General features: G+C 43.6%; 2 protein-coding genes and 1 pseudogene across 5 annotated transcripts; 2 read left to right on the top strand and 1 right to left on the bottom strand.

The window, feature by feature from the left end:
• Nucleotides 1-18,385: 18,385 nt before the first annotated feature.
• LOC140741163 (keratin, type I cytoskeletal 18-like) lies at nt 18,386-21,417 on the bottom strand. Of its 3 annotated transcripts, none has more exons than XM_073071015.1 (8): nt 20,930-21,417; nt 20,456-20,538; nt 20,181-20,337; nt 19,608-19,772; nt 19,394-19,519; nt 19,023-19,243; nt 18,856-18,878; nt 18,386-18,580 (listed from the first exon to the last, which is right to left on the bottom strand). In XM_073071015.1, exons 1-8 carry the CDS (start codon nt 21,344-21,346, stop codon nt 18,492-18,494), a joined length of 1,281 nt encoding a protein of 426 aa, XP_072927116.1. In that variant the 5' UTR covers nt 21,347-21,417; the 3' UTR covers nt 18,386-18,491. The 3 variants fall into 3 exon arrangements, with proteins under 3 accessions (XP_072927116.1, XP_072927115.1, XP_072927117.1); XM_073071014.1 differs by having other exon boundaries at nt 18,386-18,583; XM_073071016.1 differs by having other exon boundaries at nt 18,386-18,700.
• Nucleotides 21,418-21,541: 124 nt separating this feature from the next.
• Nucleotides 21,542-40,492, top strand: LOC140741162 (keratin, type II cytoskeletal 8-like). 2 transcript variants are annotated; one of them, XM_073071011.1, is made up of 9 exons: nt 21,542-21,930; nt 22,546-22,754; nt 32,169-32,229; nt 33,190-33,285; nt 34,137-34,301; nt 35,151-35,276; nt 35,897-36,117; nt 38,849-38,892; nt 40,197-40,492. In XM_073071011.1, the coding sequence occupies exons 1-9, from the start codon at nt 21,676-21,678 to the stop codon at nt 40,340-40,342; spliced, it is 1,323 nt and encodes a 440-aa protein (XP_072927112.1). In that variant the 5' UTR covers nt 21,542-21,675; the 3' UTR covers nt 40,343-40,492. The 2 variants fall into 2 exon arrangements, with proteins under 2 accessions (XP_072927112.1, XP_072927113.1); XM_073071012.1 differs by lacking the exon at nt 38,849-38,892.
• A 5,906-nt stretch (nt 40,493-46,398) lies between these two features.
• Nucleotides 46,399-60,083, top strand: LOC140741625 (uncharacterized; annotated as a pseudogene).
• Nucleotides 60,084-71,647: the final 11,564 nt, after the last annotated feature.

Below are 71,647 nucleotides of genomic sequence, written 5' to 3' on the forward strand. Positions count from 1 at the left end.
CAGCCACTCTTTATTCTGCTTTACAGTGTCGGTGGTGTTGGCGCTGTCTGCCACTTCTGCAGTAAACCACTTTCCAAGACACTTTACGGGGTTGTCCTCTATAAATGGAATAACTTCTCCCTGTACTTGAAGACTGAACTTGCTAGTAATCTTGCCCTTTATAATCACCATGCATCTGGACTTCCTGGCCTTGAAGGTCATCCTAGTCCAGGTAGCTACACTGTCCAGGGTTTCCAATATCCATCTTGCTTAGACATTGTTACTATGGTTACTGCGGTGTTGTCCATGAACTCCCATATTACAGGTTGTTGGCTCCTGCGCTCCAACGCTGAGCCTCAGGTTATGCCTGCAGCTGCTGCTGATATGAGGAAGTTCATACCCATAACAAACAAGATGGGGGAGTTGGTACAGCCAGTTGGAATCCCTTTTTGGAGGTTTTGTCACCTGGTTGTAAAGTGGGCTGAAGTGAAGCATAGCTTAAACCTTCTAGGTAGCTGGTGATCATGCCTTGCGTTACTGCTGGGATATGGTAGTGATCCAGGCCAACCTGGATGAGGATGTGTGGTAGTCATCGGCTATGTCTAACCAGACGACTGTTAAGGTCACCTTTCTTCAGCCTGGCCTCGCGGATCAATTGGACTAAGGCTGGTACTTCAGGGCATTATAATGTGAATCATGATGACCTGGAGCAACTGGAATCTTGCAAAAACCCATCTAGTTCATCAAAGTCCTTGAGGGTGGGGAACCTGCCATTCTTACCCAGTGTGACTCCAGATCACCAATGTTGTTGGCTCCAATCTGCCTTCTGAAGTGATCACTCAGTTTAAGGGCCATTAGGGATGGGCAATAAATGTTGGTTCTACAGGTGATGTGCCCATCCTGGAAACCGAATATGTTACAGAGAAAAGTTGGGTTTCTCCTGAAGAAGCCCTTACCTGTGCATTCTCACTGGCTCCTTCCTTTCCTTATCTCCTCTGCAAACTTATCCAGCTGCTATCCTGCAGCCAGCTTCAAGGCTCGGTGGGCTGCATTCTTGCTTGAGGGTCAGAAGGTTGTGAGTCAAGACCCACGCTGGGAAACCATGTACAGAAGAGCAGAAGAGAGAGAGAGAGAGAGAGAGAGAGAGAGAGAGAGAGAGAGAGAGAGAGAGAGAGAGAGAGAGAGAGTGAGTGAGAGAGAGAGAGAGAGAGAGGGAGGGAGGGAGGGAGGGAGAGAGAGAGAGGGAGTGTGTGTGTGTGTGTGTGTGTGGTGTGGGTGTACAGTAGATTTCATGTTACCTCAAGGACAATTTGGGGTCCCTCAATACTCCTCATCCAATGTGAGAGACAGATGAAACGGTGATGCATTCTATTTTCTATACCACAACTGTGATAACTTAATTTTATTTAAAATGTATCCATTATTCATAAAAATATAAGCAGGAAGTACAATCAGTATATGTCTCTCTTGTTATGCTGTCAAATCAATGTACCCTCATACAAAGCAACAGTTTTGGTCTTTAACTCTTTCCAGTGCCTTGACCTGTGTCTACCTCATATCAGTCCCACCCTTTAATTTAGTTTGCTGACTTTCCTTTTATACTAGGCTAGCACAATGACACAGAGGCCTGTGTTCAATCCTGACGTCCAGTGCTGAATGTATGAGTTTGTTTGTTCTGTCTGTGAGCACCTGGGCCTCCTCCCACATCCCAGAGATGTGCTGGGTCAGTAAGTTAATTGCATTCTGTAACTTGTTTCTAGTGTGGGTGGGTGGTGGAAGAGTTGGAGGCGGGCGGTGGTGGAGGAAGGGAGGTAATGGGTTAGGTGACAGGGAAATGAGTGGAGGAATGGGATTGATCAGAGAACTGGCATAGAACTGCTGGGCCCACTCTGGGCTTCATGTCTGAGCACTCACTTTCATTCTAAATGCCATTTGCTTACTTTTATTGTTTGCACAATTTTTTTCTCTGCACATTGGGTGTTTGTTGGTCTTTTTTAAAATGGATTCTGTTGGGTTTCTTTGTTTTGTGGCTGTCTGTAAGGAGACAAATCTCAAGGTTGTATATAGTATCTTTGATAATAAATATACTTTTAGTTTTGAACTTTGAACTTCAGACTTGATGGGCTGAATTTCCTCCTCTTATGTTAGAAAAGATTGAAAATTTCTCTCATCCCACAGAAGCTAGTCGATGTTACCCAATAATCTGTACCAGTGCAGCTTTAACATCCCTACAGCCTAGCAAGGTGGAGTTAGCTGCAGGGCGGTCTCCACATTCACTGCATTCAGTTCTGTTCCAGAGGATCTGAGCGGAAAGATCTCTATTTCCTTCACTCCTTTCAAGCTGTCATATAAACCAGGTGAGTGATATGACTGCTTAAACAGTACCACCTAGACCACTGGGATTTACTCACATGAAAGCAAAGGCTTACAAAGGCTCTCATCGTCTGTCACCGAGTTATTCCATCCCCCCTCCCACATTCCAATACACAGATTATCGGCTGACGTGATAGGATTTCATCATTTGCAAAGATGGGCCAAGGAAAAGATAGCCTTTTAACTAAATAGCCTTGTCAGCATGTCCCAAAGCACTTTACAGACAATAAACTCTTTCAGAAGTGTGGGTACTATGTAGGATCTGAGGGCACAGAGGAGAAATTTCTTCAGCCAGAGAGTGACGAATCTGTGGAATTTATTGCCACAGACGGCTGTAGAGGCTAAGCAGCTGGGTGCATTTAAGGCAGAAATTGATCAGTAAGGGGGTTAAGGGTTACAGGGAGAAGACAGGAAAATAAGGTTGAGAAAAGAATCAGCCAGGATTGAATGGCGGTACAGACTCGATGGGCCGAATGACCTAATTCTGTTCCTATATCTTATGGTCTATTGGACTAATTTAATGATCTTGCTTTAACAACTATATTTACTTGACCACTTTCTCACCAAAATCAATGCCATTAGCACAAGGAGCGTGTTGAAACGGATCATTTGAAGCAGGTTTCGCCTGAGTTCTTTGGATTGAAAGCAATTTAAGTTTGAGCCACAGCTGCACTTCTCCATGCAGGCGGCCTGAACCCATCTGCACCTGGAACCAGTGCAACATGACGCTGTCTGACATCAGCATTCACTTGAAGCAGAAAGACATTTGCAAACAGGTTCTGAGTTTCCGATGGATATATTGAAAGGGTCATTGGTTTCAAGGAGAAAAATCAAGGCACTAAAAGGTCCTTGTCACGTCAACCTAAAACACAAAATATGTGGCCAACTCAACTCTTGGGCACAGCACTTGTAAATCTTCTGCTTACCTTTTGACCAGGCAGGGGAGAGAGTGTGATTCAATGGCCAGTTTGGCTTAGAGTCCACCACTGAAGCTATGGGTAAACCTACAGGTTATTGGATGACTCCATGTCCACACCTGCAGAAATAGAGTGTACAAATCGCCAGCGAAAGGGGTGAAAATGCAGCCAACATGGCCTGGTGTCTGACTTTGAGTGTGGCTGTGTCAAGCTCTGTGTGTGGACTGTGGCTGTGCAAACAACAAATGCTACTGTGTGCTGAAGCTCTGCTTGCCCCTGGTGTTGGGAAGGATAGTTTGGCCAGGGTACTGTGGACTGTTCCTTTCACAGGGCTCGTCACTCCCTTTCGTCCAGTCACAGTGCATTACATCATGAAGGCTAACAGTATTGCAAGGATTCCTGCCACCCTGGCCATTCCCTTTTCTCTCTTCTACCTTCTGGGAGAAGATACAGAAGCTTGACAGCCCGGACAATGAGACTCCAGAACAGCTTCTTCCCCACTGCTGTCAAACTCCTGAACCAATCACCTCCCTCACATCCCCTTCCCGGTGGTTCAGGCCACGTTCTCAAACACTTAATTCTACCTCTTACTTTGGCATTTCTTTTTACACTCCCTCAGTTTGCATTGCGGTACTTGGCATCAATCTGCTGTGTTTGCACTCAGCACTGTATATATTGTATTTATTATTACCATGTACACTGTTTATTCTGTAAGCTTAATGCAAATGAGGTATTTCATTGCATCCTGGTGTGTATGACAATAAACCAATCTGAATCAGCTGGACTGTGCCATATCACCTGCTCCTTGTGGATAATTTTGTGCAGAAGAACATCTTCGGCCATCAGCCCATCAGGCAGTAGTGTGTTTGAAACACAAGGTCTTGTGGGAGAAGGTGGATCCAATTGGATGGCCTCCTGAGCTGACCCCCACAGTCACTTGTAGGAAAATCTTATCACCAGAACTCACAAGCAAGCAGCAAGGCCCTTTTCAACTGGTGGAGAAGGGCCCTCACTGTCAAATCTTTCACTGACAGCTGGCACCTCAGGGACCTGGGAATACAGATCCATAATTCCTTGAAAGTGACATCACAGACAGATAGGGTCATGAAGAAATCTTTTGGCACATTGGCTTTCATAAATCAGGGCCCTGAGGACATGAGTTGGAATGTTATGTTGCAGTTGTACACGATGTTGCTGAGGCCAAGCTGAGAGTATTACGTGCAGTTCTGATCACCTACCTATGAGAAAGATCTCAATAGCTTTAAAAAGTACAGAGAAAATTCCGGATGTTGCCGGAACTTGAGGAACTGAGTTAAGTAGGTTAGGACTTTATTCACTAGAGTGTAACAGAATGAAGGGAGAGCTAATAGAGGTATACACAATTATAAGAGGTATAGATAAAGTGAATGCATGCAGGCTTTTTCCACTGAGGTTGAGTGAGACTAGAACTAGAAGTCATGCAGGTAAGTTTAGGGTGAAAGGTGAAATATTTAAGGGGAATCTGGGGAGGAACCTCTTCACTCAAAGGGTGGTGTGAGTGTGGAATGAGCTGCCAGTGGAAGTGGTGGGTATAGATTCAATTGTAGCATTTAAGAGAAGTTCAAATAGGTACATGGATAGAGGTATGGAGGGCTATAGTTCAGGTGCAGGTAGATGAGACCAAGCAGAATAACAATGTGGCATGCACTAGATGGGCTGAAGGGACTGTTTCTGTGCTCTATGATGCTATGGCTTTATAACCACTGTGTGCAGCCCATGAGGTGGCTGCACTGGGGATGAGATCCTCACTCACCCATCTCCTTCTGGGATGGGAGTTTGCCCGGAAGGTCAGGAAAGAGATTCTGTGGCGCTGTCAGGGTTCATCTCGAACATTGTGTAACCCAGGACTCCGTCCGGCTGTTTCCGGAGACACTGAGACAAATACCAACTGCTGCTGGAAGGTTATGAATCTGGTAAAGATGTTCTCTGGCCCAAAGCTTCCAGTGGATGGGGCCATCCACAGCCAAAGGCCACAGGCTGGTATCTCTCAACATCCAGGACCACGTGTCGTGGGGTGCATGGTGAGTCACCGCAGAGGGTCACAGTGGAGGGTCCTCACACCATTGTGCACTGAGGGGTCGGAACACTGGCACTGTGTAAGGAATAGATGTAAAGGAAATTTGACCTTGTGTCGATGTGATGTAAGTGAAATGATATGGCTTGTACAGAGCAAAGTAATGTGTGAATGTATTATACTGTATCATATTTGCAAATTTTCCACATAAAGAAATGTTTTTGAAATTAAGAATATCTTCTGGTTTTTTGCTGTGATTGTGAGCTCTGCTCCGTGCATGACCCTCTCCATAATTCTGCCACTTCCCTTATTGCTGGCGCTGGAGTTACTCCAGACATCAGTGCAAACATGTTTCAAGATTTCTGACCCTAAATATTTGGATAATCCGAAATTCCTGCTCAGCCTTGCAATCTAATAATAATTTAGCAGCTGAATCTCTGATAACAAGGCTGATAAGGACAGGAGGATTAGCGTCAGCAGACTGTTTGGCCTCTTGAAGCTTCCCTGCATTCTTTACACTGTGCGTGCTGGCAATACTACTTCACTAGGAATTTGAGGAGATTTGGTATGTCACCAAGGACTATTGCAAATTTCTGTAGATGTATAATGAAGAGCAATCTGCCTGTTACGGAGGCTCCAGTGCACAGGATCACAACTCAGCCAACTCAAGCCTTCCCACCATCAAGGACTTCTTCAACGGACAGTGCCCCAATCCATCATTAATGACCCTCTCTACCTGACATGCTATCTTCTCATTACTACCATCGAGGAGGTGGTACAGGAGCCTGAAGGCCCTCACTTAATGATTCAGGAACAGCTTCTTCCCCTTTGTCAGCAGATTTCTGAACAGTCCATCAACCCATGAACATGACCTCATTACTCCTGCTTTTGTACTTACTTTGTAATTTATAGCAATTTTATGTCTTTGCGCTGTACTGCTCCTGCAAAGCAACAAATGTCATGGCATATAAGACAGTGACAATAAGCCCTGTTCTGATTCTGATTCTCTCTGTAGCCCGTAGCTCTTAATATCTTTGGTACCAATCTCAGATTTAAAATTGATGACTGCCCTGGTATCAAGTTATGCTTGAGCAGGATTTCTGCAATCACCAAACATGTGTGGATTTGCTTCCAAAAGCACTCCTGAAACCCCAGCACTTTTTGCCAAGTCTACCCTGCACTCTCTGGTCCCAGATTTGCCAAGTAACGTAAACCATTCCTTGCTTTGGACTTCAGCTGTTCCCATACTAACCTGAGAAATTTCAGTAAGTGATACCTTAATGTAGATCCAGAGATGATGGTAGTATGATTTAATAAGTCAAGGGAACTTGGCAGGTCAGGCAGTATCGGTGGAGGGAAATAGACAGTCAATGTTTCAAGTTGAAACCCTTCACCTGGACTCAAAGTGTTGACTGTTCCATTCCCCTCCGCAGATGCTGCCCGACCAGCTGAGTTGCTCCAGTATTTTGTGTGTTGCTTCAGATCTGAGCATCTGTTGATCCTTGTGTCTCCATGATCTTGTAATTTTAAACCTTGGCCTCCAGGAAAGCCAACAGCCTCCAATGTCAGTATCTCATCCCTATGCTGCTTTCTTGGGATACAGGTGTGGTCTAACTCGGGGTGTGGGGAGCAGCTTTCTTGGCTCAGCTGAAGAATGGACTCTTTAACCAAATCTCTACAGATCTTTGGAAAAGGATTAGGAAAACTAAGCAGAGGGGAGAGAAGCAAGGTAGCAGACTGCCCAGGGAGTGAAACACCCACTATGTGGTTGGTGGCTCCATCAACCGCTGTAACTTGCTCGTAGAGGATGATAGAATCAGTGATGAAGAATTTACTGGGAAATTTTCAAGGGACACACACACACACACACACACACACACAATTCTGGAGGAATTCAGCAGGTCAGGCAGCATCTATGGAGAGGAATAAAAAGTCGACATTTTGGGCCAAGACTCTTCATCAGGACTGGAAAGGAAGGGGCACATACCAGAGTTAAAAAGGTGGTGGGAGGGGAAGCATTGCAAATTCAAGGGGGTATTGGATGGTTCTGTGAGCCAACATGGATTCAATGGGCCATAATTTTGTATGGAATATGTATGTACTATACGGAGCCTGCTCATTCCCAGACTCACTGAAGTGATTGGGATGAATGTTGGGGTGGCTGGGACTGCACATTTGCCACTTTATTGCCAGGCAGTACACTTTGTGCAGGCTTGCTTGGCCTAGGCAGTCAATATTACATTTTTATTTCAAAAATAAACTTTATTCATAATAAAATATACATACAAAAATAAAAACAACAGAGCAAAAGTTTTTACATTCTTAGTGTCATTTGATCAATGTATTCAGTGGTGTTAATATTTATTTAAAACCATAGGATCATTGCAACTCATGTCTTCCCCTGGGGTGACACACCCTTTTAGTATCTGAAGGGCTTCCCTCACCAGTGGAAGGAGCCTTGATTGTGGTCCTTCTCCACAGAGCTTTAAAGTTGGCTGCACCAAGCTTGAGTGTCACTCTCCCCTCGGCCACAGCAGCTGCAAAGGGGTCTGGATCTTACCAGGAGCCCTTACTACAATTGCCAGGCAATGAATGAGTCACGGGCAGGAGCTCTATGGAACCCGAGCTAATGAAATAAAGAGAGATGGAGGAGCCAGTTTGCATCATTCACTCAGCTGGAAGCGCACTGCTTTGTAAGTTGATGTGGAGTTGTATTATGTGACCACCTCAAGAGCTGCTGACCCAGACCATGAAGCTTTGCAGGATGCACAGAGCCCATCTGAACTCACCATATGTCACTCTGGTCCCAGCTTTTATTTTGCAGAGATGTGTTTTGCGTATCACCTTCTCGCTTGTACTCCGCGCCCTCCCCCCCACCTTCCTTTCCAGTCCTGAAGAAAGATCTCAGGCTGAAATGTCGACTGTTCATTTTTTTCTAATAATGCTGCCTGACCTGGTGAGTTCCTCCAGCGCTTTGTGTGTGTTGTGGAGGGATTGGACTTATTGGCCGGGGCCAATTCCTGTAACACTGATGCACAGAAGTGGGCAACACAGCTGTGTTTACCACAGTGATGTGTCCGTAAAGGCATGCTGCCAGCTGGCACGTTCCAGGCTGCAGGAGTATGTGCTGAGGGGTACACATAAGCCTAAGGCACTGTAGGGAAGGACAACAGTTTGGGCTCCTTCTGTCACCGAACACTGAGGGGCTGAATGTGGTGGGGAATTCTCTCAAACCTTAAAAGGGTATATATATATATATATATCACCCCAGGGGACCACGAATGGCAATAGTGCTACATTAAAAAGGAATATACTAACACAACTGAATGTCTTGACCAAATGATACTCATAACATAATAAATTTTGCACCAAGACAAAAGGAGCTGGAGGAACGCAGTAGGTCAGACGGCATCTATGGAGGGAAATGGACAGTAGATGTTTTTGGTCAAGATCTTTCATCTGGACTCTGAAGGGTCTGGGCCCAAAATGTTGACTGTCCATTTCCATTCATAGATGCTGCCTGACCCGTTGAGTTCCTCCAGCATTTTGTGTGTTGCTCCAGATCCCAGTATCTGCAGCTTTGTGTGTCTTAATGAGTTTTGCACTGAGTTTTTTTCTCTTCTTGTGCATATATTTTAATGTTCTTAAAGTTTATTTTTGAAATAAAAGGAAACTGGTTGAGGAAAGGGCTTGGGTTCCCTGTTCATTGTGTGAGGTGGATACTTCCGTAGCTGGTCGAGCATGAACTCCCCAAGCACTTAGGTGGGGTGTATGTAGTTCCGTTCCCCTTGTGACCCAGTGGGGAAGGTGGAGGGGGGATGCAATGGAGACAAAGGGAGTCAGATAATGAGGCTCAGTCACTGGTAATCAATGCCTTCATGGGGTTCCAAGATTCCAGTTCATGAGCTGGAGAATTTAGGTATCTACAGTGTCAAACCCACGCTCCTAAGCAGTTGTTCTGTTGGGCAAAGCACCATGAGTGGGTCATCTACGTGGGCTGAAGTAGCGGAGAAATGCAGCTGAGAGCAACATTGCCCAAGCTTTATCATGTTATTATCTTTCAGCTTTGAGTTATCTGAACTCATAGTTATATACAGGACAGAGGTCTGAGGTCAAACAAGGCTGGGGCGACATTTAGTGTGAGGAAGGAACCTCAGAGAGTAAGTAGTGACTGCACAAGAAAGCATAGGAGCCAAGTTATAGGTTCATTCAGTACAGAAACAGGCCTTTCAGCCCATCATGTCTGTGCTGACTATCAACCGAGCCATTTACACTGATCCCATTTTACTTTCCCCACATTCCCATCACTCTTGCTGATTCTGCCCCTCTCCAACACACTGGGGCAGTTTGTAGTACAGGTTACATCAGACTCGTTCATCTTTTGGGATGTGGAAGGAAACGGGAGAGAAGGCAAGGATTGAACCCAAGTCTCTCAGGCTGTGAGTCAGCAGCTGTACTAGCCACCCAAGGCATGTAAGTTCAGAACTTTGAAACCACAAAAGCTCCCACCTCGCACACCTGTGTGTGAAAATGAACTTGGCACCCAACAAAGCGATTCAAATCCCTCAAATGTATTGCAGTGTTGTAATTTCATCCTAAGTGTCTGTTATTCTATCTGTAACACTTGGGTTGCTGGCAATTTCATTAAATAATACATCACTATTGTAATATACTAATCATCATTTCACTAGCTGATTACACTTTGGAATTGGCTGTAACTCTGACACAATGTATGCCTCACGTTCAACCCTCACCATTGATCCCAGCAGTCTCCTCTCACAGCCCTGTATCTCTAAATGAGATCATCAACCATCCAGAGCATTGGCCATCCTGATGCATTCTCTGCTAATAGGACAAACTACTAACCTCAGCCTGCTGCTCCCATTCCCTTTCCTCATAAGTGGAACAAAACAAATAAAAATTGGCTTTACCCACCCTCCAAACACTGAACTTTCACAGAAAGTTGACCCTTTGGACACTGGGGAGAATATCCAGCACCCACAAAATGTTCTTTGTTCATCAACACATACAGATTGCTGGAGGAACTCAGCAAGTCAGGCAGCATCTATGGAGGGGAATAAACAGTTGGCATTTCAGGACAAGACTCTTTTTTTGTGACTCTTCATTCAGTCCTGATGAAGGGTCTTGGCCCAAAACGTCGACTACTATTTCCCTGCATGGCTGCTGCCTGACTTGCTGAGTTCGTCCAGCATTTTATGTGTGTTGCTCAAGATTTCAAGCAACTGCAGAATCTCTTGTGTGCACATCTTGTTTTCAGTCTGAAACAGTCAACTAGTAGCTGGTTTATTTTCAGATTGTTAACTGATATCTGTATGTCTGCTTTTGGGGGGAATGTGTCAGCTTGTTCCAAGGGTGTTCAACAAGTTTTGTGAGTTTTGACAAACTGAACCTCGCTTGAGTTGTTCCACAAGCAATCAGTGGGTCAGTTTACCAGAATCAGGTTTAATATCATTGATATTGGATGTTAGGAGAATTCAGGGTGACTTGGATAGGCTGGTTGAGTGGGCAGATACTTGGCAGATGACGTTTAATGTGAATAAGTGTGAGGTTATCCACTTTGGGAGTAAGAACAGGAAGGCAGATTATTATCTGAACAGTGTAGAGTTAGGTAAGGGAGAAATACAAAGAGATCTAGGAGTCCTTGTTCATCAGTCACTGAAGGTGAATGAGCAAGTGCAGCAGGCAGTGAAGAAGGCTAATGGAATGTTAGCCTTTATTACAAAGGGAATTGAGTACAAGAGCAAGGAAATCCTTTTGCATTTGTACAGGGCCCTGGTGAGACCACACCTGGAGTATTGTGTACAGTTTTGGACTCCAGGGTTAAGGAAGGACATCCTGGCTGTAGAGGAAGTGCAGCGTAGATTCACGAGGTTAATTCCTGGGATGTCTGGACTGTCTTACGCAGAGAGGTTAGAGAGACTGGGCTTGTACACGCTGGAATTAAGGAGATTGAGAGGGGATCTGATTGAAACATATAAGATTATTAAGGAATTGGACAAGATAGAGGCAGGAAATATGTTCCAGATGCTGGGAGAGTCCAGTACCAGAGGGCATGGTTTGAGAATAAGGGGTAGGTCATTTAGGACAGAGTTAAGGAAAAACTTCTTCTCCCAGAGAATTGTGGGGGTGTGGAATGCACTGCCTCGGAAGGTAGTGGAGGCCAATTCTCTGGATGCTTTCAAGAAGGAGCTAGATAGGTATCTTATGGATAGGAGAATCAAGGGATATGGGGACAAGGTAGGAACCAGGTATTGATAGTAGATGATCAGCCATGATCTCAGAATGGCGGTGCAGGCTCGAAGGGCCGAATGGTCTACTTCTGCACCTATTGTCTATTGTCTATTGATATATATCATGAAATTTGTTTATATGTGGTAGCAATACATAATAAAAATTATAAATTACAGTATATATATGTGTGTGTGTGTGCGCGCATGCTTGTGTTTGTGTGTAAATGTTAAATTTAATAGATAGTGCAAAAAGAGAGAAAAGAAATAGTGAGTAGTGTTCACGGATTCAATGTCCATTTCAGAAATCGGATAGCAGAGGGGGAAAAGCTGTTCCTGAATCATTGAGTGTGTGCCTTCAGGCTTCTGTACCTCCTCCCTGATCCTGATGGTAGCAATGAGAAGGGGGCATTGCCTGGGTGATGGGGGTGCTTAATGATGGACGCCGCCTTTTTGAGGCATCGCTCCTTGAAGATGTTCTGGATGCTGGGGAGGCTAGTGCCCATGATGGAGCTGACTGAATTTACAATTTTCTGCAGCTTACTTCGATCCTGTGCTGTGCGCCCCCCCCCCCCACCCCTATACCAGACAGAGATGCAGCCAGAGAGAATGCTGTTCACAGTACATCTGTAGAAATTTGCGAGTGTCTTTGGTGACATAGCAAATCTCCTCAAACTCCTCATGAAATATAGCTGTTGTTGTGCCTTCTTTGTTGAGCCCAGGATAGGTCTTCAGGGGTATTGACACCCAGGAGTTTCAAATTGCTCACCCTTTCTACTTCTGATCCCTCTGTGAGGACTGGTGTGATTTCCCTCGTCCTACCCTTTCTGAAGTCCACAATCAGTTCTCTGGTCTCATTGATGCTGAGTGCAAGGTTGTTGCTATGACACCACTCAACTAACTGATATATCTAACTCCTGCATGCCTTCTCATCACTATCTGAGATTCTGCCAACAAAGATGGTGTCTATGGCAAATTTATAGGTGGTATTTGAGCTGTGCCTAGCCACACAGTCATGGATATAGAGAGAGTAGAGCAGTGGGCTAAGCACACACCCCTGAGGTGCGCCAGTGTTGATTATCAGTGAGGAGGAGATGTTACTTCCAATCTGCACAGACTGTGGTCCTCAGGTAAGGAAATTGAGGATCCAGTTACAGAGGGAGGTACAGAGCCCAGATTTTGGAGCTTTTTGATCAGAGCTGTAGGAATGGTTGTGTTAAACACTGACCTGTAGTCAATAAACAGTATCCTGACATGGGTATTTGTATTATCCAGGAGATCCTAGGCCGTGTGAAGAGCCATAGAGATTGGATCCACTGTAGAGCTATTGTGGCGATAGGCAAATTGCTGTGGGTCTAGGTCCTTGCTTAGGCACTTCATCATCGTAGATGTGAGTGCTACTGGATGATAGTCGTTAATGCAGCTCGCACTGGTATGAATTTTGGCCTTTTGGAGCAGGTAGGAACTTCCCACTGTAGCAATGAGAGATTGAAAATGTCTTTGAATACACCCAGCAGTTGGTTGGCACAAGTTTTCAGAGCCTTACCAGGTATTCCATTGGGGCCTGTCGCCTTTTGCAAGAGTTTACCCTCTTGAAGGATGCTCCGACATCAACCTCAGGGACAGAGATCACAGAGTCACCAAACGTTGCAGGGATCCTCATAACTGTAGTTTTATTCTTCCCTTCAAAGCATGCATTAAAGGCGTAGAGCTCATCTGGGAGTGAAGCATCAATGCCATTCACAATATTAGGTTTCGCTTTGTCGGAAGTAATGGCCTGCAAACCCTGCCCTTATTAACGTGCATCCAGTTCCACCTCTAACCTCAGTCGGAAAGAATCTGGTGAGAGAGTGGGGAATTAGCTCGGATGACATTGTACTTGCTTAACTCATGAGCAGTCAAAGGTAGGGCTTTTGAGGTGTGGGCCTGATAATATTGGCTTTGAATAGGAGGGCTCACATACCCATGGAAAAGGGCAAACTTGCATTATTATCGCGCCTTCCACAACTTCACAGCATCTCAAAGGACTCGATAGCCGACGAAATACCATTACCATTGCAGTGTTAGAAATGCAGCTTCCAATCCATGCATAGCAAGCTCCCATGAACAGCAGTATCAGATTGACCATGTAGCCTGTTCCAGTGGTGTTCAGTGAAAATATCGGTCAGGACATTGGGGAAAACTCCCCTGCTCTTTCTCAAACAGGGCCATGGAATCCACTACCTGTACTGGAGAGAGTAGCCAGGGCCTTGGGCCTCTGTCATGTATGAATTCCCTCAGTTGGGAACTGGAATGCAGCCTAAATTTTTGGAGAGAGCTTTGCAGAGAGGCACCCATTTGCAATAAAAACAGAGGGGGCATTGAGCTGAAACATGAACCCAGTTTTTTTTCAAATGCTCCTTGTCCTACTAAATATCCTCAGCATGGAGTCATACATGTCAACGACATGTTGTATACAACATACGACATGGTCCTTCAGCCAACCAAGATTCACATCAAATCTAGTCCCATTTGTCCACGTCTGGCCACCAAACCATTCCTGTCCAAGTACCTTTTAAATGTTATTAATGTACCTGCCTGAACCACTTCCTTTGGCAGATTGTTCCACGCACCCACCACCCTCTGTGTGAGATTCCTATTATATCTCTCCCCTCTCACCTTAAACCTATGCCCTCTGGTTCTTGATCCACCAACTCTAGTGCTTTGGCTGATATTTGCCTAAACTTCATCTCTTGAAAATAAAATTATCCACATATTGTCACATTTATTAATTTATTTTATGTTTTGTTCAGAGATACAGCATGCACCAGGCCCTTCTGACCCAATATGCCTGTGCTGCCCAATCGCAGCCATGTGTCCAATTAACCAATAAACCTGTGCGTCTTTGTAAAGTGGGAGGAAACCAGAGCACCTGAGGTACGTCACAAAACTATTGCAGTTAGCGGGGTCATGAAGTTTGCAAGTTGGCTGGTGAAATATCCACAATACAACAGTGACTGTACTCGCAGACAAAGAGGTAATTGACTGTACACGTACTGTGAGCATCCAAGACAGGAACATGGAGACACAGAAGAGTCTACAGATGCTGGAAATCCCAACAACACACACAAAATGCTGGAGGAACTCAGCAGGTCAGGCAGCATCTATGGAGTGAAATGACAGTGGAAGCTTTGGGCTGAGACTCTTTATCAGGGAACTTAGTATCCACCATGACTCAGGCCAGACAAGTAGGAATGTATCCAGCAAAGGAAGACCCGGGATAGGCCACACTTAGAGTATTGTGTGCATTTCCAATCGCTCCATTACAGGAAAGATGTGGAGGCTTTGAAAATGATGCAGGGGAGGTTTACCAGTATGCTGCCTGGATTAGAGGTTATTAGCTCGAGGAGAGTTTGGACAAAATTGGATTGTATTAGCATTAGAGGCTCAGGGGAGATCTGATTTGATACTTACATAATTATGAGAGGCAGTTAGAATCTTGTTCCCAGGGTAGAAATGTCAAGCACCAGTGGCTAGTCATTTAAGATGAGAGGGGGGATAATTTATAGGAGGTGTGCAGGGCAAGATTTTTTTCCAGAGAGTGATGGAATGGGTAGTGGTGAAAAGGAAGGGTTTCACAGACAGGATCAGTTCAGAGACAGCACAGGGGATAAAGGGCTAGTGCCTTTAATTACTGTGGTTAACTGCAAAAGGTAGTGGATTCAGCCCTGCACATCACAGGTAAAATCCTCCCAGCCACTGAGCACATCTACATGAGTCATTGCTGTAGAAAAGCAGCATCCATCATCAGAGATCCTCACCACCCAGGCCATGCTCTTTTCTCACTGCTGCCATTAGGTAGAAGGTACAGGAGTCTCAGGACTCGCACCACCAGGTCCAAGAACCATAACCCCTCAACCATCAGGCTCTTGATCAAAAGGGGATAGCTACACTCACTAAGGACCGTAATCTTGTTATTTCATGCTCATTACTACTTATTTATACCTGCATTTGCACAGTCTGTTTACAGTTCCTGGTGTTTACAGTTACTGTTTATAGAATTGCTAAGTATGCCCGCAGAGAAAGAATCTCGGTTGAATGTGGTGGCATGTATGTACTCTGATAGCAAATTTTACTTTTTACTTTGAATGTTGAACTCAATTCCAGCACTGTTCTGTATGGAGTATCTGTGGGCTTTCCATGGGGCGGACATAGAGAGACTCCTTACAGAATGTGCCTCGGTTTCCTCCCACAATCCAAAGATGTATCAGTTGGTAGGTTAATTGGTGATTGTAAATTGTCCCATAATTAGGTTGAGGTTAATCAGGGTGTGGGATTGCTTGAAGGTGACAGAATGGCTGTCGCACTAAATAAATGAATGAAATAAAACATACCCATGCATTCACATCAGTTATTGCTGAAGACAATTGAAAAATGAAAGGTTAGCTTTATTTGTCACCTGTACATCGAAACATCGAAATGTACAGTGAAACGCATTGTTTGTGTCAATGGCCAACATGGTCCAAGGATGTGCTGGGCGCAGCTTGCCAAGTGTCGCCATGCTTCCATAAGACCATAGGAGCAGAAAAGGACGTAGGACATCAACATAACATGCCCAGAACGGGCTAACCCTAACCTGTACGTATTTGGAATGTGTGAGGAAACCCATGTGGTGAAAGGGAGAACATAGAAACTCCTTACAGATAGCACCAAGAATTGAACCAATTGCTGATGCTGTAAAGCGTTATGCTGCTACGTTTCTGTGCCACTCATATTGGTCTATAGATTTGAAACTTGCCCTGAATTTTCAGCAGTTTATAAAGATCTTAATGAGAGGGCAATTCTGGCCGAGGCTTTCAAAACTGTTACCTGTGTAGTTTGTTGAGTTAATGGCAAAGAAATGGGGAAGGGGAAAAAGATAAAGTGCAAAGAGTGTGCCAACAGGGGAGCTAAAGGGATTTCAGCATCCAGAACCCTACAGTTCTGTGTGCTAACCATCCAACTCTCACCCTACCTCTTCCTCTTTCTGCCAGACTGAAAACCCTCCAATAATTCTATTCTCCTATAACGTTGGCCTCTTGAACAGCTGTTAGGAGGGTGGTGGGGAAGGATGCTGAGTTTTCAGATGTCTCAGAGGCATAGTCTGCCTTATCCATGTTGGAAATCAAGTACCTATGAACCAGCACTTCTTTACTTCGCCTGGATACTTCAATGCTGCAACAGTCTCTGCCTCTGCCACCCCCTTCAGATTCCAATTCTCCTCTGAGGGAGAATCTTCTTCATCATTATCCTAAGCCTATTCCCTCTAGGTATAGATACTTCAGCCATGTGGAAAAGTTTCCTACTATTCACCATATCCGTGCCCCTCATACTTGGGGTTTGGCACAGTATTAGTGTAACACTTACTACAGTGCCAGTGACTGGATTCGATTCCCATCACTGACTGTAAGGAGTCTGGATGTTTCTGTGACTGCATGGGCTTTTTGCCCGGTGCACCAGTTTCCTCTCACAATTCAAAGATGTACAGACAGATTAGGAAGTTAATTGGTCCCATGGGCTCATTGGGCCAGGAGGGCTTGTTACCCTGCTGCATCTCTATATAAAATAAACTTTTACACATCTCCATCAGTAACCACACCCCACCCAGCTCCTAAGAAATCAAACCCAGTCTATTCAATCCCTCAATACAGATCTAATCTTTGGAATTACTTCCCTAAACATCTCAATCCTTTTCCCTCCTTTTAAGATTTATACTCTCCTCATACCTTATTTTTGTTTTATAACTTAGAATATTGTGCTCTGTTCTGGTCACCACATTATAGGACTGATGTGGAAGCTTTAGAGTGGGTGCAAAGGAGATTTACCAGGATTAGAGCATATTTTATGAGGAAAGGTTGATTGAGCTAGCACTTTTCTCTAGACTTGATAGAGGCATAATAGTGGGCAGCCAGATACTTTATCCACCCCCCCCCCCCCACCGCCAAGGCAGAAACTGCTGATATGAGGAAGCATCACTTTAAGGTGTTTGGAGTATATGGAGAGGGGAAGGGGGATGTCAGTGGGAGGCCATTTTTATTTAAAACATAATGGGAGTGTGGACCACACTGCTGGCAATAAAGCCAGATACATTAGGGACATTAAAAAAATTCTTAGCCACATGGATGAAACAAGAACAGGATTATGTGAGAAGGGTTAGATTGATCTTGAAATTTAAACGATCAGCACAACATCATGGCCAAAGGGCTTGTGTTGTTCTGTGTTCAACAGCCATGATGTATCTTGGGCTATTTTACTGGTTTTGGCACTACAGAATGTTGAGTCTAGTGAGGAGAAAAAACTCAAATTGAGGCATGAAAACAGTGAGGCCCACTTTCTAATTAAGCAAGTGTTAGTAAACTGGTAATGACTGTGGGTTTTTGGCTTTAAGTAGACAGTGGGGAACAGCAATAAATAGCAAAATATGACACTGGGGCAGAGGTGGGTGGACTACTGAGAGGTCCCACACAGGCCCTTCAGCCTACTGAGTCCCTGCTGGCCACCAAAACTAATCCTACAGCAATCCCTATCCCCATCAGCTCCCCCCAGATTTACTCATACACATTCAGGACAACATACATTGATGCAAAAACACTCAGACTTGTTGCAATGCTGTGGAATTCCATTGGGATGGGAATCAAAACTGAGCAAGTGGGTTAGGCTTTAAAGATTGAATATTTCTGCCTGAACAGCTGCCTACAGCATTTCTGCTTAGCCACTCAAACACACTACTGGAACCCCGCTTGCATTTGCCACAATTGTTTTCCTTTTGCCCTTTATTAAAAAAAGACAATACAAAATTGCAAGTCAAACCGTATCTTTATTTAGTCATCAATAAAGGCAATTGATTACATGGGGTTGAACTGATGTGTCATGGCAATGGAAAGTGGATGTAACTTCATGTCATTACTTGATGAGGACTGACTCATTCTCTGTCACCACCTTGCCATCAACTATTTTCTGAGCGGTCTTCTTGATAATTTGGGATGAAGCACCTGCTGATGCAGAGAAAAATCTAATGAGCAGAGATGTTCATAGGAGAGAATTTCAGCAGGCAATAGATTTTTGTCCAGGGCTGACTGATGTCTTCAGCAGAATCTCACTGATTCAGAACACTGCAACATAAATTGGGGAGATTCCATAAAGTTAACCAGACAGATGAGATAAAAAGTTTCTCCCAAGGCCTCCTGCGCACGCACGCGCACACACACACACACACACACACACAAATCCCATTCTCAACTTCCAAAAAGCAACCAAATGATCTTACCTTTTGTTGATTCAACCAGTCCACTGCAAAAAGGAGGAAATCAATAGTCAGTATAATTCAGTCTACCAACAGCAATTAAAATAAGAGTCAAGGTGAAGTGCTAGGATGGGGGAAGTTTTACCATTGAGGTAACAATGGATCCCTTCCCCAGTCCTGTGTAAACTTACCCAACTTCCTCTCCATCGAGCAGACGTCTGTATGTTGCTATTTCAGCCTCCAACTTCATCGTGATGTTCAGGAGTTTTTTGTACTCATTGGCATGGGCCTGCATTTCATCATGCAGTTGCATCAATTCAGACTCCTTCATGGCAATCTGGCCATTTAATTGCTGCAGTTCCATCTCATACCTGTGTTCTGTATCTCCGAGCGTGCCTTCCAGGGAGTTTTTCTGCAATTGATAATATAAACAAAATTGCTTTATCAAGTTTGAACTCTATTAGGATCTAGCATTGTGGAGTTTGAATTTGGATGGTGTGGAAATGTAACTAGGGCTTTTTGTAATCAGGTGAATGGCATACAAGAGGTCAGGGTGGCTTACCATGCTCAGAAGGCTCTGCAGCTCCACATCAAGAGACTGTATCTGGCGCCGGAGATCAGACACTTGGCCCTTTGCACCATCGAGAGCAGTATTATTTTGTTGGACTTCAACTGTATAGGTCTCCATCTGTAATTAGAAGCAACACCAGCATTTTCCACAATTATGCCCAGTGGTAATATTTTCATGGGGTATTTGGAATTAGCATTTTATTTACCTGGGTCTTGAACCAATTTTCTGCATCATCTTTGTTCTTCTGAGCAACTTTCTCATATTGATCCCTGATCTCCGCAATAATCTTGGTCAGATCCTGGCCTCGAGGAGAGTCCACTTCAACCTGCACACTGGAGTCACTGATCTGGGAGTGGAGGGCTTTGACTTCCTGCAGAAATAAAGCAAACACACATTACCAGGCCATTGTTACCAAGCTGCTTTATATCCAAGAGCTAGAACATAACTGGTAAACTAGAGAGAGAGAGACACGCCCTGCCATTGTGTGGGCAGTGTTCTTTTCCGGATTATCCGTTAACATAAGAAATTTGCTGAAAACCTGCAGAAGCCCGAAACAAAAACCCAATGACAACGCACATCTTAAATTATTCCTACAAGACAATAATTGTGCACCAAAACTTTTTTTTCGATTTTCCTCAAATGCTTTCCTTGTACATTGTGGCTGATGTTTCGACGGTACTTCACATTCTCCTTCGAGTACGATGCCCCCTCCGTCGGTCGGGTGACCCTCTAGAACCCAATTCATAACCTCACACCATCGAGGGTGTGCTGAACTCACCTCCTCATGGTTCTTTCTGATATAAACGAGCTCCTCCTTCAGAGCTTCGATCTCGCTCTCCAGCTGCAGGCGCCCAATGTTGGTGTCGTCGATGACTTTGCGCAATCCGTTGATGTCGCTCTCCACAGATTGTCTGATACTAAGCTCTGATTCCCACCTGGAGAGGAAGGGAGAAGAGGGCCCACGTTAAACGCGGCTCTACACCGAAATCACCAAAGAAAGCGAGGGACTGAAGCAACGCGTCCTTCTATAGGGAGGGGGAAAGAGTTACTCACTTCACTCTGAAGTCGTCCGCGGCCAGCCGAGCGTTGTCGATCTGCAGTAGCAAACGAGCATTTTCCACCGTCATATCAAAGACCTAGAGGATTTAAAGCGGACCGTGTTAGATTGACTTGAATGGCTCATCCCCCACCCGTCTAGCATTACCGGCCGATTCACTCAGAGTTAATCTATGTTGAAACTAATTGTCAAACCCTCCCAGCCCCTTCTAAAATCGAAGATTACCTCGGACCCATTCTCTCTTTCTCTCAATCTTGTACTAATATAGCTGTTTGTTCTACACACCTACAAATTATGCAGCTTGCAAACTTGTATTTGTCGTGTTTGTAATGTACTGTGTTGCTGAAAAAGTTAATTTTTATGGCACTTATATCCCATATCCCGTGTGTCCGTCACAGCAATAAACGAATATGCGAGTTACAGATGACCAGTTCTACTCCTCGCTCTCCTTAGTGACTGAAAGCGATTACCTGTTGGCGAAGATCATTCAGCGGTTTCTCGTAAGTACTCAGGTCATGGGTGCTCATTCCTCTGCTGTCCATGTGTTCCTTGATCTGGAGCTCCAGCTTGGCGTTGGCACTTTCTAAGTTGCGTACTTTTTCCAGGTAGTTGGCCAGTCGGTCGTTCAGGCCTTGCATTGTTTCCTTTTGGTTGGAAATGGCCCCTATGTTGGAAATGCCCCCCATGTTGGAAATGCCCCCCATGTTGGCGGCACCGCCGAAGGCAGGTCGGCTATAGCTGGAGGAGACGCGGCTCACCGATAAGCGGGGGCCGAAGCCACTAACGCTGCTAGCACTGAACTGTGGAGTTCCAGACCTCCGCACGGTGTGGCTGTACATGGGACCGCCATAAGAGGACATAGAAGAGTATCTCATTGAATTACTCATCTTGGCACTTGCGAAGCAAAACAACTGATAGAGGACTAGCGAAGAAAGAGCTCAACAAGTGGCTGTAAGGAAGTTCAATAACTTTATATACCATTCGGCACTAGCTGATTGGCTACACCCAATAACGAATGGAAATTTGTCATTGAGTCAATACCTGACCAATGAGAGAGCCGGGGTTCAATATATACCGTGTTCCAGCTAACGGGAACACAGTACCTTCAGGGCAAACGCGGACTTAAACCGGATCGAGACTGGTCACGAATAATCAAAGTATAACTCACTTTGATTTTTTCCCTCTCCTGTGAAGGCTTGTACGTAAAGAGTCCAACATGTCCAGCAACTACTCGCTCTCAAGGAAGTTTAGCAGTCAGTCTTACGTACCTAGCTCGGCGATGCAGCGGGCTAGTTCGATCCGCTCCGTCGGGTTACTGGCTGCAGCGCCGCAGCAGCGGATGGCTACTATCAGGCCCTTGTCACTGGAGGTGCCTCAGTTCGAGGACGGTCAAGCTTTCCAGGAGCTCCGCATCCATGAGAAAGAGCAAATCAAAGGACTTAACAACCAGTTCGCAAGCTTCATTGATAAGGTAAAAAGAAAACTGAAAGCGCAATATCTAACTTGCCTATAAACTGTAAAAATATATTGTAGTAACGAACAACTTCGTAGTAATTGTGTAAAAGCGCAGTGTTATTACTTGGCTAGTTAAAAGTTCCGAGTTATATGCGATTCCTCCTAAACTTTTTAGATAGCAAATTTAAGCCTATATCTCTTCAATACGAAGTGAAGCGACCTCCTTCCCAAACTGCCGTTACTTCCCAGTATTTCGCAGTTTAGGTTTGGAAGGGACGATGTGAGGAAACGACGTCCTCTCAGGGTTAATTAATTGTAACCAGTATAGTTTTGTCTTTAATCTATTTACATTCCAGTCCCAATTTTAAAAGTCTCATTCCCTGAATTTAGAAAAAAATCTTAGCGTTACATGCGACTGTACTTGGCATTTTGCTTTACAAAGATTTGGGGTTGTTTGGTATTTAACTACTGTTCTTGCAAGCCTTTTGAATTGAACGGGTTTGTGCCTTGTGGCGACGCAGATTTTGTATTCTATCAGAGTACATGCTTGAATCTCCACGTTAGACTGAATGTTGGGTAAAGGGAGTGGGTTCGCCTGTGGTTCTTACCCACGCACCGGCTTGTGTTTTAGGTGCGAGCACTGGAACTACGCAACAAACAGCTGGAAATGCACTGGCAGCTGCTGCATGAGAAAGGTGTGCGCACTTCCAACATCGATAACCTGTACCAGGCTTACTCCAACAATTTGAAGCAACAGATCGACGCCCTGGCCCAGGAGAAAATGCGCCTGGGAGTCGAACTAGAAAACGTGCAGGGCCTGGTGGAAGACTACAAGACAAAGTATGTGGTCAAAAGTGACAAGAATGTGCTGGAATTCAGCATTTTGCGGCTAATCGCTGTTAGAAAAGCGCGCGAATTAAGGAGCTGGTTTGCGCCCCATATGAAATTCAGCTAGCGAAAGAGATTAAAACACTGTCTTAAAATATAGAACAGCATTGAACAGTGCCGGTCTTAATGTCAATTTATGCAAAATGTTTGTATGATCCATTTCCCTTCACGTGTCAATCTAAACGCCTCTCAAACTCTTCCAAACTGTCTGCTTTTACCTCTGGTAAATCCGTTCTAGGTGCCTACTACTGTTATTTTTCTTTTAAAACTTGCCCCTCCCGTTTTCTTTACACCTACCCTCCCCCAATCTTGGGAAGTATATTCTCTAGTGTTTGATATTTCTATCCTGGGTAAAGATTCCACTGGAAACGGCATCATGAGAATGCCCTTCATTGTAAGGCTCACTAAGCTATTAACCAGCTCTAGTCCGCCCACTGGTAGCGTAGTGGTTAGCTTTATAACACAGGCAACCCGGGATTTTGTATATGGCCTCCTTGTGACCATGTGGATCCCCCACCCCAGGAGCTCTGATTTCCTCTCGCAATCCGAAGATGTACCCGTTGGTAGGTTAATTGGTCTTTGTAAATTGTCCCGTCATTAGGCTAGGATTAAATTGGGGGGATTGCTGAACAGCATAGCTTGAAGGGCTGGAATGGCCTGTTCTGCACTGTATCTCAAGAAGTAAGTAAATTCCTGCGTTACACAAGCAGAGACATTTGTGTTGAGGTGAGTGGTATGGTGGGATGAGTCAGACAGTACAACTTGGTGTCCTTCACCCTTGATTGCTTTGATTGCTCTGTTACCTTGCAGGTAAAATGAAACGGGTAATTAAATTGAGTACTGAGGCATTCTGTAAGGTGATCTGTGGATGGCTTTAGATGCATAATTGATTTCTTTTGCAGCTCAAGAGGTCTTGTGTGTCAGATCAAACTCAGAATTCAGCTGCATTATTTCTGGTAAAAGGGCCAGGAAGCGTGGAGGAGGGGGGAAGTTGAGAATTTTTTTGCTCCAGCAGTGAGTTGTTACAATTAGGAATTCATTGCATGAAAAAGTGATTAAAAAAATTGTCATTGCTGTTATTAAGAAGTTGAATTGCATCTAGATGAAAAAGGAAGGAAGTACAGGAGCAACAAATGAACTGTTGGAGGATCTCGGCAGATCACGCAGCATCTGCCACCTCGGGTAGATTGTGTTGCTTGGGATTCCAGCTTTTGCAATCTGTTGTGTAAGAAGGTGCAGGCACCAGATGAAAGGGCAGGTGAAAAAAGTGAATTGGCTAGTTCAGTCAAAGGCATGCTGAGTTGAATGGCCCTGTTCCATGGTTTAAGGTCCACTGTTTGCTCAATGACATTGCTGTCTTCATCAGCTAAGGAGTAGTGGGGCTGGGCTGGGTTATCACACTGAGCTCACTGCCCTGACTGTACCATGGCAAACAAGACGTCACTGACCCGCTGGGGAGTGGCTGCTTCCTTTGTTTGAGGTGGTTTCCAAATAGTTGCCAGAGCAAGGATCCCAGACCTCAGTAGTGTTCTTTGCATTGGAGCGTATAATTGTCTATTTTATTTGAACAAAATATTATTTCAGAAATACAGGGAAGGGGAATAATTTAGAAATTCAAAGAAATGGCAGCAAAATATTTTAACTTCTACAATGCAATGTGCATGATTTGAGGAGTTCTGGTAGAAAATAATCAGAAAGCAAATGTAACCAAAGCCGGAAGGAGCAGGCTCTGTTTAAATGGCATTTTCTGCCATTTGTGCATCTGAGACTCCCTGCTATATGGTATTTAACCTTTCTGATTGGTGTGGAAGTAAATTGCATGGTAGCAGAAAAGGGCACATCGCACTGTTTCCTCTGCATCCATTTTATTTCCTGTTGAGCTCAGTGGAAGTTTGAAGTATGGCAGAGCGCAAAACAAGTTTGTCTTTGCCCTAATCTGATTTGTATCCCTGCCTGTGATTCCACTCACTGTGCATGGAGCCAGACCTTGGCTAGGCGATGCCGTGCCACCTCGAGTGGTAAAGTTTTGAACGCTGCGTGAGTCAGCCATGATGAGTGGAGAGGGTGTGACTCCTTTATGCTGGTAGCCATCCAGCAGGGTGTGACCATTATTCTGAGTCAGAAGAGATGGGGGTAATAAGCAGGAGCAATCTCTCTTGGGCACAGTCAGAATGGGTGGTTCAATTCCCGCCATTTCTGTAAGGAATTTGTCTCCTCCCCCACCCTCCCATGACTGCATGGGTTTCCTCTGGGTGTTCCAGTTTCCTCCCACAGTCCAAAGACTTGCTGGTTGGTAGATTAATTGGTCACTGTAAATTGTCCGGTGATTAGGCCAGGGTTAAATCGGGATTGCTGGGTGGCGTGACTCGAAGGGCCTATTCCACACTATATCCCAATAAATAAATTGGGTTTATTATCAATAACTTGTACTGTATGTCATGAAATTGTTGTTTTGTTGCCTCAGTACAGTGCAAAGACATACAAATAATTATGAATTGCTATTGCAATTAATATAATGGCTATTACTATAGCCACTTAAAGGATAATATTTTAAAGATTTGAAAAGTGTACTTGAGGAAGGGATTGGAATAACCTAGCCAATCCTCCTTGCCTGCACCTTGTCATCATTGATTGATAAATCCTGTTTGTTTGGATTAATATAATGAACAGGTGAGCGGTATAGTAATCTGGCCACAACTGGCAATATAAATTCAACATTCCTTCCTCAACTCAGTCTGTTTCACAGCTGGCAATAAATTTTTTTTGGGATGTGATTGAAGGCTAAAAGGTGTGCAAGACAATGGGAGAAGCAGTGTGAAGAAGTTAGCATGGGACAAGTTAGTCTTGTAACTATAAACATACTGCAGGTGAAGTTTCATATCAGTAGCTTGCATTGTTTAATCTTTGTACAGTTAGATACAAGTCTGGGCTGGTTGATACCTTTATGTTCTATTTTAAATCTGAAATAACTTTGCAACCATGTAATTTATGCCACTCTGCGGTCTGAAGACGCAATTAAAAAAAATCACTACTGGCATGCAGAGGAAAAGCAAGCATATAATTTGCATAATCAAATATTTTGTTAACTGCCCAAGTTTAATCCTCTTGAGAGTTTAAATACATTGATCTGGCGTATGCAAGCCATGAGGTTGCCATGTTCTTAAGTCGTATGGCATGGAAACAAGCCCCTCAGCCCAACTCGTCCAAGCCAACAAACATTGCTGTCTCCATCAGGATGTTGACTTGAATTATTCTGTGTAGCCTAGGAAGGGTAAATTAAAATACAACCAACCCTAATCTCGGCAAACAATTGAGTTAACTTTTGTGTTGAACTCTTCTAAAACCCGTGTACCAGGATGTCATGTCATAGATACCAGTAACTTGAGTTCTCGTGGGATGCTGGTCACATACAGAGAGGCACAGGGCAGCAACTGGCCACTGGGCTGTAGTTGCAGCATGCGACAGAGCTTTGCTTGCTTCACTTTTGTTAATAGAAGGACCTATCCACACGGTAAGTCAATGAATCATTCGAATCAAATCAATTGCTTGTTTGATTACTGCCTGATTGTTTTATTTCCCTTTACCTATCAAGCCCAAGAGGAAGGTTAAAATAAGATTCTTTGATTGATAATTTTTTAAAATGCTCATCTGTTTGCATATTCCTCCGTTTACTCTCCTATCTCTGTAACCGCTCTCAGACAGATTAGTTTTATTTGGCGCATGTACATCGAATTGTGCAGTGAAATGTCTTGTGTGTCAATAATCACCATGGCCCAAGGCTGTGCTGGGGCAGCCCACAATTGTCACCATGCTGCCGACGACAGCATAGCATACCCACAACTTGCTAACGTGGAATGTGGGAGGAAACTGAGTTAACACATGAGCTCACGGGGAGAATGTACAAACTGCTTGCAGATCGTGGAGAGAGTTGAATCCCAGTTGGTGATTCCTGCCGATGTAAAGCATAACACTAAGTCCTATGGGAATGTACTTGCCCCCAAGCTGACAACTTTCCAACATCTTTGTGCTCTTCTATTTCCATCCAATTTAATAACTTGACTGTTGGATTCTGTCTCCAGCTGTCTAGATAACAAACTCTGAGATTCTTTAAACTAATTCCACCCCCACCCCCCGTATCTTTAAATAAGCCTTTGGTCATTAAAGTCTCTCCTTTTTGGCCTGTAGCATTTTTAAGACTAGAATACTACAGCACAGTCCAGTCCCTTCAATAACATTGTGCACACCTTTTAACCTACACTAAGATCAATCTAACTTTCCTAAACAGACATTCATTTTTCTATTATCCATGTGCCTATCTAAGAGTTTCTTAAATGCCCCTAATGTATCTGACTCTACCAGTATCCCTGGAAGGATGTTCCACGCATTTACCATTTTTTTCCCCTAAACTTACCTCTGACATCCTTCCCCTATACTTTCCTTCAATCATCTTAATTATGATCCCTCATATTAGCCATTTCCTCCCTGAGAAAATGTCTCTTGTCTTGTATTAAATCACCTCTTATCATCCTTTGTTCCAGTGAGGAAAGCCCTAGCTTGCTCAACCTATCCTCAAAGCCATGTCTTCTAGTTCAGGCAACAATCTGGTAAATCTCTGCACCCTCTAAAACTTCCACATTCTTCCTATAATGAGGCAATCAGAACGGATCACAATATTCCAGGTGTGGTCTCACCAGGGTATTAAAGATTTGCACCATTACCTCACAGCTCTAGAACTCAACGCCACCCCCAACTAATGGCCAATTTTTATTGGAGTATTGCTGCTTTTACAGTAGTGTTTTTGCTATGCTGAGCATTATATAAATGGAAGTTGTGTTTTTTCTGTCTTGCAAACATACTTGAAGGCATGAAGTACTTTGTATTTCCTGCTGATCTTTCACCACTAATGTGTCCCTATCCCTTTCTACCCTTGAAAGCAGTAACTCGTACTGGGAGTGCAGCTTTTATCTCTGCTTCCTTGTCCAAGTGGCATTCTTCATACATGTATCTTGCCTGTGAGTATTGACTGACTGGGCAGGGACATCGGTGTTGTTCGATCCTGTCCCTGCCCTTTCTGTGGGTGCTCTCTTGCTCTCTACAACAGGAGCTGTTGTATGGTAATAAGCTGGGAAACTCTGGCTGTCTGTTCCTACCCTCGAGGTAAACTGCCACAGTCCCATTAATGGCTTGCCCAATATGAATTCCTTCTGGATGGGGACGCTGTGCTCAAGTGCCAAGTGGGGCGTTTATTTGTATATCTGCAGCCAATGTTAACTGTTAATACCAGATGTGGTGCTTTCATTTCCTCTGGTGGCAAGCACATCGATAGGTTTGCTTTGCTACTTTAATGGGGGCTGATGTCAATTGTATTTGGACTGTATATGGAGACTAGAAACTTGCAAATGTTAATTGGTCATAATGCTGTCTTGGTCCTCTAGATGGCACCATTTTGGGCATGGCCTTCATGGGCAGCTGTGCCCTCTGCTTTTTTTTTTATTTTTAGTTTGTTTTTGTGCTGTGAATGTGACTGGCAAGGCTGGTATCCTGAACTGCATCTTGAATTGAGCAACTTCCTAGCGGGCGACCATTTCTAAAACACACTCCAGGGTCCCAAGACACTATAATAAACACAGTGGCTCCACTTAGGGTTAAAAAAGAAATTGCTTAGTAAAATGTCAACATGGTTAAACAATTCTGTCCACAAACTTGAGATCATGCAGAGTAGCTGAGAGAAAATGGAGGAAAACTGGACTAGAAGTCCACTGAAATATTCTGCAAGAAGAGCCAATTTTTCCAAGATTATTAGAGAAAAGAGGCGATTCAACAATATTATTCTCAACTATAAACTGTTGAACCCTGCCCCAACCTATGCTGTCCTCAGTCAAGCATCTGCCGCAAAATGTGAGAATTTGTAATAATTTTATTAACAAAATTACTTCCATAGGGACAGGGTAGCTACAGATATTGATAATTTCTGCAGCCAAAAAAAGATGTAAATTTTGATATGGTTGCCAATTATTTCTGATTCGGAGCTCAATAAGATTGTAACAAAGAGTTAAGCTGTCTACTTGCTATTTTGGTCCTGTCCCTACCATATATTTTATTAATAACACTATTAATAGTGTTTTCAATTTTGTTAGGAAAATTATTAACTCATCCCTTGAAACTGGAGTTTTTCCAGATGCCTTAAATTGTGACTTTCAAACCCTACTTTAAAAGCCAAACCTGATAGTGAGGTACTAGCTAACTACAGGCCTATATCAAATCTTCCCTTCCTGGGCAAGATTCTTCGGAAAGTCACTTTCAACCAACTCAACTTTCTGAATGACAGCATGTTCTAGAAAAGTTTCAGTCAGGGTTTAGAGCAAACCACAGCACGGAAATGGCCCTTACTAAAAATCGTCACTGACCTTGGGCTCAGCACTAATGCTGACAGAATCTCCGTTCTAATTTTTCTAGATCTAAGTGCTGCCTGTGACACAATTGATCACAGCATTCTCCTAGATCACCTTGAGAACTGTGGCCCCTCTGGTAGTGCCCTTAATTGGTATGGTTTATATATCTTGGAGAGAGTACCTTGGTCACAAAACAAGAGACTCTGCAGATGCTGGAAATTCAAGCAACACACACAAAATGCTGGAGGAACTCAGCAGGCCAGGTAGCATCTATGGAAAAGAGTAAAGTTGATGATTCAGGCTGAGACCCTTCATCAGAACTGGAGAAAAATGCTGAGAAGTGTGAGTAAGAAGTTTGGGGGGAGGGGAGGAAGAATTACAAGCTAGTAGGTGATGGGTGAAACCAGGAGGGGTGAAGTAAAGAGCTGGGAAGTCAATTGGTGAAAGGGATGCAGGGCTGGAGGAAGGAGGAATCTGACAGGAGAGGACAGAAGGCAGTGGGAAGAGGGAGGAGCATCAGAGGGAGGCAATGGGCAGGTAAGAAAAGGTGAGAGAGGGAAATGGGAATGATAGGGGGGGGGTGGCATTACCAGAAGCTTGAGAATTCGATGTTCATGCCATCAGGTTGGAGGCTACCCAGATGGAATATAAGGTGTTGTCCCTCCAACCTGAGTGTGGCCTCATCGTGGCAGTAGTGGAGGCCATGGACTGACATATCAGAAAGGGAATTGGAATTAAAATGGGTGGCCACCGGGAGATTCCCATGTTTTTATTTTCTGGTGGGCTGAGTGTAGGTGCTCGGCGAAGCATTCTGCTAATCTACATCGGGTCTCACTGAAATATAGGAGGCTGCACCATATAACCCCCCCCCACAAACTCTCAGGTGAAGTGTCGCCTCACCTGGAAGGTCTGTTTGGGACCCTGAATGGTAGTGAGGGAGGAGGTGCAGGGGCAGGTGTAGCACTTGTTCTGCTTGCAGGGATAAGTGTTGGGAGGGACGAATGGACAAGGGAGTTGCGTGGGGGGGGGTGGAAGGCAGAAAGTGAGGGGGGGGTGGAGAGAACAATGCTTGGTAGTGAGATCCTGTTATAGATGGCAGAACTTGTAGAGAATTATGTTCTGAGGCTGTGGTGGGGTGGTAGGCGAGGACAAAGAGGAAGCCTGTCCCAGGTGGAGTGGCGGGAGGATGGGGTGAGGGCAGACGTGTGCGAAATGAAAGATGCGGTTGAGGGCAGCGTTGATGGTAGGGAAGCTCCTTTCTTTGAAGGAGGACATCTCCTTCGTCCATTCATCCCACCCCACTGATCTCCCTCCTGGCACTTGTAAGTGGAACAAGTGCTACACCTGCCCCTACACCACCTCCCTCACTACCATTCATTACTACCAAGCATTTTTCCAGGTGAGGTGACACTTCTCCTGTGAGTCTGTTGGGGTCATATACTGTCTGGTGCTCCCAGTGAGGCTTCCTGTATACCGTTGAGACCCGACATTGATTGGGAGACCACTTCCCTGAGCACCTATGCTCTGTCTGCCAGAAAAAGTGGGATCTCCCAGTGGCCACCCATTTTAATTCCACTTCCCATTCCCATTCTGACATGTCAGTCCATGGACTCTTGCTGCAATGAGGCCACACTCAGGTTGGAGAAACAACACCTTGTATTCCATCTGGGTAGCCTACAACCTGATGGCATGAACATTGACTTCTCAAACATCTGATAATGGCCCCCTCCGCCAATCATTCCCATTTCCTTTTCTCACCATATCATCTTACTTGTCCATCACCTACCTCTGGTACTGTTCTGCCTTCCCTTTCTTCCATGGCCTTCTGCCCTTTCCTATCAGATTTCCCCCTTTTCCAGCCCTTATCCCTTTCACCAATCTACTTCCCAGCTCTATACTTCAACCCTCCTTGTTTCACCTATCACCTACTAGCTTGTATTTCTTCCTCCCCTCCCCCCCCCCCCACGTTTTTACTCTGACTTCTAATCTCTTTTTCTCTCCAGTTCTGATGAAGAGTCCCAGCCTGAAATGTTGACTGTCTATTCTTTTCCACAGATGCTTCCTGGCCTTCTGAGTTCCACCAGCATTTTGTGTGTGTTGCTGAGAGTAGCTTGGTGTCTTAGTCCCCTAATCTTTTTGTACGTGCTCCCCTTGGGAGACCTCATTAGAGAACACCAACTGATGTCCACGGTTATGCAGATGACACACAATTGTATATCTCAGTTGAGCCTGATGATGATACCACCTTATCTTCTGACTTCTAGTCTTGTTGAATGGTGGAGCAAGTGTGAGTAGCTGGGAATGGCCTATCTTCTATTTCCTCTGTTATCAATTTGTGTGTAATCACACAGGAACAGATACGGTTGCCCTTTCCACCTCTATGATGCTTCCCTTACAAGGGAAACTGTTGTACTGACCTTGCCAAAATATGTGTATTTAGACAGTGAGTACTGGCTGGTTATTTAAACAATGGAGTTTCAGTTTGTCTACCACTTTCAACTTTCAGTGGAGTTTGGAGGATTGTAATCAGCATAAAGATCAATGGCACTTTAAACCCCTCTCCCTTGTCCTGGGCATAATGAGGACATTTACTGAGCCTCTATCAGTGCAAAGCTAATTCACATAATTGGAGCCCTGGTGTTCATGTGTTAGTGCTGAATGGAGAATATATCTATTGTGCCTCTCTGGCCAGTCAATATTCAAAGCTTCTGGCTTCTGCATCTGTTGAACAGGCTGGGTGTAAAAGATCATGAGTTAGAACAGTTTGTAAATTTAAGTATTTAATATTCATTGTAGATTAATTTAATACCGGAAGTATACAATTTTACTGAAAGGTATAGTATGGAAGATGTGTTTAAAAATGACTCTAGCATGGTTTTATTGAGAAATGCTCTATGGGTGATCAGTTTGTAGACGGTCTACATTCAGTTTTTTACCTGGAATTGTTAATTGTGGCAATTATGTTGCTTTGCAGGTATGAAGATGAAATTAACATGCGCACAGAAAAAGAAAATGAATTTGTCATGATCAAGAAGGTATGTTCATGCTAAAATTGAACCCCACTCATTTCTGCTAGTGAAGTGGTAAGGAAATGCCTGGTTGATCTTAACCAGGGTGCTCAGCACCAATTTGCCTGTGAGGGAGAAATTTCAGGGAAAAAAGGATTGGTGTGTGTGCTTGTTAGCTTGGAATATAACAACATGGAACCTGTTGTAGTGGTTCTCGGCATTGGTAGATGTCATTGTAGCTCCAGCGGGGATTCTAATGCATTCAGAGGTGGGATTTGCATTCTAAGTCAAGCTTGCTGCTTGGCAACGAGCTGAAATTTGGCCCACTTATAGACATTGAATATCCTGCTGACACTTTTCATTGACAAACTGCTAGCTTTAAAGCAACCCAGCCCCAGGCTGCTCAAGTACTGCTGTAAGTACAAGCTTGTTCAGTGGGTGCTCGTTTTGCTATACCAGGATTGAGAATCCAAATTTTGTTTGTTTTTTTAAAAATCTGGCCACTTTGCCAAGCTACATAGCACAGGAAAAGGCCTTTCGGCCCACAATATCTGTACCAAACACGCTGCCAAATTAAGCCAATCACTTCTGCCTGCATATGATCCATACCTTTCCATTCCCTTCACATTCATGTGTCCACCTAACAGCCTCTTAAGCCCCTCTGTTTACTTCCAGCACTGCCCCCTGGAAGCCCATTCCAGACACCTACCATTGCTCTTTAAAAAAAAAATTTGTCCTGCACATCTCCTTTGAACTCGCTCTTCTCCTCCATTTCCCCCCCCCCCCCCCAAAAACCATCCCTTGCCTTAAGTACACCTAAAGGTATGTAAAGTGACTGGTGATCAGGAAACTGGCCTGCAGGGAAAAAAATGGCTGGAGGGATTAAAAGTAATCTTTTGGTGTTGAAACCATTCAGTCCATTTCCAACCTCAATCTGTTCTGTGCCATGCATGTATCTTATGCTGGTCTCTTGTTTTTCCCTTGTAGGATGTTGATGAAAGCTATCTCAACAAGGTGGAGTTGGAGGCAAAGCTCGAGAACCTGACTGATGAAATCAACTTCCTGAAGGCAATATTTGATGAGGTAATGACCAGATTGCATGTAAAGGGAAGACCTAGACAGTTGTGAAGACCTCTGTTTTTACTGAAAAAAGGTCCTGGAGTTGGATTAGGGAAGTATAAGAGCGAAGTATGGTTTTGATCTCTCATTGGAGCATACAGCATAGGAGCTGAATTACCTACTCCTACTGATCTTGCCTGCTCAACCTGATCTTTTTGCATTCCTCATTAACACTGTATCCAATAGTCTATTCATCTCACTCTGAATATCTAATAAGTCAGCCTCTCAATGGTGAATACTTCAATGATTCAACACTCTAAAGGAAGAAATTCACCTAGGAATTCCTGTCAAACTCCTAACTTCATTACTGAAGGACCTGGCTGTAATTTGGAGTCTCTGACCTCTTGTCCAAAATCTTGACCCATACTGAAATGAAATGTAGTGTGAGATCTAGTAACTTGCATGTTTACACTCACGTCAAGAATCCTCATATGCTTATAAAGTGCTAGACCATTATTGATGGCCATGCCCATTATGATCTGGATTTCAGCTACCTACATTCATCAAATTGTGTTTGATGAGCTACGGCAAATGGCAGGAATCTCTAGATGCTTCCATTGTTACATTATCTAACCTATTCAATGGGTAAGAACAGTTTCCATCTGTCATCTGAATACATGCAGCAGGAAATGGATCCTGCTGTTCTAAGTGACCTTTAAAGCAATGTTTACCAGTTAATCTTGTTGACATAATTCTGACATGGTGTACAATATAAATATAATGTACTCATTTGTTTCGGTTTGAGCAATGGCTGTAACTGCTACACAGGGCACGGATGTTGCTCAGATAAGCTAAACCTCAGTTTTGCCACCCAGGAAATCCATGAGTTGCAAGCACAGATCAAGAACACTGCTGTCACCGTGGAAGTTGACACCAGTCGTAACCTGGACATTGGCAGTATCATCAATGATGTCCGGGCTCAGTATGAAGGAATGGTGAACAAAATGCGCCAAGAAAACATGTCTACATTTGAGATTAAGGTAAGAGCTCTCTTATTGCCAATGAGCCATCAGTTTAAAAACTTCTGGTGAAGTCCTGTGACCAGTGAGCCTGAATGATCTTCTAGGAAGCTGCAATTAACAATGAGGAACCCCTAAACTTAGCATCCCACAAATATAAATACTCAATTCCAGAACAAGCTTGGTTTCGGAGAGGTGGTTTCTGACAATAGAATTGTGCTTCTTGCTAATAAAAGTGCAGTACAATTTCAGCTGCAATTTCTCTTCAAATCTCACAGGACATTCAGTTCATTGGGCTTCTGCTTTTCTTTTGACATAACTGTCGCTGATCCCCTTCCTGGCTTTCTCTCCCTATTCCTACAGTTTCCACTTTAAACAGATTTATCCAATTCCCTTCTGAAAGTTATTTGAGTCTGCTTCTACCTCTCTTTAGGAAAATGCATGGCAAATCCTAGCAACTAACATCTGTTATTTTGCCTTGCTATGTGCCCTTGTGTGCTAAGTTTCTCCCTGTATATTGTAAAACTGAATGATCAACACTTTCCTGTGTGTGTACATTAGGAAATCTTTCAAAAAATGGTTGAAATTAGATCAACTGCTAGCTGTGCATCTTTCCCCTATCCTCAAAGGCAAATTCCACCCCCCCCCCCCAATGTTTTATTTTCTGGAAACACAAAGTAGTGTGGTGTAGGACTGATGTTCCCCTAAGGCATTTGAATTAATTGAAACACTTTTCCAGTTCAAAGGTCTCTGTGTCTCGCATCAATGTTTGGCAGTAGCTGCAGTACCATTTGCTTTAGTGGTTCTGATGAATTTCAGGCTGTTTGAAGAATGATAATAAGCTTTACATTAACAATGTTTCTGTTTTAGTTCAGCGATATGAAGAAGAATTCTGGAAAATGTGCAGATGAGCTCCGTGTTGTGAAGACTGAGATCACAGAAATGCAAAGACAAAATGGAAGACTAAATTCTGAAATCCAGTCTTTGAAGCAACAAGTAAGAGCATTGTAAAATGCTTGTTCATTTTTCTTTCCCCCTCTGGACTGACTAACTTTCTACTGTTATGGAGGGTGGACATATGACCTACTCAACTGAGTCACAGAAACGGGTCCTTCCACCAAACTCATCTGTGCTGCCAAAATGCTTTCCATATTCCTGACCTGTCCAAGCGTCCTTTAATGTAATTGTATCCATTCTCATCACTTTCCCCCGTTAGCTCATTCCATACATCCACGTGTGTGTGACCTTTAAATCTTTTGCCTCACTTTAAACCTATTGTCTCTAGTTTTAGTGTTTACTGTAGGAGTGAGTGGAAAGGATAGTGACTATTTACTTTTTCTATAGCCCTCATGATCACCACTCTGCCTCATTTGCTCCAGGGAAAGCAGTCTGAGCCTATCCAGTCCAAGTTCTCCTTGTAACTCAGACTTTCAGTCCTGGCAATATCCTTGTGAATCCCTTCTGTGCCTTTCCCAACTTGATGCCATTCTTCCTATAGCTAGCTAACCAGAGCGGCACTCAATATTCCAAGTGCACTGTCACCAACAGCAGTAAAGTGATGTCTCAACTTTTATACTCTGTGCTCTGACTAATAGTCAGTGTGCTTTGTGTTACAGAAAGATGCGCTAGAGGCTGCAATTTCTGAGGCAGAAGACCGTGGAAAAAGGGCCATTGCCGATGCTAAGAACCGCATTGCTGAGCTTCAGAATGCCATTGAAAAGAACAAACAAGAAATGATCCGCCAAGTGCGCGAGTACCAGGAGCTGATGAATACCAAGCTTGCCCTTGACATTGAAATTGCCACTTACAAGAAACTACTTGAAGGAGAAGAGAGCAGGTTTGTAGAGTAACATTAATTAGGTTAAATTGCACTGAGTGATTCTGAAAGTTAAGTTTGCCATGTGCGCGATTGTATGTTTGCATAGGTGCAATGAAAGATAGATGTGCATTAAGGTTTTTCCTCAACTTGGGTGCTAGTTTGATGACTACCTGAGGTGAAATGCAGTTAGTGACCTGCAAATGTGTTTTCTGCAAATGCTGTTTTCTGAGAAGGTAATGAGAGGAGGCTGATCTATATCATCTTCCTGGAATTGGTCACTGGTGCAGCAGACATGTTGGACTGGATCTTCACTGTTACTTGGGCATTCTAGGCAAAGGGACCAGCCTCTGGCCCATATTGCATTGCTTTGAGCTCCAAGTGGACATGATCTTAATTGAAGCCTTTGATTATTCTGGGCTGTTCTTCTCAACTTCTGCTGAAAGACGTGTGTATGTTTAAAATGCTGCACAAGTGTTGTAAATGAAGTCTACACTCGGCCTGAAGCATCGACTACCTATTTATTTCCTTATATGCTGCCTGGTCTGCTGAGTTCCTCCCAGAATTTTGTGTGTTGCTCTGGATTTCCAGCATCAGCAGACTTTCTCATGTTTATCCTGTAATCTAAGTGCAGTGTTTATTAAAGTTGAATGCTTATTCACTTCTGTAGATGCTGCTTGATTTGAGACTGTCCAGCATTTTATGTGTGTTGCAATGAACTCTATTTATGGACTGGGGTGGTGGGGTGGGGGGGGGCCCTTTGCTCCCAACACTAGGAGATGCACTGCTCTGTTAACCAGTTATGCTATGGTATTTAATCTATAGCTCTGCATGAGACTAAATTGATTCCAAGGGGAAACAAGGGGACCAAATTCTAAATGAACATTTGCTCTCGATGATGATACTTGTGGATTACTTGAAGCTTCGGCAGAGTTTCTGCTCAAGGTTTCCAAAAAGTTGGGTTTCAAACTCTGTCTCCTATATTGGACAGAACACTGGTAAAGTGCTTAATGACAAGCATAAATGTAATTCTTTGACAATCCTGTTCCTGAAAAGTATATTAAAACTCTCTATGCTAACTAGCCCTTGGAACAAAGTAATATTGATTCACTAATTTTGTTAATGTTCAGCTACAATGGTGTAAATGTCATTTGAAATATATTTTCAGTTTGGTCATTACCTCATCAAATAAAGTTACCCTAGTCACTAAGATAGAACCAGGGCTACAAATTTAAATTGGTTGAGAAGTAATAGGAAATCAGTAGTAGGAAAGGGCTTGCTAGGCTGAGTTGTGGGAAAGTGAGAACAGGTATCTCCTCCAGAGCTTCTCCCACTACTTCACTTGGTAGGTGTCAGGGTTTGCCTTTGTGACTATTTGAAAAGCATTAGGACCGGCAAGTCCCCGAGGCCTGATTGGGATACAACCCAGGTTACTATGGAAAGTGAAGGAAGAGATTGCTCCACTTTTGCTTATTTCCGCATCTTTGCGGGCCGCATGAGAAGTACCAAAAGAAGTACCTTAAAGAAAAGAAATACAATAAGGATAATCCTGGGAATTATAAACCAGTGAGTCTTGTGTCAGTGGTGGGCAAACTATTGGAGAGATTCTTGGGGACAAGATCTAAATACTTAGCAAAGCTGTCTTATTAGGGATAGTCAGCATGGCTTTGTGAGGAGCAGGTCATGTCTCACCAGTGGTATTTCACAGGGATTTGTTCTAGGACCCCCTGCTCTTTATTATAAAAGACTTGGATGAGGAAGTAGAATGGTGAGTTACTAAGTTTGCGGATGATATGAAGGTTGGTGGTATTGTGGATGATGTAGAAAGTTGTTGAGGGTTACAGCGGCACATTGATAGGTTGCAAAGCTGGGCTGAGAAGTAGCAGATGAAGTTCAACCTGGAAATGTGTGAATTGGTGCACTTTTGGAAGGTTTCTTAGTGTGAAGAAACAGACCTTGAGATCCATGTCCATAGGTCTCAAGGTTGCCACACAAGTTGAGCGGGCGGTTAAGAAGGCATACATTAGTCAGGAGATCGAGTTCAAGAGCCATGAGGTAATAACTCCATAAAACATGTTTTGCCACGTTTAGAGTGTTATGTTCAGTCATATTCACCTTGTAGGAAGGATGTGGAAGCTTTGGAGTGCAGAGGAGTTTTGCCAGGATGCTGCTTGAATTGGAGAGTGTCTTTTGAGAATGGGTTGAGTGAAGGAAGATGAGAGGTGACTTGATAGAGATGTACAAGCTGAGAGGTATAAATTGAGTGGACACCAGTGATTTTTCTCTTCCCCTCCCTGGGTGGAAATGGCTAATACAAGGGTCATAATTTTAAGGTGATTGGGGGAAGAGTATAGGGAGGGGGTCAAGGTGTCAGAGGTAGGTTTTCTGTGTATTTTAAAAAAAAAAATTTTTAAGGGTGCCCTGCCAGGATTGGTGGTAAATGCAATACATTAGGTCCACTTAAGAAACTTGGATAGGCACATGAATTATACAGAGGGCTATGTGGGAGGGGAAGGTTCTTGGAGTAGTTTAAAAGGTCAGCACAGCATCATGGGCCAAAGGTGCTGTACTATTCCATGTGCATTTTCACTGGACATCCAGCAGTGTTACTGGATGCTAGATGAGTGCTCCCAGCCAAGATGAAGCAATTTTAAGTACGAATAAGTACTACACAAACTATGGGTTCCACTTACTTTTTTATTTGCCAGTGTGCTTTCTTTCAAATAACAGTTACTCTTGTCTTTGATTACAGATTGTCAAAGCCAGTGAACGTAACTTTGCACCAATCAGTAAAAAGTAAGAAAAGTGCTCTAATGTCTTTTTAAATAAATCAAATCTTAAATATAAGAAATTCTGAACTGCTGGAAATCTTGAGCAATATACAAAATGCTGGAGGAACTCAGTCAGGCAGCATCTAATGAGAGGAATAAACAGTTGACATTTTGGGCCAAGAGCATTTATCAGGACTCTTCATTCAGTTTTGATGAAGGGTTTTTGTCTGAAACATTGAAGGTTTATTCCCCCCCCCCCTCCACCACTTGATGAATTCCTCCAGCATTTTGTATGTGTTGCTTAAAAACTAATCTTGTGTAAAACAGGATATTTTAGTTGCTTGCTCTTCTAGGGTCCCATGGTCTCTTTGAAACTAGTCCTGGGACAGGGTGGGCAGAGTGAGTAATCATGGGAAGGGTTATGTTGCCTCCCCCCCCCCCCCCACCCCGCCCCGATAGTTTGAATCTTATTCCCTTGTTTAGAGAAAGCTGCCTTACTTAGAAAGTCAGGATCTGATCAGATGTAGTTTGAATTCATTAGGAGGTTAAACAAAACCTGTTTAAAGAGGTGATTTTTTTTGGAAAAAAGAAACATTAGAGGAGTGAGAGGTGGAGAGTTGGTTCTCATTAACAGCACTGAGCATCACTTGCAAGGCATGCATTTATTGCCAGCTCAAGTTGCCCTTGAGAAAACAGTGGCAAATTAGCACCTTGAACTGCTCAAGTGTTTAGTAGGGCAGGTCCAAGAATGAACAGGATCCAAGCAGCTGAAGATGCAGTTGATAATGATGGAGCAATTGAAATAAAGGAGGCTGTAAAACCTGGGAGAGTGCAGAGATCTTGGTGGATAGTAGGAATGGAGAAGATTAGATTCAGTGGTGGGACTGAGACCTGGTGGGATCTGAATGCAGTGACAAGTATTAATCTAGCAGAAAATGTCCCCACGGCCCTACAAGAGGACAAGAGTCCTATTATGGAATCGAACTAACCCTGTTGTTAGAATATTTTTTCCCTCTTCATTTGTACATCTGCCCTCATTAGGATTGTGAAATCAGAAATCCAGCTTTATCTGTTACACTCTTAGTGTGAACTTTGAGTAAATGATTGGTCTAATGTTCCTGACTTCAAGTAGAATGGCACAGTCTTGACCAATCCATCTACTTTGCACGAAGGCAGGGCAGGTTCCCTTGCTGGGATAGTAGCTGATCTCAGCAGACTATTGGTGTTTATTGTTGGCCATTAATATTTAGATAGTAAGTTGGTAGATGTGCTTTCCAATATAATCCTTACTAATTATTTCCTTGTGATTCATTTGTCTCTGTTTAATAGGCTATTCGCATCCAGCAATGCATTTTGAGACCTCAGTCCATGGTGGCCTGGAAACAAGTGGAACAGGCAGATCTCTCATTGTCAAGACAATTGAGACCAAGAATGGGAAGACACTCTCTGAGTCATCTGTTGTTCAAAGAAGATGAAGTACTTGTGTTTTATTAAAAGCTGTGTCTGGTCTTTTCAGTAATTTTTAATGTCCTGTATTTCAAGGTCTCAATGAGTTGCTATAAGGATTTATGAAGGATTTTTTCTCACTCCTGGGAATAAAAATGAAATAAAGCTTGATAATGCAATGCATATGTGTCCTTGGTTATTTTACAATTAATTTTCATCAGAGGTTAACCATCTTGCTGTCATGGGGTGGGGGATAAGGTGGAATGATATGAGGAAACTTGTCCTTCAGTGAGTGTTCTTTTATAAATTCCTTGAAAGAAATTTTGTTTTTGCTGGGTGATCCACATTCCCTGGTTCAGGAGAAGATGCAACCAAAGATTGGGGAAAATCGTTTATCAAAAGTCAAATAGGATGAAGTTCTTTTGAACATGATAAAATGGGAATGATAGGATGGATATAGACAAAATATTTCTGTGTAGGAAATTAGAGCAGGGTACATAAAGGAAATTCTAAAGAAACTATTCAAAGAGTGCTTGGAATGTGGAGGCTCACTCGAAGCTGCAGTTGAGAGAAATAAAGGGGGAATTGGATAAATATATGAAGGGAATAGAAGGACACATTTAATAGGATGGGAAAAGGATTCATGTACTTTTAACAGATGGTACAATGTGATGACACTGCATTTGATACAAAGATTTGAATTGTTTGCTTGGTTAACAATTTGACCCTGATTGTGGGAAGAGAAGTCAGACAATCACTGTTCAGTGATTTATATCCTTGTAACCGATTGTCTTCAAGGATTGTGAGTTCCAGAGATCCTCAGTGATGCCGTGTGGAGTTTAGTCATCTGGCACTTTGCTCCTGGTAGGGTCACCCATGGCAATAAGGTCAAGTGATCCAACCAAGACCTCAATGGTGGACCTGGCACACAAAGTTGATGTATTGCAACAGTAGCAAAGGGCCCCCAGTTATCTTGTATTCCAGCCACTGGACACTAACGCCTATGCCCATGTTTCAGCCTCCCCATGTTAGTCGTGTGCAGGTGTTCTCCATTAGGGATGCACACTAACATCCAGGATTAAGTCCTGTGGTGATGAGTATTGAAGGGGGCAGGATTGTGAGGTCTGGAAGCCCCTAGTCATGAGATAAGCACCTAAGGACCCACCAATTGACAACCCCTTAAGAGCATTGTAGAAGATTCAAGTGATCGCACAGATTTTCCCATACATGGCCATCAACTCTCCCAAATTAATCTGCAGCAGGGGTAATTTAGTGGCCAATTAACTGAAAAGCAACATTTGGGAGGAGATGGGTGTTTTATCCTGATCGCAGTTTACATTATGCATGCTCGCTTAACATCTGCCTTGGCAATGTAGAGTGCCATGATTCTCTCGAACAAAAAAACTGCCTACCCCGATGCCTTTCACATCATTGCTGGGGACTTCAGTCATGCTTGCTCGAAGGAATCTGCTCAATTATCAACTGCAGTCCCAATACTCTCAACCATTATTGTTACACTACAATCAAGAATCTGATCGTGGTACAAATCTGACAAGTGTGGTGGGGGCAAGTTGTTTTCTGGCAAAGGTGTATTTGGTGAGTGGGAGGACTTCAAAAATGAAATTTTGAGGATACAGTTTGCATGCTCCTGTCAGAATAAAAGGCAAGGATAACAGATTTAGGGAACTTGGTTTTCAAGAGATATTAAGCCCTGGTTTAAGAAAATGAAGGAGGGGCATAGCAGGTATAGGCAAGAGAATATTTACAAAGGAAATCAGGAGGGTTAAAAGAAGGCATTTAGTTGCCTCTACAGATATATTAAAAGCAAAAGGATAGCAAGGGACAAAATTGGTCCTCAAGAAGATCAGAATGGTAATCTATGTCTGGAGCAAAAGCAATGGGGGAGATCTTAAATTGTTTTTTCCCCCATCTGTATTTACTCAGGAGACAGTCACAGAGTCTGCAGCAGTGAGGTCATGGACCCTATACAGATTATAAAGAAGAAGATGTTTGTTCTTTTGAGGCAAATCAGGATGAATCCAGGGCCTGACGAGGTGTTCCCTCGGACCCTCTGGGAGGCTAGTGCAGAAATTGCGGGGGCCCTAGTAGAGATATTTAAAACATCCTGAGCCATGGGTGAGGTGCCAGAGGATTGGTTGATAGCAAATGTTGTTCCGTAGTTTAAGAAAGGCTCTAAAAATAAGCCAGGAAATTATAGGCCGGTGAGCCAGTAGTGGGAAGGTTATTGAAAGTTAAGGGACAGGATATATGAGTATTTGGATAGACAAGGACTGATCAGGGATAGTCATGTCTCTGTGCATAGTCAGTTGTGTCTACCAATCTTTATAGAGTTCTTTTGTGGACATTACCAGGAAAGTTGATGAAGGCAAGTCAGTGGATGTTGTCTACATGGACTTTAGCAAGGCCTTTGACAAGGTCCTGCATGAGAGGTTGGTCAAGAAGGTTCAGTTGCTCGGCAACTGGAATTCCTGTAATTGGTTTAGACGTTGGCTTCGCAGATGAAGTCAGAGAGTGGTTGTAGATGATTGCCTCTCAGTCTGGAGGCCTGTTTTTTTTCTCCCCTAGCCTCAGTGGAAAAAGCCTGCTTTTATTCACTCTATCTATACCCATCATAATTTTATATACCTCTATCAAATCTCCCCTCATTCTTCTACGCTCTAGGGAATAAAGTCCTAACCTATTCAACCTTTCTCTGTAACTCAGTTTCTCAAGTCCCAGCAACATCCTTGTAAACCTTCTCTGCACTCTTTCAACCTTATTAATATCCTTCCTGTAATTAGGTGACCAAAACTGCACACTATACTCCAAATTCAGCCTCACCAATGTCTTATACAACCTCACCATAACATTCCAACTCTTATGCTCAATACTTTGATTTATAAAGGCCAATGTGCCAAAAGCTCTCTTTACGATCCTATCTACCTGTGATGGCACTTTTAGGGAATTATGCATCTGTATTCCCAGATCCCTCTGTTCTACTGCACTCCTCAGTGTCCTACCATTTACTTTGTAGGTTCTACCTTGGTTTGTCCTTCCAAAGTGCAATACCTCACACTTGTCTGCTTTAAACTCCATCTGCCATTTTTCAGCCCATTTCTTCAGCTGATCCAAATCCCTCTGCAAGCTTTGAAAACCTTCCTCACTGTCCACTACACCTCCAATCTTTGTATCATCAGCAAATTTGCTGATCCAATTTACCACATTATCATCCAGATCATTGATATAGATGACAAATAACAATGGACCCAGCACTGATCCCTGTGGCACACCACTAGTCACAGGCCTCCACTCAGAGTAGCAATCCTCCACTACCACTCTCTGGCTTCTCCCATTGAGCCAATGTCTAATCCAATTTACTACCTCTCCATGTATACCTAGCGACTAAATCTTCCTAACTAACCTCCCATGTGGGACCTTGTCAAAGACATTACTGAAGTACATATAGACAACATCCACTGCCTTCCCTTCATCCACTTTCCTGGTAACCTCCTCGAAAAACTCTAATAGATTGGTTAAACATGACCTACCACGCACCTCCCCTTGTGCCTGGGCCTTGGGAATAAGTGTATCAATTCCGCAAGGAATGGGCACTATCACCTTGGCTTGGGGCAAAATGGTGCTAAGCTGCTCCTCTCTTTTAGGTTCACCTAACTGAAGAGACATCTGGGTTTTGATTCATTGACCCTTAGTCGATAGGTCAGAACAAATTGAACTGTTAAAGAAAAGAGACTACCTGGCCTGCCTGGAATTCAGCCTTTTGGCCTCCTGAATATAAGCCAGGCTTTTGTAGGCTGTCCTTACAATAAAAGAGTTCTTGGTCCACTCAAGCCAGTGACGCCATTCCTCCAATCCCTACTTGACCGTGAGCAGCTTCCTGTTTCTGATGTCATAGTTCACCTCTGCAGGGGATAGCCACCTGGAGAAGAACGCAGTTTATTGTCCAAAGTTGTCCATGGAGACAACACTGCACCCACTCCAATGTCTGAGGTGTCCACCTCCACGATGAAAGGAAGGTCTAGGGTTGGTGAGATCAAGACAGGAGCTGTCATAAATCGCTGTTTGAGTTCTGCAAACACAGCCTTAACTTTAGTAGTCCAAACAAAGGGGCCCGTGGATCTCGTAATTAGTACTGTCAGTGGAGCCGCCGCTGAGCTGAAGTTCCTGATGAACTTTCTGTAAAAATTAGCAAATCCCAGGAATCGTTAGACCTGTTTCACACTGAATGGTTGTGGCCAATCTCTGACTGGCTTGGTAGGGTCCATCTTAAGGTTGCCATTAGAGATGATAAAACCCAAAAATGAAACTGTGATTATGGGAATTTCAGATTTCTCCAGCTTGACATAAAGTCCATGATCTACAAGCCTCTTTAAGATATCTCTGATGTGAGTGATGTGTTCTTCCATAGACTTAGACAAAATTAGGCTGTCATCCAAGTAGACAAAGGCACACTTACGGAGACTATCCGGCACGTCATTTATGAAGGCCTAGAAAACTGCTGGCATGTTGGCAAGGCCAAAGGGCATGACCTTTGGGTACTCATATTGCCCTGTCGGTGTGTTGAATGCAGTCTTTCACTCAGCACCCTTCTTTATGTGGACAAGATTGTATGTACTGTACTCCGCAAGTGTAGCTTCAAGAATATTCTCATCCTTGGAGAATCTCGAAGGCGGTGTTCATGAGAGGAAGGGGATAACGATTCTTGGCCATTATGCGATTCAGTCCTCCATAATCAATGCATTGCCGTAGGCTCCCATCCTGTTCTGTATGATGAAGAAGCCTGCATCTGCTGGTGAGGTGGAGGGCTGAATGAATCCTATGGCAAGAGCCTCTTTTATGTACCATTCCATAGAGCTTCTCTCCAGCCCTGAGAGTGCGTACAATTGACCCCGTGGAGGACAAGTACTAGGCAGTAGATCTATTGCACAATCATAGGATCGGTGCGGAGGAAGCCAAGGCCTTTCCTTTGCTGAAGACCTCTTCTAATTCCATGTAGATGGGAAGGGTATATTGATCAGCTTGGGTGTTGCAACTATCCCCGAAAATCTTGCCACTGACGACTCCAGAGGCTCCTTAAGTAGCAGGGGTAATTTGACAGAGCTGAGTCTCCTCCATAGGTTCACTAGAGTCCTTTGTTGAGACAGAGTCCAAACCTGACTCCAGAGACTTGACCAAATCAGAGTTTAAATCTTCATCCATGTCTTTACACGACAGCACTAAGGAGCTATGAATAGTCTGTCCTCCTGGGACTAGGGTTCAAGGGTCTGCATTTTGGAGCCTTTCCCTTAGATGGCACTCGGCAACAAGTTCCCTTAGGCTTGGCTGCTAGGGCTCCAGAATTCTTGGGCACCTTCTTAGCAGGCTTCTTGGCTTGCTCCTGAACCAGAGACCCTTTTTCTATTCCAGCCCACTCCCAACTAGACAGGGTCAGGACTAGCAGAGTCCTGTTGACTGGAGGCAGCTTGTCTGCCCTTGGAGGCAGGACTGGGTCTCCCAAAGGCTTCTAGTTACCCTGAGCAAAAGTCTGCCTCTTCATCAGCCGTTGGTGTCGAGAGAGTCTGGGGTCAGAACACCAAACCAAAAAATCCTCTTGCAAAGACTTGTTCATATAGTGATTCTCCCAACTTCCTGGTTCACAGAAGGGTTGTGCTAAGCTAAGGGTGCTCGAGGATCAGGGGTATTTGAGGAGAATCTATGATATGAAAGCAAATATCCTTGAACTTCCCTCCATTGAGGACATTTACAGCAGCAGGTGTGTAAAGAAGGCCTGGAAGATCATCAGAGACACCAGTTACCCCAACCATAAACTGTTTCAGCTGCTTCCGTCTGGCAGACAGTACCGCAGCATTAAAGCCAGGACCAACAGGCTATGGGACAGCTTCTTTCTACAAGCCACTAGACTTATAAATGCATGTCTGCACATTGTGACGGAGTCATAACACAAAGATTTTTACTCCCTCACCTTGTGGGACGGATGTAAGATTTAAATAAATAAATTCTTCAATTCTTCAAAATTCTTCATTCGCAAAATCGATGTCTCCTGTAGGATGTTCCCGGACCTAAGAGGATGACTGTCCAGGGCAATTGCAGTCATGTGCTGGCTCAGCTCCAGCAGAGGTATGTTGAACTGATGGGCTGTTCCCAAGTCCAGGAAATTACCAGCTGTCCCAGTCCACAAAGGCATTCATCACTCGCCAGTTCTTTCCCTAGGTGATCTCCACCTTCAACTTGACACTGGAATCTGTAGGGATGGAAGTAACAACTGCTACCGTCACAGTCCTTTGACAGCTGCAGCTATAGACGTTCGACCCACAAGTGACATTCTTCCCCACAGTAATAACAGCAACCTCGACTCTGACGCTGGGACCTCTCATCAGCGGAGAGAATTTGAATTTGAATTGACTTCATTTCTTACATCCTTCACATACATGAGGAGTAAAAATCTTTACATTACATCTCCGTCTAAATGTGCAATCATAGTAATTTATAATAAATAGAACAGTCAATGTAATATAGAGTACACTCAAATCAGCGTGAATTAATCAGACTGATGGCCTGGTGGAAGCCGTGTGCAGCCGATTTGCATGGGCTTGACAGGATTTTGTGCAATAGACAGGCTGGCCATTATCTGAGGTTGGGGAGTGGAACTGTGATGCAATGCGGTGGGATTTAGGCCTCTGGAGATAATCACACTTGCGCTCCGCCATACGATTATAGAGGTGGATGGACTGATCAATCAGAATCTCTAAGTCTTTTACTGGCTTTCCCAAGGCAAGGGCATCCTTTAATTCACCTCAGAGTCCATGGCGGTAGAGTGGCAAAAGCCACAAGCCTTGGCCAAAGTCCGAAACTCAATAGCGGAGTCACCCTGACGTACCTTCATCAAACGGTCCGAGGCTCTGTGGGAAGATGGAACACCCTCTTCATGGCGTTCATGAATTCTTCTGAATCAGAGCAAATCCCTGACCTCCACTCCCAATGCCCAGGCCAGAGCCTTCCCAGTCAGGAGAGAGATCGTGAAGGCCACTTTTCTGCACTCTGTAGGAAACTGGGACAGCTGCAGCTCGATCACCAACAGTAACTGAGTGAGGAATCCATGGCAAGAAACCAGGTCCCCACCAAATCTCTCTGGGGTCAGAAGATGGACTGACTCTGAAGAGGGACCAATGAGCGACTCTGGCTTCCCCCTCGCGACAGTTGGCACATGGCGACCTGGAGATTGTGTACTCCGGGAACTTTCTCGCTGTGGCTAGCCACAACTGACAAGAGGCTCCAATACCCCACTGGGTCCATGTTAGGCTCAATTGTACTGTGCCGAGCGAGCTAGGCGAGGATGATAAGGAGACTAGAGTCGAGACACAATATGAGACTGAAACAAGGACAGAGTTCTAAACCAGATGCTTGATGAGAATCCAAACTAGAGCTGATGACTGAGCACCAAACCTCAGTTCAGGAGAGTCGGAGAGTTTAAACCCTGGAAGTTGACACAGTCAGGTGAGTATTGTAACACACATAGTCTGCTTGGACCTGCTTCACTAATTGAAAGGCAAAGAGTTTTCAAAAGAAATATTGGCTATTAATTAGTGCCATGAAAGTGTGCATTACTGAGTGATTCACCTCCAACCTTGTAAGCAGGGCGGGTGACTATGCCTCCATTTCAAAAGCAATTCATTGGCAGCATCAGATGTCTCATGGGCTGCATAAATTCTAGAACATAGAACAAACAGCGCAGCACAGGAACAGGCACTTCAAAGTTGTACCGAACTAATTAAAGTGGAAATTGAATAGCCAACTAAATTAATCTCTTCTGCAGACACAATGTCCATATCCTTCCATTTTCCTTACATTCATGTGCCTATTGAAACACCTCTTAAAAGTCCTTAATGTTCGGCCTCTACCACCAGCCCAGGCAGCGCATTCCAAGCACGCACCACTCTCTGTGTAAAAAGTTTGCCTGTCTAATCTCCTTTGAAATTACCTCCTCTCACCTTAAATGCATGCCCTCTGGTATTAGACATTTCAACCCCTGGATAAAGATACTGTCTGTCTACTTTATGCCTCTCATAAACTTATAAACCTTTATCAGATCTCCCCTCAGGCTTCGCTGCTGAAAAAACTCAAGTTTGTCTAATCTCTCTTTATAACCACATGCCCTCTAATCCAGGCAATATCCTAGTAAACCTCTTCTGCTCCCTCTTAAAGTCTCGACATCCTTCCTATAATGAGGTGACTAGAACTATATGCAATACTCTAACTGGAGTTTTATAAAGCTGCAGCAGAGCCTCCTGACTTTTGAGCTCAATGACTTGATTAATAGAAGCAAGTGAGACTTGGGTACTTGAGATTGAGGGAGTGCAGCTTCCTGCGGATTTTTGGGTGTGTCCAAATAATGAGGGTACTATCCTGGGGATGGACACACTGAGTAAGACAGGTGTTCTCATAGACTCTGCAAAAGGAGAAATATCATGGACAAGACAGGAACAGCAAACATGTGATCCCTAGGGCAGAGAACATGGCCCAGAGAGAGACAGCAACCCCAAGCAGGGACAGGACACAGGAGGATGTGCAGGAGGTCCCAGGGTAAGGGCCCAATACAGTGAAGAACTGTTAAAAGCAGTGCAGCTGCCTGCAGAGTGAGCAGCAACGGAAGTGAAGACATACCAGAAAGGTGAGGGAAGAAGTGCAGAAGGAGAATGAATGTGCAGATCGCGGGGCAAAGAGAGCAGCACAAGAATATAAGGTGACAGAAATTGAAATGTAGAGAAAGAAATTACTGGAGCCGAATTAGTAAGATTATATGGAGCTGTAAAGGACCATTGTAACCAGGTTAACACTTTGAGGGACAAAACAGCAGCAACATATTGCTTATCAGAGACAGGCAGAGGAAGAGAAGATAGTCCTCCCACAGCCAGGTGGCTAAGTCATGGTAAGGGAGCTGCCTGAAAAGATAGGGTTTGCTCTCAGGTTGATAAGACTACAGATGGTGCTTTTGACAAATGACACCTGTGCTTGTGTACAGACCTGGTGACGCAGCCAGTGGAAACACTGGACTCAGGTTAAATAATATGACTCACATTCTTGTTGCCCTCAAAGACAGAACAAGGGTTCAAATCTATCTAGCAACAATGTCATTACAGAGAATTCAAGTGATGAACATCAGCCTGCTGCTTCACATCTGACCACTCCCAATGGAAGGAGACCTCCAGATGGAAAGGAATGGGAATGCAAATGCAGAAGACCAAGACAGTGTCTGCGAGCCATGAACAGCTTGTTAAAGTATAATGGTAATGTTACTTTGTAATGAAGGCTGGTTCTGGGAAGTAGAAAATTAGTTATATTGATCAGAATAGAAAGATATTGGGAAAATAGATTGGAGGAGATCCAAGTTATGGCTGAGAAATCAAGTTCCCCAACCTTAATGGGATTGCAGAGCTAAAAGGGAAATAAACTGCAGAGCATCTGTGATGCACCATCAATAACTCTCGGAGACGGGAGGCAAAAGATAGGCTTTTATTAGCTGCAATATAATAAATTGGGGGTTTAAACTAAATTTGCAGGGGGCGGGGATCCAGAATGTGAGAGAGGATAGCGAGAGGAAGAATAAAGGACAGGTGGGGACTACACGGTTCCGGAATATTAAGTGTGTAGTAGAGAAAGGTGAGGCGGAACAAGTGATAAGGAGGACAGATGTACAGAGGGATGGTCTGACGGAACATGGAGTTAAATGTGCAGAAAGAATAAGTCAATTTAGGAAGGACAACAAAATTCTAGGGGTGTATAGCCCGATGGGAGTTTGGGGAGCTGGGTTAAGCACAATAGGCAGCGATTCAGACAGAGAGAGGAGAAATGGGCTAAAAATTCTATATCTGAATGCACGAAGTGTCAGAAATAAGGCGGATGAGCTTGAAGCTCAGGTGCGAATGGGTAACTATGATGTTGTTGGGATAACAGAGACATGGCTGCAGAAAGATCAGACCTGGGAAATGAATGTACAAGGGTATACGTGCTATCGTAGGGACAGAAATGTGGGCAGAAGGGGTGGGGTGGCCCTGTTGGTGAGGAATGAGATTCAGTCCTTTGCAAGGGGGGACATAGGGTCAGGAGAAGTAGAGTCTGTGTGGATAGAACTGAGGAACAGTAAGGGCAAAAGGACCCAAATGGGTGTTGTCTACAGGCCACCAAACAGTAGCATGGATATTGGGTGCAAGTTGAATAGGGAGTTAACATTGGCATGTGGCAAAGGTAATGTCGCAGTAGTTATGGGGGATTTCAACATGCAGGTGAACTGGGAGAATCAGGTTGGTGCTGGACCCCAGGATAGGGAGTTTGTAGAGTGCCTACGGGATGCATTCTTGGAACAGCTTGTACAAGAGCCGACCAGGGACAAGACTATTCTGGATTTAGTGTTATGTAATGAACAGGATTTGATAAGCGATCTTGCAGTAAAGGAGCCATTAGGAGGTAGTGATCATAATATGATAAGTTTTTATCTGCAATTTGAGAAGGATAAGGGCAGCTCGGAGGTGTCAGTGTTGCAGTTGAACAGGAGAAACTATGGAGCCATGAAGGAGGAGCTGGCCAAAGTTGACTGGACGGATAGCCTAGCAGAAAAGACAGTGGAACAGCAATGGCAGGTATTCTTGGGAATAATGCACAAGGTGCAAAATCAGTTCATCCCCCAGAGAAGGAAGGATTCAAAGGGGGGAAAGGGGCCACAGTGGTTGACAAAGGAAGTCAGAGATTACATAGCATTAAAAAAAAGGAAGTATGATAGAGCTAAGGTGAGTGGGAGGACAGATGATTGGGAAGTTTTTAAGGAACAACAGAACTTAACTAAAAAGGCAATACGGGGAGAAAAAATGAGGTATGAACGCAAGCTAGCCAGGAATATAAAGGAAGATAGCAAAAGCTTTTTTAGGTATGTGAAGAGAAAGAAGATAGTTAAGAACAGTGTTGGGCCCTTGAAGAATGAATTCGGTGAAATTGTTATGGGAAACAGAGAAATGGCAGAAGAATTTAATGAGTACTTTAGATCTGTTTTCACTAAGGAAGACACAAGCAATCTCCCAGATGTATGGATGGGCCAAGGACATAGGGTAACAGAGGAAATGAAACAGATTGACATTAGGAAGGAAACAGTGATGAGTAGACTGATGGGACTGAAGGCTAGGTCCAGATGGTCTGCATCCTTGGGTACTAAAGGAGGTGGCCCTGGAAATTGCGGATGCATTGGTAATCATTTTCCAATGTTCCTTAGATTCAGGATCAGTTCCTGAGGATTGGAGAATGGCTAATGTTATCCCACTTTTTAAGAAAGGAGGGAGGGAGAAAACAGAGAACTATCGACCTGTCAGCCTGACATCGGTGGTGGGGAAGATGCTAAAGTCCATTATTAAGGATGAAATAGTGGCATATTTAGATAGCAGTGATAGGATTGGGCCGAGCCAGCATGGATTTACCAAGGGTAAATCATGCTTGACCAATCTGTTGGAGTTTTTCGAGGATGTAACCAGGAAGTTAGACGGGGGAGATCCAGTGGATGTAGTGTACCTCGATTTTCAGAAGGCATTTGATAAGGTCCCACATAGGAGATTGGTGGGTAAAATCAAAGCTCAGGGCATCAGGGGGAAGACATTGACATGGATAGAAAACTGGTTGGCAGATAGAAAGCAAAGGGTAGCAGTGAATGGGTGTTTCTCGGAATGGCAGGTGGTGACTAGTGGGGTGCCACAGGGCTCGGTATTGGGACCACAGCTGTTTACAATTTATGTCAATGATTTAGGTGAAGGCATTGAGAATAACATCAGCAAATTTGCTGATGATACTAAGCTGGGTGGCAGTGTGACATGTGATGAGGATGTAAGGAGAATTCAGGGTGACTTGGATAGGCTGGGTGAGTGGGCAGATACTTGGCAGATGACATTTAATGTGAATAAGTGTGAGGTTATCCACTTTGGGAGTAAGAACAGGAAGGCAGATTATTATCTGAATGGTGTAGAGTTAGCTAAGGGAGAAATACAAAGAGATCTAGGAGTCCTTGTTCATCAGTCACTGAAGGTGAATGAGCAAGTGCAGCAGGCAGTGAAGAAGGCTAATGGAATGTTGGCCTTTATTACAAAGGGAATTGAGTACAAGAGCAAGGAAATCCTCTTGCATTTGTACAGAGCCCTGGTGAGACCACACCTGGAGTATTGTGTACAGTTTTGGTCTCCAGGGTTAAGGAAGGACATCCTGGCTGTAGAGGAAGTGCAGCGTAGATTCACGAGGTTAATTCCTGGGATGTCTGGACTGTCTTACGCAGAGAGGTTAGAGAGACTGGGCTTGTACACGCTGGAATTAAGGAGATTGAGAGGGATCTGATTGAAACATATAAGATTATTAAGGAATTGGACAAGATAGAGGCAGGAAATATGTTCCAGATGCTGGGAGAGTCCAGTACCAGAGGGCATGGTTTGAGAATAAGGGGTAGGTCATTTAGGACAGAGTTAAGGAAAAACTTCTTCTCCCAGAGAGTTGTGGGGGTCTGGAATGCACTGCCTCGGAAGGTAGTGGAGGCCAATTCTCTGGATGCTTTCAAGAAGGAGCTAGATAGGTATCTTATGGATAGGAGAATCAAGGGATATGGGGACAAGGTAGGAACCAGGTATTGATAGTAGATGATCAGCCATGATCTCAGAATGGCGGTGCAGGCTCGAAGGGCCGAATGGTCTACTTCCGCACCTATTGTCTATTGTCTATAAACGTGACCACGACATCTTGGAGACTGCGGGAGGAGCAGTGCCTCCAATTGCCTTTATACAGGGGTCTGTGGGAGGAGCCACAGGAGCAGTCAGCAGAGGGGCGTGTCCAGACAGGTATACACATAGTTTACCACAGATCTGAAGGTAGCCACCCCAGCCTGAATGGGGAGTGAACACAAATGAACTGGGCATTTCAGTGACTGGGCCAGCAATCAAAAGGGAAGTCTGGGAGATGGTGCTGCTTGTGTGAGGTCCTTGCAGCCTTTCAAATAGACACCAGCCCAAACCCTCCTGTAGGTCGGTTGAAGGGACCGAAAGACTTGTTGTCAGATTATTTTGACAATCTTTTGTCATGGCATGGAGTGTGAACTGTTTCCCATGAACCTGATACAGTTACCTTGCTGGTATCTCTGCCCACAGAGTAACTATTGATAGCCACTGCTGAGTTTCAGCTATCAGTTACTGAAGGTAAACTGCAATGGGCCAGCAGGAAAAAAAGCAACAAGCACATGAACAACAAAAGTACATTTTATAGACTGTTTGACATTGAGAGAACAAAAATATCCAAGAAGTGGATGTGATCAAATTTCTGGTATATTTTATTGCCACCTCTGCTTATTCTTGTAGATACCAGGTTGGGGATGAGAGTGTAGATGTAGATGCAGATATGTGAGTAACTGGGGGAGGGATCCAAAGTGAAGGGCATTTTCACTGCCCTACTTAATTAGATCCTCCCTAATGTTTGTCCTTCCACAAATTTCTGTCCAGCGGCCAAGAGGAGGGAACATTCTGGAGTTATGTAAATATAGCATATATATATTCAAGCAAGAATCAGTTCTTATTGTAAATTGCAAGCAATAAATTGAGGTGCTACATTTTGGTAGGAATAATCAAAATAGGACATACATGGTAAATGGTAGGGCATTGAGGAATGCAGTAGAACAAAGTGATCTAGGAATAATGGTGCATAGTTCCCTGAAGGTGGAATCTCATGTGAATAGGGTGGTGAAGAAAGCTTTTGGTATGCTGGCCTTTATAAATCAGAGCATTGGGTATAGGAGTTGGGATGTAATGTTAAAATTGTACAAGGCATTGGTGAGGCCAAATTTGGAATATTGTGTACAGTTCTGGTCACCAAATTATAGGAAAGATGTCAACGAAATAGAGAGAGTACAGAGGAGATTTACTAGAATGTTACCTGGGTTTCAGCACCTAAGTTACAGAGAAAGGTTGAACAAGTTATGTCTTTATTCTTTAGAGCGTAGAAGGTTGAGGGGGGACTTGATAGAGGTATTTAAAATTATGAGGGGGATAGATTGAGTTGACGTGGATAGGCTTTTTCCATTGAGAGTAGGGGAGATTCAAACAAGAGGACATGAGTTGAGAGTTAAGGGGCAAAAGTTTAGGGGTACCACGTGGGGGAACTTCTTTACTCAGGGAGTGGTAGCTGTGTGGAACGAGCTTCCAGTAGAAGTGGTAGAGGCAGGTTCGATTTTGTCATTTAAAAAAAATTGAATAGGTATATGGACAGGAAAGGAATGGAGGGTTATGGGCTGAGTGCAGGGCGGTGGGACTAGGTGAGAGTAAGCGTTCGGCACGGACTAGAAGGGCCAAGATGGCCTGTTTCCATGCTGTAATTGTTATATAATTATATAAATTGGTGTTAAAAGCACAGGCTGTACCCCAGTCTAAGGTATATGGTGTGCAAAATGGTAACCATGAGACATTTGCATATGTAACAGCCAAACGTTAAGACACTGGGGTTGTGTTAATTGGCCTGTATCAATCCAGGCGTCTGTGGGTGTAAGTCATGATCTTTTCTCACTGCTGCCATCAGGAAGAAGATACAGGAGGCCCCCAGACTCACACTTCCAGGTTCAGGAACAGTTTTTTGCTCTCGACTATCAGGCTCTTGAACCAGTGGAGGCAACTTCACTCAGCTTCACTTGCTCTATCACCGAACTGTCCCCACAAGCCGTGGACTCACTTTCAAGGACTCTTCATCTCATGTTCTCAATATTTCTTGCTTATTTATTTATTATTATTATTATTTCTTTTTTTCTTTTGTATGTCAGTAAGACCAAGGAGCTGATTATTGACTTCAGGAGGAGGAAGCCAGGGGTCCATGAGCCAGTCCTCATCAGGGGATCAGTGGAGAGGGTCAGCAACTGTAAATTCCTCAGTGTTATTATTTCGGAGGGCCTGTCCTAGGTTCAGCGTGTAAGTGCAACTATGAAGAAAGCATGGCAGTGCCTCTACTTTCTTAGGAGTTTGCAGAGATTTTCCGTGACATCTAAAACTTTGACAAACTTTCATAGATATGTAGTGGAGAGTATATTGACTGGCTGCATCACAGCCTGGTATGGAAACACCAATGCCCTTGAATGGAAAATCCTATGAAAAGTCCGTCACGGGTAAAGCCCTCCCCGCCACTGAGCATACTTAAATGGCGCATTGTCACAGGAAAGCAGCATCCATCATCAGGGACCCCAACACCCAGGTCATGCTCTCTTCTCACTGCTGCCATCAGGAAAGAGGTACAGGAGCCTCAGGACCCACACCACCAGGTTCAGAAACAGTTATTACCCCTCAACCAACAGGCTCCTGAACTTGAGGGAATAACTTCACTCAACTTCACTTGCCCCATCACTGAAATGTTTCCACAGCCAATAGACTCACTTTTAAGGACTCTTCCTATTATAGTCTCGATATTTATTGCTTACCGGTATTTATTTATTTATTATTATTATTTCTTTCTTTTTGTATTTGTACAGTTTATTATCTTTTGCACTCTGGTTGAATGCCCTAGTTAGGCAGTCTTTCATTGATTCTGCTATAGTTATTATCATTCTATGGATTTATTGAGTATGCCCACAAGAAAATGAACCTCAGGTTTGCATATGGTGACATATATATACTTTGAATCATAGAACCATAGAACACTACAGCACAGTACAGGCCCTTCAGCCCTCCATGTTGTGCCGACCCATATAATCCTTAAAAAAATACTAATCCCACACTACCCCATAACCCTCCATTTTTCTTTCATCCATGTGCTTGTCCAAGAGGCTCTTAAATATCCCTAATGTTTTAGCCTCCACCACCATCCCTGGCAAGTCATTCCAGGCACTCACAACCCTCTGTGTAAAAAAACTTACCTCTGATGTCTCCCTTAAACTTCCCTCCCTTAATTTTGTACATATGCCCTCTGGTGTTTGCTATTGGTGCCCTGGGAAACAGGTACTTACTATCCACCCTATCAATGCCTCTCATAATCTTGTAGACCTCTATCAAGTCCCCTCTCATTCTTCTACGCTCCAAAGAGAAAGGTCCCAGCTCAGCTAACCTTGCTTCATATGACTTGTTCTCCAAACTAGGCAACATCCTGGTAAATCTCCTCTGCACCCTCTCCATAGCTTCCACATCCTTCCTATAATGAGGTGACCAGAATTGAACACAATACTCTAAGTGCGGTCTCACCAGAGATTTGTAGAGTTGCAACATGACCTCTCTACTCTTGAACTCAATCCCCCTGTTAATGAAGCCTAGCATCCCATAGGCCTTCTTAACTACCCTATCAACCTGTGCAGCGACCTTGAGGGATGTATGGATTTGAACCCCAAGGTCCCTTTGTTCATCCACACTCTTAAGTAACTGACCATTAATCCTGTACTCAGTCTTCTGGTTTGTCCTTCCAAAATGCATCACCTCACACTTGTCTGGATTGAACTTCACCTGCCATTTTTCTGCCCAACTCTGCAGCCTGTCTATATCCTCTTGTAACCTTCGACAACCTACAGCTCCATCCACAACTCCTCCTATCTTCGTGTCATCCGCAAACTTATTCACCCATCCTTCTGCCTCTACATCCAGGTCATTTATAAAAATCACAAATAGCAGGGGTCCCAGGACAGATCCCTGCGGCACTCCACTAGTCACTGATAATAGTTACTTTGAACTTTAATCATATCCGATGACTTGGTCTGCACAGCCATCTGTGGCAATGAATTCCACAGATTCACCATCCTCTGACTAAAGAAATTCCTCCACATCTCTATTCTAAAGGGACGTCTCTCTATTCTGAAGCTTTGCCCTCTGGGTGTAGACTCCACCACTATAGGAAATATACTCTCGACTTCTACTCTAGCTAGGCCTTTCAACAGTCAATAGTTTCAATGAGATCCCCTCCCCTCATTCTTCTTAAGCCCAGCAAGTATAGGCCCAGAGTCATCAAATTCCTCATATGTTAATCCTTTCATTTACAGAATCATTCTTGTGAACCTCCTCTGGACCCTCTCCTATGCCAGCACATCATTTCTTAGATGTGATAAGGGGCCTAATACTCTAAATGCGTCCATATACTCCAAATCCCCTACACCATGCAATATCTGATCAAATGCCTTCTGGAATTCTGCCAGTTCCTCCTTGTACACAGCAAAAGCTAGCCTCAGTAATGGTGATGGTGACCATGACCATGCTGTCAGCAGGTTGTGTTCAAGCCTTCCCCGAAAACTGGAGCAGAGTCTAGATTTACAGATCTGTGCGATGCGAAGGGTGCGTAATGTAACAGGTCAAAGATGCAGTCAAAGCAGCAAGAGCAAGTTCAGCCCCTGGCCCCAGCAGAGTGCCTTACAAAGTCTACAGGCAGTGCCCAAGGCTCCTTGTGTGACTCTGGAAGATCTTAAAGGTGGTCTGGCCGACAGGAAAGGTTGCTGCTCAGTGGAGGCAAGCGGAGGGTATCTGGATACCAAAAGAAGAGGATTCAAGCAAAATCGAGCAGTTTCATATCATCTCGCTGCTCAGCGTTGAAGGAAAGATCTTCTTCAAGATTGTGGCCCAATGTTTAACTGAGTTCCTCTTGAAGAATGGATACATAGACACCTCTGTGCGGAAGGGGGGAGTCCCAGGAATACCCGGATGCCTGGAGCACACAGGAGTGGTGACCCAGCTCATCCGGGAGGCAAGGGGAAACAGAGGAGACCTTGCAGCACTCTGGCTAGACATAACCAACGCCTATGGATCCATCCCACACAAGCTTGCTGAAACAGCACTGACTAGACACCATGTTCCAGAGATGATCCGAAACTTCATTCTGGACTATTACGGCAACTTCAGGTTGAGAGTCTCCTCAAGATCATTAACATCAGCTTGGCATCGGCTGGAGAAGGGTATAATCACTGGCTGCACAATCTCGGTGTCACTCTTCTCATTGTCCATGAACATGACTGTCAAGTCAGCGGAGGTGGTATGTAGAGGCCCCATGTCTAGATCTGGCACTCGGCAGCCCCCCATAAGAGCATTCATGGACGACCTGACGGTGGTGGCAACATCCGCCCCTGGGTGCAGATGGCTCCTTCAAGGGCTGGAACGGCTCATCTCATGGGCAAGGATGAGCTTTAAACCAGCCAACTCCAGGTCTCTGGTCCTGAAGAAGGGAAGAGTGGCCGACCAGTTCCGCTTTACCCTGGGAGGATCCAGATTTCAACGGTGACAGAAAAACCGGTCAAGAGCCTGGGCCAGATCTTCGACAGTTCCCTAAAGGACACAGCCACACTTCAACAAACCAGAAGTGACTTGATAAACTGGTTGACAAATTGGGGCTTCCAGGAAAATTCAAAGCCTGGATGTACCAACATGGAGTCTTGCCAATGCTACTCTGGTCCTTTCTAGTCTACGAGGGGCCAATGTCGACAGTGGAGGCTCTAGGGAAGACCATCAGTCAGTTTCTCCGGAGGTGGTTGGGCTCCCCTGGACCTTAAGCAGCACTGCCCTGTCTGGACATTCCACCAAGCTGCGGCTCCCCATCAGCAACCTATCAGAGGAATTCAAAGTCACTCGAGCCAGGGAGGTTATGACGTACCGAGACTCCTCTGATGTTAAAGTCGCTTCGGCAGGAATCCGCGTGAAGACCGGAAGGGAGTGGCAGGCACAGGAAGCTGTCGACAGAGCGGAGGCTCGGCTGCGACTCAACATTTTGGTGGGCGCTGTGGCGGTGGGGTGGGCAGGACTGGGCTGTTTTCCCAAACCACACTACGACAAAACCTGCGGAAATGAGAAGCGCCAACTGGTTCAGGACAAGATACGAGTAGAAGTGGAAGAACAGCGATACACAAGATGGTCGGCATGTACAAACAGGGCGCCCGGACTAGATGGGAGCAGGCGGAACCTCGCGAGTTCACCTGGACAGAGCTCTGGAGAGCCGAACCATTGCGCATCAAGTTTCTCATCCAATCAGTCTATGTTGTTCTCCCCAGCATGGCCAACCTGCACAGGTGGGGCATGGCAAACACTCCAGCATGCCAACTGTGCCAGAAGAGGGGCACTTTGGAGCATATCCTCAGTTGCTGCCCGAAGGCATTGGGGGAAGGGCGATACTGCTGGTACCATGACCAAGTCCTAAGGTCTATGGTGGACGCAATCAGCACAGCGATTCAAGACAGCAAAAATCAGCACGCTCCCAAACAGTCCATCACCTTTATTAGAGCGGGGGAGAAGGCTCAACATCGGCCTAGCTCCTCGGGAGGGCTTCTTGCCACTGCACGAGGCTGGCAGCTCAAAGTCGACCGAGGGAGGCAGCTCAAGTTCCCAGAGATCATTGCAGCTGCTCCACTCTGCCTGGACGTGGTGTTAACATTGGAGTCTACAAAGCAAATGGTCCTGCTGGAATTTACTGTCCCCTGGGAAGACCGGATTGAAGAGGCCAACAAGCGCGAGAGGGCTAAATACACAGATCTTGTTGCAGAATGCTGGAGCAATGGCTGGAGAGCTCGCCATGAGCCAGTCGAAGCTGGTTGCCGGGGCTTTGCTGGCCATTCATTACAGCAGAGTCTTAAACTCCTTGGAGTAAAAGGACTACAGTGCAGAAGAGCCACCAAGAACATTCCGGAGGCTGCTGAAAAGGCCTCGCGGTGGCTGTGGATCTGGAGGGGGGAATCCGTGGATTAGTGCACCACTTGGACACAAGTCGGGGGCTGATCACCCCCAGCTGGGTCGCCCGGGCAAGGGTGTCTGATGATTAAAGACCCGAAACATCCTACAGCCCTGGGTTCATCACTGAAGACGTGTCCAAGTAGCACCAGAAGGTGTATTCTACAACTTCCATGCAGAATGCTTTGAGTACGTGGAACAGAGGAAGTGGTACAGGAGGATAGAATTACAGCATAACATTTAAAAGGCATTTGGACTGGTACATGGTTAAGGAAGGTTTAGAGGGACATGGGTCAAACGTGGGCAAATGGGACTAGGTCAGCTGGGCAACTCACTTGTATAGCTCTGTAACCTAACACAAAGATTGGTGGAGGTAACCAAAATGTAGCAAACCAGTAGATTGCATAGGAGGAAAGAGAGGCAGAGTTTAGGGACAGAATTCCATGCCATGCTGCTCAAGGCACTGCAATCAATGAAGAAACTATCTAATTGTCAGAGTTGGAAGATCGAACCGGTCTCAGATGGTTTGGAGAGTAGGAGATATAGAGGTTGAGGTCATGAAGGGAATTGGAAACAAGAATGAGAATTTTTAAATTGAAATCCTGCTTACATGGAAATTTTAAAACAAAAGTTCTATCTATCTTTGGATGGATATACAAACCCCATTTCCAGAAAAGTTGGGATATTTTCCAAAATGCAATAAAAACAAAAATCTGTGATACGTTAATTCACGTGAACCTTTATTTAACTGACAAAAGTACAAAGAAAAGATTTTCAATAGTTTTACTGACCAACTTAATTGTATTTTGTAAATATACACAAATTTAGAATTTGATGGCTGCAACACACTCAACAAAAGTTGGGACAGAGTTAAAATAAGATTGAAAAGTGCACAGAATATTCAAGTAACACCGGTTTGGAAGACTCCACATTAAGCAGGCTAATTGGTAGCAGGTGAGGTATCATGACTGGGTATAAAAGTAGCGTCCATCAAAGGCTCAGTCTTTGCAAGCAAGGATAGGTCGTGGCTCACCCCTTTGTGCCAAAATTCGTGAGAGAATTGTTAGTCAGTTCAAAAGGAACATTTCCCAATGCAAGATTGCAGAGAATTTAGGTCTTTCAACATCTACAGTACATAATATTGTGAAAAGATTCAGAGAATTCAGAGACATCTCAGTGCGTAAAGGACAAGGTCGGAAACCACTGTTGAATGCGCGTGATCTTCAAGCCCTCAGGCAGCACTGCCTAAGAAACCATCATGCTACTGTGACAATTATAGCCACCTGGGCTCGGGAGTACTTCGGAAAACCATTGTCACTTAACACAGTCCATCGCTGCATCCAGAAATGTAACTTGAAATTGTATTACGCAAGGAGGAAGCCATACATCAACTCTATGCAGAAACGCCGGCGAGTTCTCTGGGCCCGAGCTCATCTCAGATGGACCGAAAGACTATGGAACCGTGTGCTGTGGTCAGATGAGTCCACATTTCAGCTAGTTTTCGGAAAAAACGGGCGTCGAGTTCTCCGTGCCAAAGATGAAAACGACCATCCTGATTGTTATCAGGGAAAGGTGCAAAAGCCAGCATCTGTGATGGTATGGGGGTGCATCAGTGCCCACGGCATGGGTGAGTTGCATGTATGTGAAGGTACCATTGACTCTGAGGCGTATATTAGGATTTTAGAGAGACATATGTTGCCATCAAGGCGACGTCTCTTCCCGGGACGTCCATGCTTATTTCAGCAGGACAATGCCAGACCACATTCTGCACGGGCTACAACAGCGTGACTTTGTAGACACAGAATGTGTGTGCTTGACTGGCCTGCTGCCAGTCCAGATCTATCTCCTATTGAAAATGTATGGCACATCATGAAAAGGAGAATCAGACAACGGAGACCACGGACTGTTGAACAGCTAAAATCTTATATCAAGCAAGAATGGACAAAATTTCCAATTGTAAATCTACTACAATTAGTATCCTCAGTTCCAAAATGATTAAAAAGTGTTATTAAAAGGAAAGGAGATGTAACACAATGGTAAACATGCCTCTGTCCCAACTTTTGTTGAGTGTGTTGCAGCCATCAAATTCTAAATTTGTGTATATTTACAAAATACAATTAAGTTGGTCAGTAAAACTATTGAAAATCTTTTCTTTGTACTTTTGTCAGTTAAATAAAGGTTCACGTGAATTAACGTATCACAGATTTTTGTTTTTATTGCATTTTGGAAAATATCCCAACTTTTCTGGAAATGGGGTTTGTAAATGTAGCAGCTACTATCTGAATAAAAGCAAGAAATTCCCCATTGTGACTTGACCAATGAAGTTGGAATAAATAATACCATTGTCATCTTGTTGGTGTCAGTCAGAACTGGTGCAAAGCGGATGGTACTTTTAATGGTTACTGAACTCCAAAACTATGTCTTTGGGCATGAAATGCCCAAAAGTATTTTTGAGACCAATTTTCTTTATTTATTCATTCATGGGATTTGGACATCATTGCCAAGGACAATAATTTATTGTCTATCTTTCATTGTTTGTTGAATTGAATAGTTTGTTGTTCTGACAGTTAAAAATGGAGTTACACATGTCAGTTGGAGTAGGGATAGCAAATTTCCTTCTCTGGGAGGCATTATTGAATCATACGTGGGTTTACAGCACTCCAATACTATCTCGGGCATCATTACTGATTTATTAAATTAATTATATTTATATTCCCCAGGAACCATGGCTTGAAGTCACATCATCAGATTAATAACCTGCAGAATCTGTTGTGGTTATGGGCAGATTAATAATCCAGGATACTACTCAGTAATAGTGAAAAACTGCACACACAGTCCCATATAAATATGTATTTTTGAAGGAACAAAATTATTAATGGAACTATAATCTAAAACCAGATTTATTTCCATAAGCAACACTGCCTCTATGTGGCAAAATACAGTATTTGACTGGCAATGGCACACCTTTCTTGATATACAGGGTACATAAAATTTCTAGTCAGTTTATAATCGTAAATAATTCAATTTTGGTGAATTAATAGTAATTGGATTTTGAAGCAGGACCTTCAGTTTGAAATAATGTTTCCTCTATTGCAAAGCTGACTAACAAATAGAAAGAAGCCTTAATCCTTGCATGCAAACAGTTGTTAAATTTCCCAACAAATCTATCATGACAAGCAGTTATTTGAAACATTAATTATGTAGCAGAAAATGTATACTTACATAAAATTTTTGTCAAGAGTGAAAATATTCTCAGAAGTTATGATGTTATGGTTGGAGTTTCCACAAGCCAAAGATCAAAGATGATCTCTATAAACTTTCTAGTCAATTTTTTTTTCAGTCATCCATGTCGGGCAGGTCACATCATATGAACTCCTGACACCATTCTCATGAAACAGGTACTCTATTCCGAAACTCTGCCTTACGAGCATGCTAAGGTGAGTTTAAATTATCCTTGTAGAAGCGCAGCACCCGCACTGAGTTCTGAGAATCTCTGGTCTATGGCCACTCAAAGTGGCAGGTTAATGAGCAGCACGCAGAAGCAGGGTGTAAGTGATGGAAAGAGTGAACCATCCGCTTTGTTAAAGAGTCTGTACTTCCCCTGATGGCCTTATTGGTTATCTGGAACCCACAGAACTAGAAGGAAAGCAATTCAGAATCAGAATCAGGTTTATTATCACCAGCACATGTTGTGAAATTTGTTAACTTAGCAGCAGCAGTTCAATGCAATACATAATAATATAGAAAGGAGGAAATTTAAAAATAAATCAATCAATCACAGTAAGTATATATATGGAAATTGAATAGATTGAAAATAGTGCAAAAACAGAAATTTTTTTTTTAGAAAGCGAGGTAGTGTTTATGGGTTCAATGTCCATTGAGGAAACAGATAGCAGAGGGGAAGAAGCTGTTCCTGAATCGCTGAGTGTGGATCTTCAGGCTTCTGTATCTCCTACCTGATCAGGGCATTCCTGGGTGATGGGGTCCTTAATGATGGATGTCACCCTTCTGAGGCACCACTCCTTGAGGATGTCTTGGATACTATGGAGATTAGTACCCAAGATGCAGCTGGATAATTTTACAACTTCTTTCGGTCCTGTGCAGTAGCCCACTGCCCCCTCTCCATACCAGACAGTGATGCAGCCTGTCAGAATGCTCTCCACAGTACATCTACAGAAGTTTTCGAGTGCTTTAGTTGACCAAATCTCTTCAAGCTCCTAATGAAATATAGCTGATGTCTTGCCTTCTTTATAGCTGCGTCGATATGTTGGGATCAGGTTAGATCCTCAGAGATCTTGACACCCAGGAACTTGAAACTGCTCACTCTCTCCACTTCTGACCCCTCTATGAGGATTGGTTAGTGTTCCTTCCTTTTACCCTTCCTGAAGTCCACAATCAGCCCTTTCATCTTACTGACATTGAGTGCCAGGTTGTTGCTGCAGCACCATTCCACTAGATGGCATATCTCACTCAAGTACGCCCTCTTGTCGCCACCTGAGATTCTACCAACAATGGTTGCATCCTCAGCAAATTTATAGATGGTATTTGAGCTATGCATAGCCACACAGTCATGGGTACAGAGAGAGTAGAGCAGAGGGCTAAGCACACACCTCTGAGGTGCGCCAGTGTTGATCGTCAGCGAGGAGGAGATGTTATCACCAATCCACACAGACTGTGGTCTTCCGGTTAGGAAGTCGAGGATTCAATTGCAGAGGGAGGTACAGAGGCCCAGGTTCTGTAACTTCTCAATCAGGATTGTGGGAATGATGGTGTTAAACGCTGAGCTATAGTCAACAAACAGTATCCTGACGTAGGTGTCTGTGTTGTCCAGGTGGTCTAAAGCCGTGTGGAGAGCCATTGAGATTGTGTCTGCCGTTGACCTATTGTGGCGATAGGCAAATTGCAGTGGGTCCAGGTCCTTGCTGAGTCAGGAGTTCAGTCTAGTCATAACCAACCTCTCAAAGCATTTCATCACCATAGATGTGAGTGCTACTTGACAATAGTCATTAAGGCAGCTCACATTATTCTTCTTGGGCTCTGGTATAATTGTCTCTTTGAAGCAGGTAGGAACAGTAGCAGTGAGAGGTTGAAATTGTCCTTGAATACTCTCACCAGTTGGTTGACACGGGTTTTCAGAGCCTTACCCGGTTCTCCATCAGGGCCTGCCGCCTTGTGAGAGTTCACCCTCCTTAATGACAGCCTAATATTGGCCTCCAAGTCAGAGATCACAGGGTCACTGGGTGTGGCAAGGATCTTCACAGTCGTAGTTATATTCTCCCTTTCAAGACAGGTATAGAATCATCGAATGCAAAGGAACGCCTCAGAGAAAATGGAGTTATGAGTAGATGTGTGTAAATATGCATGAATGTATGAATGTAAACTTAAGTGTATCTACATATACACTCAGTGTACCTCCTGTACCCAATAAAGTGGTCATTAAGTATATGTTCATTGTCTTCTGCTGGTGTAGCCCATCTACTTCAAGGTTCGATGTGTTGTGCATTTACAGATGTTCTTCTGCACACCACTGTTGTAACGTGTGGTTGTTTGAGTTACTGTCGCCCTCCTGGCAGCTTGAAACAGTCCAGCCATTCTCCTCTGACCTCTCTCATTAACAAGGTGTTTTTGCCCACAGGACTGCTGTTCACTGGATTTTTTTTGTCTTTTTCACCTTTCTCTGCAAACTCTAGAGACTGTTGTGCATCAGTGCCCCATGAGTTCATCAGTTTCTGATACTCAAACCACCTCGTCTAGCACCAACAATCATTCCATGGTCAAATCATCACATTTTCTCCCCATTCTGATGTTTTTTTCTGAACAACAACTGAACCTCTTGCCCAGGTCTGTATGCTTTTATGCATTGAGTTGCTGCCACGTGATTGGCTGATTAGATAATTGCATTAACAAGCACTGAGTGCATATATATGTATATCTGGGCATGAATGTTTAGAAATGCAAATATATGTGTGAAAAAGTGTATATGTATGTTCGTGGGTATGTGAACACATTTGTGTATTGATGCAGATGTATATATTTGACTGGGAATGCAAGCGTGCTTGTATACCTACCTATGTGTATGGGTTTGCTTCAATAAAGAACTCTCTAGATTGAAGCAATTAAATCTGTTACTCAATTTTTTGCATGAATTCCTCAACCGAGAAGCCTATAAAATCATATAAAGAAGTAACAAAATGGTATAGAAAAAATTAATCCAGAATATTGTCTCAAATTAAATTGTAGGAGTAAAATGGCAAAATGGATAGATCTTCAAGGAGGGATTGCTGAACATTTTAAAGCAACATTACATTCTGCAATTTATCTGCAATAAATAAGTCAACAAGGATGATAAAAGGTTCACAAAATCTTTGTAATACCTTTCACAAAGGAAAAAATACCGTCAAACTGTTTCATCTCAAAACAGATCTTCACAGTCAACAGATATTCTCAAAAAATATTAGAATATTAATTCATCAAAATAAATGTAACTGCTCATTTAGAAGCACAGAGATTGTGAGACACCATAGGTTGCAACAACAACTTGTAGCCTGCAGGTGTCACGATATAACTTCAAATGAAAAGCAAGTTGGTGTGGGCGGTCCACCAGAATCAGAATCAAGTGTATTATCACTGACATATGTTGTGAAAATTGTTGTTTTGTGACAGCACTACAATGCAAAGCTTAAGAATTACTATGTTACAATCAATAAATAAGCAGGGCCAAAGAAGAATAGTGAGGTGGTGTTCATAGGTTCATGGACTGTTCATAAATCTGATGACAGAGGGGAAGAACCTGATCCTAAAATGTTGAATGAGGGTCTTCAGGCTCCTGTACCTTGGTACCTTTAATGAGAAGAGGGCATGTCCCAAAGAGTGATGGACGCTGCCTTCTTGAAGCAGCACCAGTTTAAAATGTCCCCAATGGTGGGGAGGTTTGTGTCCGTGTTGAAATTAGCTCTGTTTACAATCCTCTGCAGTCTCTTTTGATCCTGTACATTAAAGCCTTCCTATCAGGCTGTGATGCAACCAGTCAGAATGGTCTCCACTGTACATCTGTAGAAATTTGCTGGAATCTTTGGTGAAATAGCAAATCTCAATCTCCTAACAAAATATAGCTGCCGGTGTGTCTTCATGATTGCGTCAATGAGTTGAGCTCAGGATACATCCTCACCAGATGTTGACACCCAAGAACTTGAGGCTGCTCACCCTTTCTAACTGCTGATCCCTCGACGAGGACTGGTGTGTGTTCCCTGACATCTACTTCCTGAAGTCCACAACCAATTCCTTGGCTTTGCTGATGTTAAGTGCAAGGTTGTTGTTGGAAAACTATTCAACCAGCCAATTTTGGCTTTTATGTCATAACATTGCTTTTACAATCCAGATAAAAGTAATCCTCTTTCTAGTCACAAATTATGTCACTTTTCAAATAGTAGCTTGATGGCTATTAACAGAAGAAAATACTATTTAATTTCCCAACATCAGTGTCTCCCAACACCAATAAAGCAATTTGAATTAGATCAGACAGTACAATAACCAACACAGCAAGCTCCTACAAACAGAAAAGTTGATAATGAGCTTTAATAACACTAATTGATGATGAGATATTGGCCCAGGAGTCCTGAACAATTTCCTTCCTCTTCATCCAATTGTTCTTTGTGATCTTTATGTCCACGAGAGGGCAGTCTGAGTCTTGGTTTAGTGTTGCACACTGACTCTGGAGCCTCAACATAGTCCAACCCTGGGTAGCAAACAGGTTTCATTTGTACTGATATCTAAAAGTCAAGTTTGTCCATCAGGTGGAAAATACACAAAAGTCAATACAGAAACCATATCTCCACGGTATTGTAATAAATGGCATCAAAAGCACATAAGACTGATAAGAAAGAATAATTTCTATAAAGAGGAAAACTAGTTCTGCTGTTTTCTGAAGGAAAACGTATGTGTGCACATCAGCCATTCTAATTTAATAAATTTATGGGAGTTTGTTTGGATGTAATGGGTGCTGGTAATTCTGAAATGACCTGTACTGCACTAGAGTGTTCCCAAGCCATCAGATTGGGATGTGCTGCATTATAAAAATGTTAATGTTTATTTATTTCCTTTTAGCAATAACCTGTTTCTCGAGCAAAGGACTACAAGCAACTTTTGACTTACATTTTCAAACACAGCTTTTCATGTAGTGTCATCTCCATAACATAATACAAATCCGTCTCTGGCCCATCACCTCAGCTGCTGAAACTCTCATCCATGTATTTGTCACATCTAGACAACTACTTTAGTGTTCTCGTCTTCAGTTGCCCATCTTAAAACTTCCAGGTCTCATTCATCCACTTTCTTCTTCATCTTCTTTTCGGCTTTGAGGAGGATGGCAATCTTTCAGTCCAGTTCTGTGACTTCTGATGTGGTTGAAAAACCTTATGTGGGATCAGGAGACTCTGTCAGAGTTAGGCAAGTAAGTGGCTAGCTTGGGCTACTGTGCATTCATTCCACTATTCACACTTGGTCTTCATATATTCCTGTTGCAGGAATTCAAGGTGTCTCATGCCTCACTAGAACTGAGAAACTGAGAAGGGTAGAGTGAACAACCTGTGTAGACAGGCAAATTGGTATCTGGAAAGCATTAATCATCAGAACAGTCATAAGAACATAAAGATTAGTAGCATCTGTATGTCATCTGGCCCATCAAGCCTAAATTGAGGTAAAAGACTGATCTTCTGATAGTTTTTCCAGCACTATCCGCACATTCCTTGAAATCCAGAATTCCATCCATTGTTGTTTTAAATGGATGTGCATCCACAGAACTCCAAAGGTTTACCACACTCTGAGTGAAAAAAATTCACCTCATCTCAATCCTAAGTAACCTACCACGTGAGATGGCAGGAAGGGTTGTGCCTGTGATGGAACTGGATGAGTCTGCAAACCTCTGTTGCCTCTTGTAATCCTGGGCATTGGAGCCTCCATACCAGGCTATTATGCAAGCAATCAGAATGCTCTCCACTGTATATCTGTAGAAATTTGCAAACATCTTTGGTGACATGCCGTTATCTCCTCAAGCTCCTATGAAGATATCCTTGAACGTTCCAGCTCAAAGGGAAAGTCTCAAATATAAAAGCCTTGTCCTTGACTCCAAACCCTTTTATGACTTTGTGTACTGTATTCAGTTTTGGTCTCTCCATTAAATGAAATAGTTTATTAAACTGGAAAGAGTGTAGAGAAGATTTACAAGGATGTTGTTAGGACTTGAGGGCCTGAGCTATAGGTAGAGGTTGTAGTCGAGGACTTTGTTCCTTGTAACATAGGAGACTGAGGGATGACAAAGTATATAAAATCATTAAGAGAATGCACATGGTCTTTTTCCAAGGAAAAGGGAACTCAAATCTAGAGGAAATAGGTTGAAGCTGAGAGATGAAACTTCTAAAAGGGACCTGATGGGAAATTTCTGGTTTAACCATATAACAATTACAGCACGGAAACAGGCCATCTCGGCCCTTCTAGTCCATGCCAAACGCTTACTCTCACCTAGTCCCACCGACCTGCACTCAGCCCATTACCCTCCATTCCTTTCCTGTCCATATACCTATCCAAATTTTACTTTAAGTGACAATATCGAACATGCCTCTACCACTTCTACTGGAAGCTCATTCCACACAGCTACCACTCTCTGAGTTAAGAAATTCCTCCTTGTGTTACCCCTAAACTTTTGCCCCTTAACTCTCAAATCATGTCCTCTTGTTCAAATCTCCCCTACTCTCAATGGAAAAAGCCTATCCATGTCAACTCTATCTATCCCCCTCACAATTTTAAATATCTCTATCAAGTCCTCCTTCAACCTTCTACGCTCCAAAGAATAAAGACCTAGCTTGTTCAACCTTTCTCTGTAACTTAGGTGCTGAAACCCAGGTAACATTCTGGTAAATCTCCTCTGTACTCTCTCTATTTTGTTGACATCTTTCCTATAATTCAGTGACCAGAACTGTACCCAATACTCCAAATTTGGCCTTACCAATGCCTTGTACAATTTTAACATTATATCCCAACTCCTATACTCAATGCTCTGATTTATAAAGGCCAACATAGAACATAGAATAGTACAGCACATTACAGGCCCTTCGGCCCACAATGTTGTGCTGACCCTCAAACCCTGCCTCCCATATAACCCCCCACCTTAAATTCCTCCATATACCTGTCTAGTAGTCTCTTAAACTTCACTAGTGTATCTTTCATGACTTACCAGATCTTATCAAATTCCTAATAAAGCAGAACTGCTGCATCAATTTGTTGTGCCTCAGGTAGTGCTTCTAAAACACTGATGCCCAGGAACTTGAAGTTGCTCACCCTTTCCACCACTGGCTCTTCAATGACTGGTGTGTGTTTGCCCGACTTCTCCTTCCTGAAGTCCAGAATCAATTCGTAGGTCTGGCTAATATTGAATGTGAGGTTGTTGATGTGACAGCACTCCAACAGATCTACTTCACTCCTGTATGTCACTTTTTCACTATCTGAGAGTCTGCCAACAACAGTGGTGACATCAGTGGGTATATGCTGGGTATATGGAATGAGTTGCCAGAGGAAGCCATTGAGGCAGGTACAATAATAACATTTAAAAGATATTTGGATAAACACATAGATAAGAGATGTTTAGGGGGATATGGGCCAAATGCGGGCATGCATGACTTGGTTGGCACTGCTGGAGGAACTCAGCACGTCAGGCAGAAACTGTGAGGCACAGGGATAGCCGATGATTCCAATTCAGACAAAGGATCTTGACCCAAAATGTCAACTGTCCTCTTGTCTCCACAGATGCTGCCTGACCCACTCAGCTCCTCCAGCAGGTTTTGTTCCAGTTCAGATTAAAGCATCTGCACTCTTGTATCAGCCTTCTCTCTTGTATCAATCCATCTCTCCATCAACCTCTCTAAAGTACAATGTAATAGCTGTCTACTTGATCTATTAAAAATGGCTCTGATTCATGGTTTCACACCAGTGAAGTGTCATGTGTTATGAATTGTTACATAAATGCAAACTATTACTATAACTTCGCCAACAGTGGGCTACTGCAAATATTCAGTGACAACAGAGGTGTCTCTGATGTCCAAGATCAACAATGCAGCTTTTACATGATATTTTTGTTTTGCCTTTTTAAGATATATTTTCACTCTTTTAATTAAAGAAAATGATAATTAAATCTTCATATGAGCTTAAGACAACAGCCTGGGTTGGGTTATCCTCCACAGAATCTTGGTGGTGGTGATGACACTCATGGTCAAAAATCAATTATTTAATCGGATTGGCTCAGAATCATTCAACTAAAGCACACGTTCCACTTCCAAATGGATCAATGTACAAATATGACCTAAATGTTGTCCAATCACAATGAAATATGCAACTTATGTCAAAATGCCCATACAGTACAACCGAATATACAAGTGTTCTAGTTTAAATTCGTTTTCTTTTACTCCCCTAAGCTCAAGGAGTTTTAATATATTCTTCCCAAATCATGGCTCCTATTGCAATATGCCCCTCTGTTTGACAAGCCAGCCCCGATAGTTTATCTTGCTCTCTGCACCGCGATTTTCTAAGTAAAGCAGATGATTTTAATGTTCCACAATTTAAAAGAGTTCGAGTTTTAAAGCGATTGTATGTTACACAAAG

This window comes from Hemitrygon akajei, chromosome 18, assembly GCF_048418815.1.
Source record: "Hemitrygon akajei chromosome 18, sHemAka1.3, whole genome shotgun sequence".
Lineage (NCBI taxonomy): Eukaryota > Metazoa > Chordata > Chondrichthyes > Myliobatiformes > Dasyatidae > Hemitrygon > Hemitrygon akajei.

Coding starts and splice junctions, on each gene's coding strand:
- LOC140741163 (XM_073071014.1), bottom strand. CDS start 21,346: ATGAGTAATTCAATGAGATACTCTTCTATGTCCTCTTATGGCGGTCCC. Junction 19,520..19,607: donor AAAATTGGTTCAAGACCCAG/GTAAATAAAATG, acceptor TTCTAATTACAG/ATGGAGACCTATACAGTTGA. Junction 19,244..19,393: donor TGCAGAGCCTTCTGAGCATG/GTAAGCCACCCT, acceptor TATCAATTGCAG/AAAAACTCCCTGGAAGGCAC.
- LOC140741162 (XM_073071011.1), top strand. CDS start 21,676: ATGTCCAGCAACTACTCGCTCTCAAGGAAGTTTAGCAGTCAGTCTTAC. Junction 22,755..32,168: donor GTGGAAGACTACAAGACAAA/GTATGTGGTCAA, acceptor GTTGCTTTGCAG/GTATGAAGATGAAATTAACA. Junction 34,302..35,150: donor TGTCTACATTTGAGATTAAG/GTAAGAGCTCTC, acceptor TTTCTGTTTTAG/TTCAGCGATATGAAGAAGAA.